Raw genomic sequence first — 72,089 nt, 5'->3', positions numbered from 1 at the left:
TAATCAGTAGTGATTTAGAGCATTTTTCATATGACTATAGATAGCTTTGCTTTCTTCTTCTGAGAACCACCTATACATATCCTTTGACAATTTATCAACTGGGGAATGGCTCTTATTTTTATATATTTGACTCGGTTCCATCTGTATTTGAGAAATGAAGTCTTTATAAAATTTTTCTGTTCATTTAAAAAAGGAATAGGGAAAAAAGAAAGATAGAAAAGGAAAACAAGACAAAACAGAACAGAGCATTGTCATATGCCTAGCAGGACATCAGGGAGGATTCAAAATGTATAACAATAAATCATCTCCAGTTCAAGAAAGGATATATAATAGTAGAAGAAATTATATTCATGAGTATCCATTCTTTTCTTTGTTTCCTTGTAGGTTGTTCTTTTGTTCTCTACTGAGCACTTTTAAGACTTTATTCTTTTTCCCCCCTTTCATCTTCCCGATCTCTCCGAAGGTGGCTATAGTTAAGCACAGATATATTTAATAGATACACACACTCACACACACACACATCCACAGATCAACACACATATACATCTATCCACATCCATCCATAGAGCTACATGCATACATATCTACATATATGCAGACATATTTATACATACACATTTAGTCATATGTAAACATGAATCTAAAGCAATATAGCTAACATATAATGTAGATTTCTCTCTTGATTGAATCTTTAAGTTTAACTTTGTCTAAGATATATGATTACTAGCTGTACTTTTTTTTCTAATAAATTTGACTCCTGATGCTTGTTGTGAGAAATGAGGTCTTTGTTAGAGAAACTTGCTGTAAAAATCTGCACATAAACTTCAGTTTCTGTGGTACTTTTTAGCAAAATGGGGTTTCCCTGATTATCTTTCTTAATTACGTCTATTTTTGCTATTGCTTTGAGATCATGATTGCTATCACTGCCTTTTTTTTTTTTTTTTTTTTTTTTTTTTTTTTTTTTTTTTTTTTTTTTTTTTTTTTACTTTAGCTGAAGCATAATAGATTTCACATTATCTCCTTATTTTTAACTCTGGTTGTGTCGCTCTCTGCATTTCAAGTGTGTCTCTTGTAAACAACATATTGTTAGATTCGGATGTCTATTATAGCGCTGCTCCTCTAAAATTCAATTAGCAGCGTAATTTCAAAGTTGTTTAGAAAGTAATATTGGAAGATTTTGGCTAGGTTGTAGCCTCAAATTCATCATATTGACCCCACCACAAAATTTCCTTTCAGTGGACTGTTTTATATAAAGTTTGTTACTCTTAACAATTTGAAAAAATGTGTATAGCTCTTCATTCATATTTCTCAACAGCAGTCATCTATGAAACATGCAATGCGTCTGTATTTTACTAGGGACCATGCTTTTAACTAGTGCTTGTTGACCTGTGTTTCATCCATAAATTAACTGAGCTCCATCAGGGCAGAGTCCAATACAATTCTCCCACATTACATAGTGTATGTTTTAAAATCTGTCAATTATACTGAAATTTAGTTGTAATGTAAAATAATAAATTATCCCTTAAATAAATTTCAAGACCATACTAACAATGCCATCAAATGAGCATCTTTAACTATATATGTTGGTTTATCAACTTTCAATGAAAAAATGGAAGATTATAGATTGTCAATTAATTGATTCAGATGTTCAGATATATAAGCAAATCTTTCTCATGTTATTATCTGAAAGTGGGACCCTTGGAAGTTGTTTTATGCAAGCTTTTTTCAGACAGCATGTTGACAATACCAGTAGCACCAATATTTCTCTTATCAAACGAAGGTTCTTACCTTTAACACTTTTATAAGTAGCTTTATATAATGCAAGCAATCCCTTTGATGACAGATTTTTTTGAAAATTTGTTTTTGCTTATTAAGAGAATTTGTTTTTTTCTGGAAATGTTTTCTTACCATTACATGTACACTTTCAGCTTCTTAGGTTTCATGTGATTGGCAAATAAAACATTTGTCCAAAATAAACATATCTCTCTTTTTATCCTTAAGAGTACTTAGGAACCCAGTGATAAATAGGATAGATCAAATTCTCTGGATCTAAACATTTTCTTTTGTGTTTCTGTATTTCTGCTACCTAAATAGCCTTTATTAGTTTTAGATGCCTGGGTTCCAGGTCTTCCAGTGGATTTTCTCTTTAAATTGGACATATATTTATCCATCATTTGAAGTATTATTTCACTTTTAAAATTAGAAACTAAAATTTTAAGATCCTCAAATTTAGTCATCGACAATTTCAAAAAGAAATTATCTATTACTGTTACTGAATTATTTCAGTTTTTTAAGCGCGAATTTGGAGGGGCAAACTACCTTATTATATTTTACTTGCCAAAATGAACAACATTGAAAAATGTCAGATATTATAGTCTTTTTCACTCCCACGCAGTTTGTTTACATTTGAGTTTACATACTTCATATTCAGACGTAACTAGCAGTGGGAGGACACAGTTCATCTGTCTCATGAACATCCATCCATCTACCAAGTAACACTGACAGAGGCAGATTGTACCCACATCAAGATCTAATACACACCAACACATTTGACCCACCTTATTAAATCACACCATTGCACATATCATCAATTGGGACAAATTTGCTACACTTCAGTCTTCCTTTTATTGAGTTTAATTTGATTTAGTTTCATTTTTGAAAGTGGCCATATTTATTTGATAGTTGTACTAATAAACACCCAGTGATTTGGGTCGTTGTTTGGTACCTCCTGATGCTCACTTCTGCATGGGGCAGGCCCCATATTATGGAAAATGCGGAATCTTAGAATTAGACAATGATAAAACCTTCAAGTTGCTGAAGTATGAAATCTTAAAATCACGGGACCAAAAAAATTTAGAGTCTTAGAACCAATGAACTATATAATGATAACTATATAATAAAATTATCATAGACTCTTAAAATCATTGAATTATGGAGCTTTCAAATTAGAGGACCATAGAATATTTGAATTAAAAAGGACCTTAGAGGTTACATAATCCAACCCATTTTCCAATACGATTCCCCCTGAAAGATTCTATAAAATCCCTGAAAGATGTTCAGTCAACCTGGTTTGATCTAAGAATCTTTCAGCTAATTTTTTTATCAATAATAGTGGAATTAGTGCATGTTTTTGTAATAAAAACTAAAGAATTAACACCAATTTCCACATGTACAGTTTTCCATTCCATTTCCATTTTTCTTACTATTGCCTAGCCAAGCCCTTTGAGTCAATGGTATCTCTGAAAAAAAATCTTGGTTTTCACATTTTTTTTCTTATTTCGTTTTCTTATATTGAAAATGTGAAAAGTCTGGAACAACCTTCCCATCTGAAGGCCTGAGTTAATAGGTAACTTTTCTGGCATTCTTTGAGAGCTGAATCTCTTCTGCTCATCTACTCAATTGAATACAGGAGGTTAAGGTTGGGAGAAGGCTGGAAAGAATGTCATCATGAATAATTGTTGCTTTTAGTGTGCATTAGCAATATTTATGCTCAGTTGTTGCTTTGGAAAAATGTCTTTTGAACTCAGTTGCTTGGCTTCTGGCCTCAAGTAAGAGATTTTTGGCAATAGACTCTTTAGTCCATCTGCTGCTATTGCCCAGCCAAACCAGCTATGGTCTTTTGATTAGTATGTGTCTTTATTATGAAAAAATACAATGATTACTAAGATGCACACAGCTTGGGCTCCAAAAAATGTTCACATTTAATATGCTTGCTTGTTCTGTAAACTTTACAGCAGCAATTTTATTTTTCATAAGAAGGTGAAGCAAAACTGTATTAAACTAATCCTACCAAAGGAAGAAAACAAAGGCAGATCAATGTCATTTGCCCCTCTGTCATTACCTTTTGTCCTCTCATCTTCATTGTTTCCATAGCCACAGGCTCTTGTCCTACTGCTTATAAACAGCTCTAAAAAATCCTTCATTTACCCCTGCCATCCCTTCAAGCTTCAATTGTATATCTCTTCTGTTTTTTTTTCACATCTATACTCCTAAAAAGGATTGTCTACACCCATTGCCTCCATTGACCTCCCTCCTCCCACTCCTTCCAGTTTGACTTCTGATTCCACCACTTTTCAAGATCATTCCAACAATCTCTATAGCACTAAAACCAATGTCTTTTTCTCAGGCCTCATTCTGCTGTGCCTCTTGGCAGCTTTGGATATTGCTCTTCCTGTATTCTTCCTTCTCCCTTAGTTGCTGGGACATTGCTTTCCTTCTCAGTTTCCTGCTCTGTCCTGAGGACTTCTCCCGGCATCCTTTCTTTTAGTGATCTAAGTTCCTATGGGTTTAACTATCAGCTCTATATGCAGATGATTCTGTGTGTGTGTGTGTGTGTGTGTGTGTGTGTGTGTGTGTGAGAGAGAGAGAGAGAGAGGCAGAGAGAGACAGAGACAGAGACAGGGAGAGACTGGGAGAGAAAGAATGATACCTAGGCGATATTGGGGAGCTAGGTGGTGCTGCAATGATACAGTACCAGGCTTGAAGTAAGGAAAACTCATCTTTATGAGTTCAAATCTAGCCTTAGACACTAGCTGTGTGAACTCTGGAAAGTCATTTAACCCAAATTGCCACAATTTCCTCATCTGTAAAATGACCTGCAGAAATAAATGGAAAACCCTTCCAGTATCTTTATGGAGAAAACCCCAAAAGAGTTCAAGAAGAGTTGGACACAACTGAAGGACACAACAACAGCAACATAGATATGCATTGCCAACAGCAATATCCCTCCTGAGCTCCAGTCCCAAATTATCAACTGCCCATTGGACATCTCCATTTGAATATCTCAGGATTCTCAAACTCCATATCCATCTTAAACCTTCCCTTCCTCTGAACTTCCTTATTTCTATTAGAATACCTCAAAGGTTCACAACCTTGGAGTCATCCTTCCCTGTTCCTTCTCCATTAGCACCCTATATGGCCCATCAATTGCCAAATCTTATCATTTCTACCTCTACATCTCTCACATCTGCCCCCTTTTCTCCACTCATAACCACCATCTTACTCCAGACCTTTATTCCCCTTTATCTGGACTGTTACTTCCTAAGTGATCTCTTTACATCTATTTTCTTCCCTCAAATTTCATCCTCCACAAACTGAGAAACTGATATTCTAAAGCACACATCTGACCATGTCACTTCTCTACCCCAAAACTGTCATGTTGCCTTTAAGATAAAATTTTAAAACTTCTCAGTTTGGTATTTAAAGCTATTTACTTAAAGCTTTGGTACTTATGGTACTTAACTAAATACTTAACTAAATGGTACTTAAAGCTATCACCATCTACCTTCATAGTCTCATTTCTTTTTCTCCTTCTCTTTCTTCTTCTTCTTCTTCTTCTTCTTCTTCTTTTTCTTCTTCTTCTTCTTCTTCTTCTTCTTCTTCTTCTTCTTCTTCTTCTTCTTCTTCTTCTTCTTCTTCTTCTTCCTTCTTCTTCTTCTTCTTCTTCTTCTTCTTCTTCTTCTTCTTCTTCTTCTTCTTCTTTTTCTTCTCCTTCTCCTCCTCCTCCTCTTCCTCCTCCTCCTCCTCCTCCTCCTCGTTAAGTGACTTGTCCAAATACACACAACTAGTGTCTGAGCCAACATTTGAACTCATATTGTCTTGACTATAGGACCTGGCTACCCTGTCCCTCATATTCTGTTCTATTCAAACTGGTCTGTTAGTTATTCCTCATTTACAACATTCCATCTCTTCCATACTTTTTCGTAAATGGATCCCTATGTTTATAACACACTCCCTACTCAGTCTACTTCTTAGAATCCTTAGCATCCTTAAAATCCAGTACTGCCTCTTACAAGATTTTCCCATCCCCTCCCCCAGTCCAGTTACTAGAACTCTCTACCTCAAATTACCTCCTATTATTTACTTGTGAACATATTTTATCATCCAGTCAAGTGTAAACTACTTGACCGCAGGAAGTGTTCACATTGTCTTTGTATCCCCAGTTGCACAGAGTTGGTGCATAAAATATTTGTTGAGCTACTGAATGTAGCACACACTTGAATACTTTGGGGCTCTGTGAGTTCACTGGAGCCTTGGTGTCTGCACTCATTCTACTGACACAGATCTAGCCCTCAGCCTATTTAGAGATGGGCAACAAATGGCTGATCCTTCAATGACGACACTCTCTCTATTAAAACCGCTCCTGATTGGTCCAACTTGCCACAGTTTACCTGGAATAAGTTTCAGAAATCTCAGCTCACCTCCTCCAATGAGGCATTTTTGGAGTAGGACTTTATTGGCCGTATATAACACTAAGAACTAGGAAGTTGTCTTTTAATCTGCTCGACTCAGTTTAACTCAGTGATTTGGTAAATCTTAGAATTTTAAAATAGGAACAGACCTTGTGATCCTATATCTTGTTCTTCTTCTTCTTTTTTTTTTTTTTTAACAAACCAAGAAGTTGAGGCCCAGCCATGAAAATGACTATTGCAAGGTCATATGACTTGTTAGTAACAGTGCTAGAACTAGAACCACAAAACATTGGAGCAAGAAATAACCTTAGAGGTCATTTAGTTTAAGCCCTTCCATTTATAAATGAGGAAACTGAGGCCCAGAAAAGAAAATTTGATTTACCTTTTCAAAACCTCCTCCCAAAACATAGCTTGTACTTATTTTCTGTACTCAAATTATGTCATCCCATACTGTAAGCTCTTTATGGGTAAAGACTTTTTTCATTTTGGTCTGTGTATACTCAGGACCTAGCATACATAATACTTGATCCATAGCAGGAAGGTAGCATAGTAAGTGGAGCCCTGGATCTGGAGTCAGAAGATATGAGTTTAAATTCTGCTTCAGACACTTACTGGCTTTGTAACCTAAGTCAATTCAGTCACAGTCAGTCAATAAACACCTGTTAAGTGCCAACTATGTATCTGGTATTGAGGATTCAAAAAGAACCACAAGATAATCTCTGCTTTCAAGTAGTTCACAGTCTACTGGGGGGAGCCAACCTGCAAACACCTATATACAGACAAGCTATAGACAGGATCTACTGGAAGTAATCAACAGGGAAACTATTCTCAACCTCAGTTTTCACATCTGTAAAATAGTTATTATTGTGAGGATCAGATATGATAATATATATACATATATCTTAAAATCTATAGAAATGTAAACTATTATTAAAAAGTGTTTAATAGATGCTTATTGACTGATTGATTAATATTTCCCAGCTAGTTAATAGCTTAGCTGGAAGTAGAACAATCTCCAGCTTCCAAGTACCTTGAAATGCCAAGGTACTTGCCACCACTTACACCTTAGGTATTTGGTTCTGTTTTGTTTTTAAGAAGAGAGAGGGTTAGAGAGTAGAAGAAAGGGATTATTTCCTTCCCTTAAAATTGTCTCTTTCTACTTTTGTCACTTGATTTCAGAGGTCTGATGATCTGGCCTTCCTTGAAAGTGAAGACAGGAAACAGGTGTGTTAACCCAGCTGCCTGCCTCTGAAGGGACTTGGCTGGACCCTCCTAATGAGTGCTGTGGTTTTGTTCTGACAGGTAGATTTTTTCCTTGTTATCTTAAGTTTAGGTTGTCCACAGATGACTGTTATACTTTTGCGTCTCTTTATCTGTACTTTGTGGACAAACCATGTTTATTTTTGCTTGCTTTCCTTTTTTCCCTTTATGGTCAATTTGGCCAGGTCTTTGGGAAAATAAACTCTCTGCAGGGGTATTCACAGTTAGTACTCAACAGTCATGTTGTTTCCCCTCATATATAACCCCATTCTTACCCCCAGCAGCACAAAAAGATAGCCTAAATAGATAGCTTGTAACCTAGGCCTATGGGAAGGTGGGTAAGTCCTACCATTATACATGTCACTGTTGGTGCTATTGGGTGGCTCCCTCTAGACTTCTTCCCCATTGGGTCCCACTGGGTCCTTCTGGACCCAGAAGTTAAGCATCTGCCTTCAGGAAATTATCACTTTTCAACAGCATTGTAAAGATTGAATAGGAAGATTTGGAAAGGGAGGGAAATAAAAATGGTGCATCCTATTTACAGACAGTAGAAGAAAATCATGAAAAACTATTTATCTTGGTAGAAAGATATTCCCAGATTTGAAGGGCATGTGCCTTGTATATGGGACAGAGATTATGGTTGCTCAGAGAAATCTAGAAATCATAAGGAGGGGAGGAGGTAGGAACCTCTGTCTGCCAAGGTAGCAGCAATGACTGGGCACTGTCACCAGTGAGCAGTGCTAGGAATTCTGTGAGATCATTGATTCACTGATTAGAAGCACCCAGAAAATTTCATGATTTGTGTGCATGTGAGGAACACCAGGGGGCACCTAAACATCAATGGTCACATGATTCCCTCACCCTGACAGCCAATAAGTGGCTTGGACAAGTTTTCTTGAGTTGAATGAGATTTATTTTCTGGGGTAAAGATCAGCACACTGCAGGGGAGGGACTGCTGTGAAGATGCTCTGCTGGACTCCAGAATCAATTTATTTTAGTTAATTTTTAAAATAACAGTATTATTGGTAGACTTTGATAATTTTTCTCTGAGTTTTTTTTTTTAGCTATAATTACTAATTGAACTTCTTCCATGATACAAGTATCTGGGGGAGCAGTGGGTAGGAAAAACGGTCCAGGTAGTTAGCCAGAAGCCTTTCCTGGACCCTAATACAATAATACAATAGAATACCAGAACCACAGATAACTGTGCTCCTGAGAAGTGACCAGCTAACCCCTGCTTAAAAACCTGTGGTTATGACTATCTAGTGGTCTAGTTCATTTTAGAGTGTGTTGGAAAGTTCTCTCTTACATTAATTCAGCGACATATATATATATATATATATATATATATATATATATATATATATATATATAATACCTGTGGGTTTCAACTAAAGAATTCTGGTCTTATACTTTATATTATAAAAATGCTATAGTAACTTTATTTAACTTTTAAAACTTTTTGATGAATTTCACAAATAATGATAAAAATTAACATTCCCTATACCTCCCCACAAAAACAATAGAAAAAGGATCATATATGGAACCACATATTCATGTGATGCAATTCTTAAAGATAATAAATTTAACAGTATAGTAACCACACTGCTTTATTTATCCTCTAAAATATTTGGATAAGCAGGTTATGATTTTTCTTGAGTGGGATGGGCTGAGGAGAAAGAAGATTTGACTACATTTTCTCCATCTTGGATTTCCAGTCTCTTGTTTTCCTTTTGCTGTTTCCAACTGTATCAATGTCATAAGTTGTACATGGTGAAGTCTGAATTACTTGAAAAATGAATGTCTCAGGCAATGATATTTTAATAGATCCAAATATTTCTCAACTCAGTGTGCTGAAGGCAGAAAAGCCCTGTAGTGCTAACTCTGTAGCTCATCCCCCCTGACATGGAACCTATCACAAGCTTAGTGGAAAAGAAGCCACATCTCAAAGGCAGCAAGGTCTTTCTCTTACTGTATGTGGGATTCCACCCTGGATCTTGCTCCTCAGGTGGTGAACTCCTTTTGACATCTCTGCCTCAGCAACAAAGGATGAAAGCCCTTTTTTGATAAATAAGTGTAAAAAATATAGGTATGGATCACAGGTCTCCTGAGAAGACTGAGCTCATTGCCAGTTAATGGTAAACACAAGGATATCTGAGTGACTAAGAGGTGTGTAACCTTTTTCTTTTTGTGGGGAAGGTAAGCTATAGGAAGAAGGATTTCTCAATAATGTGAACAGTTGAGACATAACACGGTAGTAAGCTAGCCACTCTTTAAAAAAAATTAGTAATATATTTTATTTTTGCCTTTTATTTTTACATCACTGTCCTTTCTGGATCATAGTTAAGCAAAAACAATCAACATAGTGACTTGTGTCTGACAATGTATGTACGTGGTGTTTTGTCTTTGACCTTCTACCTTTCCACTGAGAGGAAGGAGGTGTATTTCCTTATCTGTTCCCTTGCTTTTCCAGTTACTCAAACTCATATTCATTTTGTGCAAATATGGTTGCTGTATGTCTTATGATTCTACCTACTTTACTCTGCATCCATATAAAGAAATCTTCCCTTCCTCCCTCTCCATCTCCTTTGCTGGATCAAAACCATATCTCACCCTCTAACTGTGAGTGACTCCCAACACTATACCTTGGACTTGTTTATCTTCTTTTTTAAACTGTCCTTTTAAAGTTATGAACTTAATAAAATTCAACACAAACTTTTCCACATGCAAAGAATAGAAAAAGGAGACTGCAGATGGGGCCTTGAATTTCTACTGCTTAGAATTTGGGTTTCTTTCATATTTATTTTTTCATATTTTAGATTTAGCATAGTACTTCCTACATTGCCCTTCATATCTGTGTCTTCTTCTGAACTTGTTTCTGTTTTTTTTCTACTTAATTTTTAAAATTTATCCCCAAATTATACTACTAAATTTCCATGAATGCTATTTTTAATAAAACTTTTTCAATCTGATAACAAAATACAAAGATCCATTTTAGACTTTCAATGTATCCACAGCATGCACATACACACAAAATTGCACACACACACACACACACCATACCCCAAACAGAATTGTTATACTACAAAAAATTAAAATATTTGCTTTAAAATACAACCAAATTTCACAATTCATCCTTTTTTCTTTCAAGGAAAATTTTATTTTGAACTTTAACACAAAAAGAGTATTTACAATAGATGAATAAAATATGAGAAGAGCATTGTGTAAAACCTCAAATCTCTATTTTATCCTGCTAACTTAAAAAATACTAAAAATGAAGACAATAAATTTTACAGATTACTTTCTTTTTTAAATTATAACTTTATTGACAGTACATATGCATGGGTAATTTTTTACAACATTATCTCTTGCACTCACTTCAGTTCCGATTTTTCCCCCTCCCTCCCTCCACCCCCTCCCCCAGATGGCAAGCAGTCCTATACATGTTAAATATGTTATAGTATATCCTAGATACAATGTATGAGTGCAGAACCGAACAGTTCTCTTGTTGCACAGGAAGATTTGGATTCAGAAGGTAAAAATAACCCCGGAAGAAAAACAAAAATGCAAGCAGTTTACACCCATTTCCCAGTGTTCCTTCTCTGGGTGTAGCTGATTCTGTCCATTGATCAATTGGCACTGAATTAGATCTTCTCTTTGTTGAAGAAATCCACTTCCATCAGAATACATCCTCATAGAGTATTGTTGTTGAGATATATAATGATCTCCTGGTTCTGCTCATTTCATTCAACATCACTTCATGTAAGTCTTTCCAAGCCTTTCCAAGCCCGCTAACCATTTACAGATTACTGTCAAAACTATCTGGCTTGTCTGTGCTTACTTCTGACTTTCTTTTCTATTTGTATTAGTGCATTTTAAAAAAGATGTCATTGGCCCACTTTTGAGGGACATCACTATTGCTAACTTTTCCTATTCATCTTCCCTTCCCTCTTCCCCCATTGAAAACAAAAAAAAAAAAAAAAAAAAAAAAAAAAAAAAATCTTTTAAAACATTTAAGCCTAGTCAAGCAAAATAAATCCACCCACAGGCCATGACCCAAAATATGTCTTTTTCTGTACCTTGAGGCCATCACCTCTGTCAGAAGATGGATAACAAGCTTCCTCATTAAACCTCTGGAGTCAGTCATTATATTGCTCAGACTTCTTAAGTCATTCAGAATTGTTTTTCTTTTCAGTCATTTTGAACTTGTATAAATTGTTTTTCTGATCCTGCTAACTTCACTGTGCATTAGATCATATTACCTAAGATTCTCTGAAATAATTTCTTTTGTCTTTTCTTACAGCACAATCTTGTTCTATTTCATTCACATACCATAATTTGTTCAATCATTTTTCCAATCAATGAGCAACTCTTTAAATTCTAGTTCTTTGCTTTTCTTTTTTTCCCTTTTAAATCTCTTCAACTGACTGAAAAAAAATCATCTCCTTCAAGGAATTCTCTATGCTGTTACTTGATGACATTTGCTGCCCCCATGGCTTCAAAGATCATTACTTAGGAAGACTCTTTAAGTTATATGTTCAAGCCTAAACTCTCCTGAGCTCCAGTCCTATAATACCAACCATCTATTGGACATTTCAGTTAGAACGTTCCAGAGGCATCTCAGACTCAACTTGTCTAAAACAATATTCTTTAACTTCCCCATCTAATGCCTACACCCCTTTTGAACATCCTTATTATTGTCCAGGCCACCACCAGCCTCCCAGTCAAACCAGTTCTCAACCTTGGTTCCATCCTCAATTTATCTCTCTCATTTACCTCACATGACAGATCAGATGCCAAAATTTTGTCATTTCTACCTCTACAATATCTATTGCATCTTTCCTTTTCCTTCTTCTCATATGGCCTTCAACTTAGATCAGCCTACCACCCTATTACTTCTAGGACCAAATATAAATTCTTCTCTGTGGCATTTCAATTCCTTCACAATTGTTCCCATCCTACCTTTGCAGCCTTACTCTCTTTCACACACACTCTTTGGTCTTATTAAACGGGCTTATTACTATTTTTCATACATGGCAATCCATTTTGTCTTCTGTGTCTGAAATGTACTCTTTCCTCACTTCTGCCACTTAGAGTGCTAAGCATTCTTCAAAACTCCTCTCAAGTACTACCTTCTATATGAAGCCTTTCCTGACTTCTCTCCTCCTCTAGTTTCTGGTGCCCTCCTCACCCAAATCACTTTTGCATTTTAGATGTATACAGGGTTTTGTAAAAGTCTTAGGGACATTTTAAGCTTTAATGATGACAGTGTATAACTTTCTTGAGGACAGGATCAGTTGCACCTTTGTCTATGTTATTCCCAGCTTCTAACACAGTGCCTGGTGTACCATCAGCACTTAGTCCATATTTGTTTTTTTTCCCCTCAGTAGTATTGGTCCACCATATAAAGATAGTTTTCAGCATTCATTTTTTAAGATTTTGAGTTTCAATTTTTTTCTCCCCTCCTTGCTTCCCCCCAGTATGCAGTGTTCCAAATCCCTACTCTGTTTCCTCTTGGACAAAAAAAAAAATTGGTGTCGGGGTGCCTTTCGTGCCTTTTCTTTTGGATCAGAATTGGTTATTATAATTTCATAGCATTCAGATTTTGATTTGACTCAGATTAGTTCAGTTTTGTTGTTGTTTCCATTTACATTGTTGTATCATTTTACTCATTGTTTTCATGGTTCTGCTTACATTGCTTTTCATTTATTCATGTAAGTTTTCCTAGGCTTCTCTGAATTCTTCATATTCACCATTTCTTACAGCACAGAAATGTTCCATTGCATTCATGTATCACACTTTGTTTAGCCATGACTAATCAATAGGCACCTCTTTTTATTTTTCATCTCTTTCCTTCTACAAAAATATTATAAAGAATATTTTGGCATATATGAGATTTTTCTCTTTGTCATCAACCTTCATGGTGTACATGCCTGGCAATGTGATCTCTCGGTCAAAAGCTATAGACATTTTAGTCATTTTCTTAACATAATTCATAACTGAGATGGCTAGGTGGCACAGTGGATAGAGTTCTGGGCTTGACATCAGGAAGATCTGAGTTCTATCTAGCCTCAGAAACTTACTAAGTTTGTGATCCTAGGTAAGTCACTTAACCTCTGTTTTTCTCAATTTCCTCAACTATGAAGATAATAATAGAGCCTACCTCCTAAGGTTGCTATGAGGATTACATCAGATCATATTTATAAAGTACTTAGCACAGTGCCTGGCACATAGTAGGTACTTAATAAATGTCTATTCCTTTCCCTTCCCCACAGTTCCGAATTGTTTTCCAGAATGGTTAGACCAATTCACAGTTCCACCAACAGTGTGATGGCATGCCCATCTTTTCACAACCCTTCCAACATTAAATATTGTCATCTTTTGTCATTTTTGGCAATCTGTTGAGTGTGAGGTAAACTTCTGTTCTAATTTTCATCTCTCATATTATTAACAATCAAGTATATGGTTGTTAATAGTTTGCAGTTCAATTTTTCAAGAACTGCTTATTCATATACTTTGACCAGTTATTTTTGGAAATGGCTTCTGGTTATATATATTTCTCCAGGTTTCCTATATGTCTTGGATATTAGTCCTTTATCTAACATGACTGATCCCCAGATTTGTCACCTGCTTCCCTTTTTATCCTACTTGCCTTAATTTTGTTGATGCAAAATCTTTTCCACTTGATATAATTGAAATTTTCTCTCTTATTGTTTGCAATCTCTTCTCTCCCTGGTTTGGTTAAGAATTCATACTTGACCTAGCCATAGCTAGTGCTCTTCTAATTTGGGGGGAGGGGTATAATTGTAAATATTCTTAAAATTCTATTTTGTGTTATTTGTAATGTATGGTATATTAGCCCTAATTTTAGCCATTCTGCTTTCCCTTCTTCCCAGCAATTTTTGTCAAACATGGAGTTATTTCCTAGATAATTAATATTTTCAGATTTATCAAAGACCAAGTTATTGAATTCATTGTGGGGGGAGGGTGAGAATAAGCATTTAAATGGCATCTACTATGTGTCAGGCCCTGTACTAATCACTTTATAAATGTCATCTCATTTGCTCCTAACAACAACCCTGGAAGGTAGATGATATTATTACCCATATTTCACAGATGAGGAGACTAAGACTGAGAGAGTTCAAGTGACTTGTCCAGAGTCATTCAGCTAGTAAGTGTCTGAGACTGGATTTGACCCCAGGTCCAGTGCTCCACTGTCATATGCTAACCAAACTAATTGGGAATGAATGACCAAGGACTATTTCCCAGTATTTAAGATGAAAATATATGAATGGAGAGTTCTTAAGAACATCACAAGTGTTTAATGACCAAATTAAAGTTTGCTCCAAGATCACTGATCATAAAAGAAATATAAATATAAGAACAAGAGGTCTATCCGACAGATAAATGATAAAAGTGAAAGACTTGTAAACTATTAACAACCATGTAGAGGATTACGCCAATAAATTAAAAATAAGAAAAATGTGAAACCTCACACCCTGAAAATTGGCAAAAATGTAAAGATGGAAATAGCTGATTTTTGGCTTGATGTTGTTACAACTGTGAATTGGTCCAAACATATCAGAATGCAATTTGGAATTATGACCTTGCCCTAGAGTTCTCACTGGTTCCATATATACCAAAATATAAGTAGCAGCACTTTGTGGCAGCAAAAAGATGGAAATGAAGCATTATGTTGTAATGGATATGAAATCAGGAAGACCTAGATTTGAATTCCGCCTTTGACATTTACTAACACAGACAGATACTTTTTAAAATGTTGCTGGGCCTCTTTTTCCTTGATACATGAATATAGTGGAATATAATTGTGTTGTAAGAAACAATGAATAAAAACAATTCCAAAATGTATGGGAAAGCATATGAACAGATGAAAGCAGAACCAGGAAAAATGTCTAGATAATTATTACAACATAAATGGGAAAAACAAAGAATGAAAGCTGATGCACTTCTAATGGCCAAAGTTGGCCCTGGAGAAGAGTAGAGAAGATATATATCATTCCCTTCATTGAAGAGGTGGGGGAATATATGGCCAGACACAATGCATTTCTTAGTTTTGCTGAACTGTTTTTTTAAAAAATCTCTTTTATTTCTTTTTTCCTTTTTTTGTAAGGTGTAATTGAAATTAAGTGACTTGCTCATGGTTACATACTAAGTATCTGAGACCAGATTTGACTTCAGGGCCGGTACTCTATTCACTGTACCATCTAGCTGTCCCTCTTTCTTATTTCTAAAAATCTCTGTTGCAAGGGATGATTTGCTGGGTAAGAGGTAGAGGATGCATGTATTCAGAAAGGAATGTAATGTAAAAACAAAAATAATAATAATATAAAAAAATTAAAAGACAGCAACCATATGAGCTTGGCCTAAAAAAGTTCCATTTTTCAAAGAAGGAAACTGAGATTGAAAGAAGTGACTTGACTTGCTAAGAAGCAGAGCTAGGACTTAAACCCAGTTCTTCTGACTTACATGGAACAAATGCAAGCTTTTGGGAAACCAGATGTGTGTGTGTGTGTGTGTGTGTGTGTGTGTAGGTTAGACAAATGGCTAAAAGTAAATGAAGACTATATTAGTGCATGGTAAGAAATGATAAAGATGACACGTAAAAGTAAAGTCATCAAGACCAAGAAAATAATCTCCATTTTGACTAAACAGCCAAAAAACCTAAATCTGAATACTAAGTGATTATAATGACCAGGTTTGGCCCCAGAGAAGAGATATGAGAATTCATTCTTTGCAAGACTAAGGGACTATGGTTGCAGAATATTGTATATAATGTAGAACTTAGTGGTTATATTGAATCAACTATTTTTTTCTCCTTTTTTTAATTCTTCGTTACAAGGGTTGGCTCTCTGAGAAGAGGAGATGATACATTGAGAACTATAGGTTGGGTAAAAATAAGAGATATCAAAAATTTATCTTTTAAAAAGTGAGCTAAGACACTTCCCATAGGTTTTATGGAAAAATAGATTTTTACTTTACATTTATTCATCCAGTAAGATTTGTCACAGATTCAATTATGCTTTCAAAACAGAGTTAAGCAACTCCAATGAGTCTGTGATCTCATCAATTGGTTTGTTTCCTCCAGTGGTGCAGATGGTCACCTGTGTTTGTGTCTCCATCCTCTAGGACCTTTGTCCATGTTTTCCCATCATTTCACCAACCATGCTGGACCAACAACTCTCTGTCTCTGTCTCTGTCTCTCTCTGTCTGTCTCTGTCTGTCTCTCTGTCTCTCTCACACACACACACACACACACACACACACACACACACACACACACACACACACACACACACCCCTCCAATGTATTGGTTCTTTTCCTGATACTTATAAACTCATACAAGTCTCTTTCCTGGGAAAAAACCCCACTAAACCATATATCCCTTTAAACTCTTGTTCACTCTTCTCCCTTTCACAGCTAAATATCAAGAATAAGCTCCATTTCCTCTCCTCCCACTCCCTCCTCAAGACCTCCGGTTTCTTCATTAACCTGAAAAAGTTCTCTACAGTGTTATCAATGACCTCCTAAATTACCCAATCTGGTAGCTTCAGTCTTTATCTCACTTGACCTGTCTGCATCATTTGGCATTGTTAATCATTCTTTTTTCCTGTATAATATCTCTCTCTCTCTCTCTCTCTCTCTCTCTCTCTCTCTCTCTCTCTCTCTGTGTGTGTGTGTGTGTGTCTTTGGGTCTGTATCTCTGACTCTGTTTCTCTATCTCTGTCTCCCTCTCTCTCTGTCTCTCTCTGTCTCTCTGTCTCTCTCTGTCTCTATCTATCTATCTCTCCTTTCTTCACACTGTTCTCTTGGTCCCCTCCTATCTATCTTCCTTCTCTATTTTGCCTGTCATACCTTCTGTGCAGTGAATGAACCTCCAAGGATTGAACCTTGGACCCCTTTTATCTCAATGCAATTGATTTCCAAATCTATATTTCCATCCCTAACCTCTCTTGAGCTTCACTTGCTCATCTCTAGCTACCTGTTGAACATTTGGAGCCAGATGTCCTATATATAGCTCAAACCTGATATATCCAAAATTAAACTCCTTATTTCCATACCCCTCCCAGATCACCTCTTATGAATTTACCTGTCCTTCTATCAAAAGTACATCAGTCCACCTAGTCATCCAGATTTGCATTGTGAAGTCATCCTCATCTTCTTTCCCTTGAGCCCTGTCCCCCATATCTAAGTAGTTTAGGTCTAGGCTTGTTGATTCTATTTCTAAACACACCTGCCATCTGTCCCCTTCCTCTCCCATGAACACCACTTTAATTCAGGACCTTAGAACCTTTTACTTTAATTATTGCAACAAGTTTCCTTTCTAATGGACTCACCAATCTCACCCTTCCCCACTTAGTGGCCTAAGTGACAAGACATAGCTTTATTTAATTGGGAGGGTTTTCCCGTATTCTTCATAGCATTTCTTGACCTCTCCATCCTCTGCAATGATGTTGCTACATAAACTGCCCATTGTTTTCTTGGTGGTCTTTCTGGAAATACTGATCCTGAATGAAGACTCTGATAAAAGCTGGCTAAATGACCTGTGAATCATTGGAGCATACAAGAAAGCCTACTTCATTGTCTCCTTTCTGGCAGGCTGATGGCTTGGTTGGATTTTAAAGCCATTAGGCAATTGCTCTTTTTTGGGCCCCTTTCAGTCACTCACTTGGCATTTTTCCATAGACCAAATTGTCCAGTCTTGGGAGGGGAGGTGGAGTTGATCAGAGAAGTCCTTGATCGATGCAGTGAATTCCCCAATCAAGAGAGGCAGTGTGGCCTAGTTGGTGGGAGCTGGCCTCAGAACCCGGGAGGCTTGGATTCTAGTCCTGCCTCTGACACAGCCTGACTGAGTCATCCCGGGCAGATCACTGAAGTAGTGCTGTAGGTTACTCTCTAAGTTTATAAATTACAAAGAAGGGACTACCTTACATTGATAGGGGAAGTTTCTCATTGGGAGTTCTCTATAGAAATGAAATGATCACCAAAGAGTCAGTTCTTACCCCTACCTTTAGTCAAATTACAGGACACCACCTTTTGTTTGGAGGCAACTGAAAAGCAGCTTCTCAGGGTGCAGAGCACGATCCCTAGCTCCTTGTTGGTAGAATACAGGCAGCTCCTGAGGTCTGGCTGAGACCCAGAGCCTTGAATTCTTGTCAAAGGAACCACCACTCTACGGCCTATAAAAGTGAGCTGGAAGACCAGCTACTCACTGTCTTCCTCCCACACTTTTTCTGGATTTGGATGGGACATACCATCATATAACAGAAGGGACCTGGGTTCAAGATTGGGAGAGATGAGGAACCTGTCTCCGGGTACAGTTTCCATGTGCTTTCCGGGAGCAGTTGATGGCAACTTGAAACAGGCATGTACATAAGCAGAAGGAGATGTGTGATTGCATAGAACCTCAGAGCAGTTGTCCTTCTATACAGAGGAGAGATCATTTTGAATTTTTAGGTAATGTAATCCCAGTTTCTAGATTTCTAGCTAGAGCGGGGCTTCTTAAAACTTTTTCCTCTCATGACCCCTTTTTGCTTGAGAAATTTTTACATGATCCTGGGTTTATAGGTATGTAAAATAAGTATATAAATCAAACATTCACTGATAATAAATCACCATTTTATTTTAAAGCAATTCTTTGGTATATGTCTAATTTTATCATTTATTAAAGATGAAAGCAAATTTGAGTACTAATGTCTATTTTTACACAAAGAATTAAATCTTGTCAGAATATTTAATACTTTTTACTGTTGCCAAATTTTTTGCAACCCCCGTGATATTGACCTATATAGGGTCATGACCCATAGTTTAAGAAGCTTTGAGCTAGAGAAGGAAGGTTTCCTGGGCATTATCCTATTTGGGAACTGCTTCATGAGTAGCCCCAAGTTTGAGTGTTTGGGAGTCAGACTTGAAATCCGAGAGACTGAAGAGTCAGACTAGAATTGAGGGTCTTAACCTTTTTATGTCCCAAACCTCTCTGGCTGTCTGGCAAAACCTATAGACCTTTCTTAGAATTAGGTTTGTAAGTAATTGAAAAAATGCAAAATTCTAGTTGTAAGTTAAGAAAATTAAGATGTCGTTTTTTTCTACCATTCAAGCTCCCAGACTTTTCTGAAATCTATCCTCCAGGCGGAGGACCCCTATTGAAGATAATGAAGGGTCCTGATGTAGTGTGCTCTTAGGAGAAAAAAGGCAGCAGCCTATTTGGAGAATAAAGCCAGTAAGTTATTTGGATAGTGCAGGTCTGGTGGGAGACTGATGGCTCCTTAGGGAGCTTCTAAAGGAGGATTACCTGTGAGAAAGGCTCTAAAAGCAAAGGGCAGGACAAGAAGTCTTGGATGGAGGAAGACTTTGTTCCAACACTAGGGGGAAAAAAGGTAGCATCAAAGAGCTGTCCTGACTGTAGCTGGGATTCAGTTCTATTCTGAAGGGTGTTGATGGAGTCTCAAGTGCCCAAGTGAGTGTCTAAGTGTTTTTCTATCTGTTGTTGTGCTCCCCGTTTCCACTGTGTTACTTAGAGTCCTTCTACCTTCATTTTCTGTGGAGTAAAATGTTGTCTTGTACTTGATTCAGATTTGGAACCTTGAGTGCTTGTCTGGGAGCTTGGAACATCTTTTACCTGCATTTGGAGAGATCTAGACACGAATCATAGATGAGCTTTATTTTTGAAATTTCTGGGAGTCACTCCAGATGAGACAAAAAACCAAAAAGAATAAGAGCCTTGTGGATTCAGCTCCAAAAGATGGACCTGTGTGTGTTCAGGGGCCTTGGACCCATTGTGGCAATGGGGCTCTTCCTTGTAACAGTACAAATAATGCTTTGCATTTTTAGAACTGCTTAATTTGTTGAATCAAATCATCAGCCTGGCTGCTTTGGTGTTTCTGTACCATGTATTGGAGGCAGTTGTTTCTACTGAGGAAGTCTGAAAGTATTTTTTGACTTTACAAACTTCAAGTCAATGACAAGGGAAGATTGAATTAGTTGGAAAACTGCAGCACCATGGACTAAAAAGTCACATTGAAATCCCTGTACCTAATTTAGGTAGAGCTGTTTAATTTGGCTGCTTTTCTCTCCCCACACCCACCAAAAAAAGTTATGAAAAAAGAAATATGAAATGTGAATAGTAGTGGTTAATAACTACAAGAATTTTCAGATTTTTGTAGCCTTTTATTAAAATATGACACACTGGGGGAAAATTGCTTTGGAGTCAGATAACTTTTTTGTGTGTACTCGGGCCCTCTTTGCTACTCAGTTTCTGAGTCTTTAAAATTAAAGGGTGGACTAGATTATCTCAAAAGGCCTTTTTGTCCCTGGAAGTATGTTATTCTCTGATCTGCCCAAGGTCATACAGGAAATGAGTGTCCAGGATGGGAGAGAACCCAAATGGGCTGATGCCAGGCCCAGTGTTCTTTCTCCAACTCCATATTGCTCATGATATAGGATGATCATTTGGCGGTAACTACTATTTTCCAGTTTTCAGTAATTTTACCCAGATTATAACAAGAGGAGTTTTCTTATAAAGGAGTAAAATTAAAGTATAAAGATTTTTTCCAATTTATTTTTAATAACCAAAAAGAAAATCTGTTTCTTATTTAGACCCCAGCTTCTTAAACTGTGGGTTGTGGCCCTGTATGGCGTCTCATAACTGAATGTGAGGGTCACAAAATTATAATTTATTATCAGTAAATGGTTAGTTTGTATACCTGTTTTATATACTTATATATTCAGTGTTATGTAAAAATTTCTTGGATGAAAAGAGGTCAAGAGTGGAAAAAGTTTAAAAGCCCTGATTATACTGCCAAAGGACTTAGCCTTCCTTGAGTCTCAGTTCCAAGGACCCTTCCAGTTTGGGCATTCTAGGTTCAGAGGTCCTTTCAGCCTCTGACAGGCTCTTTTCTAAGGCCCCTCTCAGCTCTGATATTCCCTGTTGTAAGATTCTTTTAAATTCTGTCCCACCTAAGTCCCACCTAGTTCTAGGTCTCTCAATGTTTAAATAGCTATCTTCTTGCTCCCTTGAGATGATAAAAGGATTAATGTCCTTGGGCAAAGCACTAGGTGCTCTTTGGGAACAGATAGCTATTTAAACATAATATGTGATTGTTCTCTTGAATTATAATCTATTGGAATTTAGTAGAAAGGAAGGAAAGAATGTGTGTGAACAGCAAATTATTTGTTTAGGGGCCCCCAAACTCTTCCATGCCACATATTTGCCCCAGCTCTCCTCCCAGCTGCTTTCCTTTTCCTCTCCTCTCTTCCTGTCTCCTCTCAGCCTCTCTCTCCTAAGATGGAGAAGGTTAAAGGTGGAGGATTTATGTCTGGGTTATCTTCTCTCAACAAAGTGACTGGTTACTGTTCCAAGGTGTCATAGCAGCAATATGGAATACAATATCAGTGGAGATTGTAGTGCTGGAAATGCTTTCTTATGATGGTAGGAGAAAACTAGTAACTTCTGGAAAATGTGGGAGTTAAATGGAAAGCCACCCCAATTCCAGAGGGTTTCTTAGATGAATGAGCCCTAAAGGAGACAGTACCTTGCTAAGCTTTTGCGAGTCAGTGTCTAGTCACCTAGTCACCAAAGCTTAATCTAGTCCTAACAAAGGCATTCAAAATCACGATGTCCAAGCATCACGGGCAGATGAGAAGTCAGCTAATGTCAGAGCTAGAAAGGGCTTCCTAAATCAGATTGCAATCCTCTCTTTTTATTGAAGGGGTTGAATGGTGTGATTTTTATTTTGTTAAGCTATGTTCCCATTTTCTGGGAAATCAACCTACCTAGTTTAGAAAGAAGATTCATGAGCTTCATATTATTATTAATCGAAGAGGATGAAACGGAGACCCAGAAAATCAAAATGGGTGCCTAAGAACACATATTGGATCCTAGCTCTAAAGTGAAAGTGATCCTCAAAGGTGATCTAGTCCCATCCCCTCATTTTATAGAGGAGGAAATGGAGGCTGAGAACAAGAAAAGGCCATGCCCAAGATTGGGCCTCTTATCTTTCTGTGGGATAACATACTAGTTAGATTAAGTGTTCTCTGATGTTCCTTCCAACTCTGAGATTATCATATAATGTCCAAGTCTTCTCCCTCAATCGATAAGCAAGTATATCTACTATGCTGGTCTATTTTGGTTTTTATATATGGGCAAATACTAGGAGCTAAGGCTGAAAAGCTATATTGGGACTATATTGGGGAAAGATTCAAATCTGAGCTAAAGTACTGGAACTTTATCCTAGAGGCAGTGAGAAATTATTGAAAATTTGACATGATTAGAACTGTGTTTCATGAATAGTAATCTGATGATATGTATGAAAATAAATGGACACAGAGAGAATAAATATGAGGCCTTAGAAACAGTTCAGTAAAAAGGTACATGAGAGACTATACAAGTAATGGAAACAGAGAATAGAATGAAAGATCTGCTGAAGAAATAGAAGGGACTTGATTCAGGAACTGACAGATTAGTTATGGTGGAGCATAACTTCATCTGTGGATGAAGAAGAATGGCAGCTAGTGGGAAAAGTGCCAGGTTTGGAGCCAGATGATCTGGGTCTGAATCCTAGCTCTGCCATTTAGTTCCTCTTTGACCTTTGGCAAGTCACTTCCATCCCTGGGTCTCAGTTTTTTCCTCTGGAAAATGAGGGGGTTGGACCAGCTGGCCTCTGAGGTTCCTTCCAGCTCTAAATCTACATACTATTACTATTTGTAATTCATATTACAATATTCAATTCAATACAATACATTTGAAATAAGTTGGCATAACTTTTGCCAACATTTGAAGCCCCAGTGACTTGGAAAGTGGGGTTGTCATCAGCAGAAATGGCATGGGGACAGTAAAAATGGCAAAGAGGCAATAGAGAACCAGGAGGTTAGAAGACAGAAATGATGGGACTTGAACACTTGAGAGGTTTGATTGTTTGAGCAGGATCTAAAGATGATTTTCTGGCTTGGAGCCTGGATAAGCATTCCCATACATTTGGGAAGGGAGATGATGAGTTCAGCTTAGGACATGCTTCGCACACCTCGAATTGCCCAGCAGGCCGTTCAGATCTTCAGGAGTCCCCTTTCCAGGCCCTGGTTAGGGATTCTTTCACAAAGAAATGGTCTCCAAGTAGGTGATAGTTCAACCTGTGAAAGTGGATGAGGGGAGAAGAGATGGAGCATGTGTGTAGGGAAAGAGTAGAAAATCAGGGCAACAGAGAAAAGAGCCTTAAATGGCCAGATGAAGGGGTTGACATATAGCACTGGGGATCCATTGAAGGACTGTAAGCAGAAGAGGGATGTGATCAAAATGAGGTACTATGAAAAGCTTGGTCCAGCAGTGTATGAGAAATGCATTGATGGGGGAAGAACCTGGAGGCAGAAGACCAGTTAAGAGGCTGTGCCAGTAGTTCTGTAACAGGTGAGGTGTAATGTTCTCTCTAAAATGTAATGTTCTCTGTTGAGGTTTTTCTGGGGTCTCTGGAGGCAGCCTTCATTTCAATTCGGTAATTACCACAAGTACAGCCAGGTGTTAAAGTCCAAATCCTTTATTGTCTCTTTGAAAATCTTGTCTCCTTTCCTGAGGCCGGGATAGCTTGCTTAGAGGACTACCTCTCTCCTTGGTTCCGAGAGCTTGAGCTCCTGCCTCCTTCTCTGCCCTCTGAATCTCTCCGAATGCAAAGGTTTGTGCTTCAGCCTCCAGCCACCCCAAAGGTGGAAGATGGAATGGGTCTGTCTCAGCCTCGAGAGAATCCTTATAAGCTCCTCACTGAGTACAAACCAATCATCATATCACTAGGAAACCATTATTTGTTGTAGGATTAAATCAATGCCAAACTAGATTTAACCATTATCTCCTCAATTCCACTAAGTACCTTATCAGCATCCTTTGTTTCAAGTTCAGAGATCTGGCCCATAACAGTGCGGTGGTGGCAAAAGGTACTGCAACAGCGTAGAAGGGTTTGAATCTCAAAGTCCAAAGACCTGGTTGCCATTTACTATTGGCTCATGTTCCATGATGTAGATAGAGTAGGGCCTCTTAAACTTATTCCATTTGAGACCACTTTTCACACAAGAAATTTTTATGCAACCCCAGGTAAATTGGCATATAAAATAGGTGTACCAATCAAACATTTACTGATAATAAATCATAACTTTGGGACCCCCACATTGAGTTTTGCAACCTCACATAGGATTGCGTGTGACCCACGGTTTAGGAAGCTTTGATGTAGAGGGCCTTCCACATCTAACACCAGATCTTATATTTCCTGGCTGTCTGAGCTGGGTCAGGTCACTTCTCCTCTCTGAACCTCAGTTTGCCTGCGGTAAAACGAGGTTAATAATTCTCGTACACACTATCTCCCAGGATTGTTGTGACAAAAGAACTTTGAAAACAGAGAAATGGGAACTCATGTGACTGAGATATCAGATCTACAAGTAAGAAAAGGAGCGAGTGATCACAAGGGAGAAACACCCGTTTCTTATTTCCTGTGTTTTAAAGCTTGTTGTACACTTTGTTTTATCCCCTTCGTTTTATAGCAAATGAGGTAAGAGAAAATGCAATGAGCTGATTTGGCTCCAAACACTCTCTTCCTTCATACTCCTGTTGACACAACTGCTTTGACCTGACTTGGAGAGAAAAGAAGCCTATAGGCTACTTGACTATGTTGGTACCCTGCTGTACCTGAGTGGGGAGCAGAGCAGAGGAGCAGCACATCCTAAGCCCTTCTCACCTGACAGCTGCTCCCCACTGCTGTGATGTCCGCATTCAGCCCCGTGTTTTCTGAACTTGGATAGCTAAGAAAGGGTCATTGTGAGGAGAAAGATGAAAGGATTCATGCATCAGGTCAATAGGGGCAGAGGGTAGGGATGAGAATGTACACAGTGAACATTGATAAAGTGAAAAAACATCACCCCAAGAGTCAGAAGACATTCATTCCAGTCCCAGCTTAACTGCAAACTCACTAGGTGATCTTGGCCAAGTCCCTACCCTCTCTTGGTCTCAGTTTCCTATTTTCTACACTGCAACTTAGAATATTTGCCTGATCTACTTCACAGGGGATTTGTGAATTTCTCTCTATATAAAATGGAAGGTTTGGACTCAGTGTGTTCTGTGATCCCTTCCACTTTTGAAATGATCACACTATGAGGAGGCACTGTAGAGTCATCCTGTCACTTCCTTGAGCCTCTGTTTGCTCCTCTATTAAATTCAGGCTCGAAATTTACATTCATTTTTTGAAAGTGTTTGAGGGATTGGGGTTGCCATTAATGGAGAGAGGTTTGGATCAGTGGGAATAATAAGGAGGTAGGAAGTGGGAGAAATGGAAGGTTTTAGAGATAGAATCTATAGAACTTGGGCAACTGATTGGGTATAGAGGATTGTAGAAAGAGTTCCAAGAATGTTCCAACAGTCTGGAAGCTTATAGTTGAGTCCCAGCTCTTGTCACTTCCTGGATGTATGGCTCTGGGGAAGTCATTTCCTTCTCTCCTTCCCAGTTGCAAAGCTGATAATGTAGAAGTGATTGCTGAGTCTCTTTCAGTGAACCTTGAAAGGATGTAGAGCTCAAAGAGATTCCATAAGATTGGAAATAGGAAAATGTCCAAATTTTCTTCTCACAGGGGAAAGCTACAGGCCCATGAGTTTATCTTACTTTCCTGGCCAAATTATAGAATATTAAAGACCAGTGCCTGTCTAGGAAAAAAAAGGTCTAATTTTGGCTTCATCCAAGACATATCATGTCATGCTAACCTCATTCCTTTTTTTGGACAGTAGACTGGTAGATGAGCAGAATGTTGTGGATTTAGTTTACCTAGATTTTAGCCAAGTATTTGACAAACTCTGCTCTGCCCAAGAAAAGATGACAGTACAGTTAGACAGGATCAGAACCGGTTGAATGGCTGGACTCAAAAGGTTATTACCTTTTTATTTAATGGTTCACTCAATGTCAGTTTCAAAGAAGCTCCCCAGTGGAGGGCCTTAGGGCTCTCTGCTTAGCCCTGTGCTCTGTGATATTTTTAGCAATGGTGTAGCTAATATGATTTACTTTTTTTGTTTTAAATTTGTGCTGACACAATGGCTAAGAGTCCAGTCAAAAACCCAGTCAAACATATAAACAATCTTATTGGGCTAGGAAGCTGGGACAAATCTAAAAAGATAAAACTTCCATCAAGGATGTGTGATTTTGCTGGAATGGGAACTTCTTCCACCAACATGGCTCTCAACTCAATCTCAAACTTAAAGTCTTAGCAGCCTGAGGCTTATAAAAGATAAACAACTTATTCGTGATCACATAGCTAGTTAGTGTATAAGAAGTGGAATGGATTCGCAAGGCTTCTTGGCGCTGAGAAGGGAGGTGATGCTCTCCACCATGCAAGTCTTAAATTTGAATTGAAGAAATCAACTTTACAAGTAGCATGTGGAGGAGATGTGGCTTGACACCAGCTCATCTGAAAAAGATCTGGTATTTTAGTGATGTGCAGTAAGCTTATGAAGCCATAGGGCAATATGGCACCCAGAGAAGCCAGAGTGGGGACAGTGTCTAGGAAGGTTGAGGGAGCTTTTAGTCCTACTAGTCTCTCCTTGGTCAGAACCACCTCAAGAGTGTCCAGTTCACTTACAGCCTCCATATTTTCCTGTCTTGGTGATCTTCACGCAAAAGCTGGATGACTACTTGTTGGGATCCTTGATCAGGTGGGTGGTGGATTAGACGACCTCTGAGGTTTCTTTCAGCTCAAAGATTCAAAGATACTATAAAGTTTCATGGAGATGTGAGTTCTGAGCTTTGCTTGAATGGATTTCTTTCCTCGAGGCAGCCCCCAACCTGTTATACTATAGTAAACAGTTTTTTGAGCTCCTATGGCCAAAACCATCCACATCTCTTGGTCAACCTTCCAGTAATGAGCCTCTATGAACAAAGTCTGTCACATCGGAGGTGCTGAGTCAGTATCCGATTGATCAGAGGATTTTAAATTTAGAGCTGGGAGGGCCCTCCAAGGGCCATCAAGTCCAAGTCCTTCATTTTACAGAGAAGGAAACTGAGGCCCAGAGAAGTGATTTGTCTAAGGTCACACATAGGCTTCTAGAGCTTTGTTTTACAGAGGGGAAACTGAGGTCTAGTAAAGAAAAATGGCTTTTGCTCAGAGCCCCACAAGCAGTAATCAGAGGCACTGAATTAGATTAATTAGCCTGGCCCTTGAATTTGGTAGGAGCTTCCAAAGCTCCTGACCTACTGGCATCCTCTTCTAGAACCCAGAGCCACCTTTACACCATGGAGCAACATCAGACTTACTGTTATTCTCTATGTGGAGTAATGTGATGATAGCACTTTGTAACCCCAAACCACTGTACACTTACATTATCTTTCCATACTTCCTTTCTGAATTATTATTAATAACTAGCACTACTAACTTTCCCGACACATAAAATGTCCCTGCTGCTGCCTGACATTCTTTATCCTTAAAGTTAAAGAAACTGAAGCCCTTACTGCTTTCAATGAACTCAAATTCGGATCTACTGATTAAAGATGTTAACTAGGGAAAATTCATTACCACGTAAATTATTAGTTATCAGAGGTGTCTTGCATTGAAAAACAGACTTTTAAAAATGTGGTTTTAGAAATGATTCACTGCTTATAAACTAGAGCTGAGTAATCATTGAGCTGGAAGAGAGGAGCTGACAGGATCCTCCTGTGCACATTAGCAAAGGCCTCCAAGAAATGAGGCAAAAGAGAAATGAGATTTTTCCACCCCGATTTTGTGTCCAACTTTATGGCAACGACACCCCGCTTCTTCCCAGTGTGGCTTTCTTGCTCTGACAAATGTTTTTGAGACTCACAGATCTCATGATAATGTAGTTAATTAGATACTGGTCACAGTGCTGATCACCTTGAATAAATTCATTTTCTGGCCAATGAGGATTAGCTAGAAAAACTTGATTTCAAAAAGTGTTTCTAAAACATACCACTGCATTTTTCTGCCTCAGTAAGTATGGTATAGTAAACCTTACTCTAATGAGGAACGGTGGGGTAGTATGTTGAGAAGAGAATAAGGTTTCAGAGTCAAAAGACCTAGATTCTGATTCTGACTCTGCAACTTGCTGCCTGTGTAACCACAGACAATTCATTTCCCCATTTGGGGCCTGAGTCTCTTCATTTGCAAGGGGAAGACTACAGACTAGATAATTTTGCAGAGCCCTGCCAGTTCGAAATCCTGTGATCTGATGCTTTTATACTGCCTCAAAATCATTGTTCTGAACTTTGTCCATTCACTTTAAAAAGAGCTTTTGAACATCATCTGCTCAAGAGAAGTGAGGCCTAGTGCGAAGAACTGTAGGAGATGCCCAGATGAGTCACTCAATTCTTGTCATCAAAGCTACAATCTAGAAGAGAGGACTAAGCGGAGTGTGCCAAGAGCTCTAGTACAAGACAGATTTCCCAGACGCCTGTTGTTGTGTAAATGCGATGGAGTAGCAGTGGAGGGAGGATCATGTCTGCTCAGGAGAGGAGGCCCTCAAATTGGAATTGGGCTTAAAGGGTGGGAAGGATAGTAATGGGTTAAGAGGACCCAGGGCAGGAGAGGGCAGATGAGAACAGCTGACAATCACAGTCCAGCTTGAATAAAAGGGTCATTGCATAAGAAGGGAAAGTGTGAGGTGGTGTTAAACAAGTAAGTCAGAACCAAATTGTGGAGGACCTCATTTGATTTTTTTAATTAAAGCTTTTTATTTACAAAACATATGCATAGGTGATTGATTTTTCAACACTGACCCTTGCAAAACCTTCTATTCCAAATTTTCCCCTCCTTCCCCCGACCCTCTCCCCTAGATGGCAGGTAGTCCAATACATTAAATATGTTAAAATATGTTAAATCCAATATATGTATACATATCTATAGTGATCTTGCTACACAAGAAAAATCGGATCTAGAAAGAAAAAAAAAAAAAAAAACCCCGAGAAGGAAAACAAAAATGCAAGCAAACAATAACAGAGTGAGAATGTTATGTTGTGGTCCACACCCAGTTCCCCCAGTCCTCTCTCTGGGTGTAGCTGACTCTCTTCATCACAATATCATGGGAACTGGAATCAGTCATCTCATTGTTGAAGAGAGCCATGTCTATCGGAATTGATTGTCGTATAGTCTTCTTGTTGCCATGTATAAAGATCTCCTGCTTCTGCTCATTTCACTCAGCATCAGTTCATGTAAGTCTCTCCAGGCCTCTCTGAAATCATGGTGCTGGTCGTTTCTTACAGAACAATAATATTCCATCACATTCATAGACCACCATTTATTCAGCCATTCTCCAATTGATGGACATCCATTCAGTTTTCAGTTTCTAGCCACTACAAAAAGAGCTGCCACAAGCATTTTTGCACATGTGGCTCCCTTTCAGAGGACCTCGTTTTAAATGCACCAGAATGGGAGTTGGAGGCAAGTGGGGGCCAGAGAAGGTCTTTCAGTAGAGGAGTTAATGACTCATTATAGCATTAGGAGATCAACTTAACAAATCAATTAAATACCTCCTACAGATGTAGGCAATACCTTTGCCTAAGAAGATTATGGAGAACCTTGAATAACCTACTGAGGAGTCTGAGCATGACTCAGTAGGCAACAGGCAACCAACCACTGAAGAGTTTTCCATCAGGGCCTACCTTTCCTTGAGTCTTGAGAGATAATTCGCCCCCCAACTCACCTCATTAAACAAAGCTCTCTGCTTCTCATTTAAAGCGCCATGAGCTTTTCAGCTTTTCCACGATATAGGTGATGAGCTGAAGAGGCCAACTAGGGAAGGACAAAAATCAACATGAGATGAGATCATCAGGGCCACCTGGGCCTTAACAGGAAAAGGCAGTACAGGAAAGGCAGTCCAGCCGATAGATGAAGAGGACAAGTGAGTCTGCTGAATGGGGGACTGTAAGGAGCCCGATAAAGGGAGGAGAGTTTGTTTGTGAAATGACAGGTTTGGCTTCAATCTCTAAAAGTGACCTTCCAGTCCTAAAGCTGATGATTTTCTGAAGGTCAGGCTAATGAAGCTGGCCTTTCTCCTGTAAGTCCTAGGGAGTCACTAAAAGTTGTTGAACAGAGGAGTGGCAGTATCGAAACTGTTGGTAAAGAAGGCTAATCTGGCAGCAGGATACAGGATGCATTAGAGGGAGAAAGATTAGAAGCAGGGAACCAGGTAGGAGGCTACTCCATCTGGAGGTGACATGAGAAGGAGATGTGAGAATTTGTTTTCTTTTTCCTCAAAATGAAATGCTAAAGAAGGATGGATTCTGGGTCACTGAGGGTTCTTCTCCCTTATACAGAAGTTATGCAATAAAGTCGGGCCAACAATGAGAATCTGTTACTCTTCCTGGTTTAGGTTACTATAGAAAGGGAGATTTCTTGTCATCTTCTAGAGATAGAAGCTAAATCTAGTGTCCAAAAAAAGGAAACTTCTTATGATCAATTTTTTTGAGAAAGAAGAATCCATTAGGAAGCATTTATTAGATATTTACTACTGTATCCCTAAGCTCGGTGTTGGGGAAATACGGACTGGCTCTGGGATTTCCTTGGTATACAAGACTCCCCCAACCTATACAGGTTGGAGCCTTGTCTGCACCTGAACATTTTAGAGTTACTTGGATCATTGAGAAGGTTAAATTCCCCGTGCAAGGTCCCATAGGCAGGATATGTCCAGGTAAGCAGGGTTCCCTGCCTCAAAGGTTGAGGTTTGTTCTTCTCCCCCTCCTCCCCGCCCCCAGAATAAAGAAATTCAAATGAAACAGCTTGTGGCCTTCAAGACTTACATTCTAGTGTAACGCTGCATTTGCCACCCAAAAATTAGCGGTAGTAAATTAAGCAAAGATGTGTTTCATTTTAGAATTTGAATTTATGTAATTCTGCATCAAGGTTGGTAATGTTTCCACTGATTGGAGTCGGAGTCAGGAAACCTTCCTTGGAATCCCCCTTCTTTTGAGTTGCATTGTTTTTCAGTTGTGTCTGCCTCTTCTTGATTCCATTTGGGGATTTCTTGGCAGAGATACTGGAATGGTTTGCCATTGCCTGATCCAGTTCACTTTACAGAGGAGGAAACTGAGGCAGACAGGGTGAAGTGACTTGCCTAGAGTCACACAGCTAGTGTCTGAGCCAGACGGGAACTCGGGAAGGAGTCTGACTCCAGGCACTCTACCCACCACAGCACTACTGTTATGTCCACCCCAATTCTACTACTTCTTATACCCTACCTGTGGGTAACCTTGAGAAAATTATGGGATTGGATTAGATGTTCTCTAAAATTCTTTCCACAAAAATTTTTTTAAATGAATGTTTAAAATATTTTTTAAAAGAGAAAAGAAATGGATTTTGCATGATTTTACATGTATAAATGACAGCACATTTCTTGCTTTCTCAATGGGGGGGGGGAGAGGCAGGATGGAGGGAGAAAATTCAGAAATCGACATTTAAAATCAACATAAAAAATATTTAAAAGTGTTCAAATAAATAAATAATAAGGCTTTTCAAGAGTGAATGTCTCTCCAGATTTAAAACTTAAGACTCCTGTTGGACATAGGGGTTTAAGTCCAGGCTTTGGTACTTTGTGGTCCTCACTAAGTCACTTTTCCACTCTGGGCTTCAGTTTCTTCCTCTGTAAAAAGGCCATTAAAATGTGGGTATTAGTTACTGGGAGAGAATCAAGTAATGTGATATAAGCATAGCGTATTAAGGAACTTAATAAAAATTTATCAGCAGGAGTTGTGACTAAATGCTACAGAGGTGCGAGGAGTCTGAGCAAGGAATTATCGAGAGCACAAAGACAATTTACCCCTTAAAGTTGTAAGTCTGTAAGACCGGGCAGATGAAAAAGTCACCTTTTGTTATTGACAGTGAAAAGAAGGACTTGTTGAATACATTATGGGTATCTTTGTTCTCGGGTCTTCTAGTTACTTATTTAGCATAAATGCCTTTCCAGGAAAAGAACTGATTCATTATCGTTTTAACCTCTGAAGAGTTTGCAGAAATGAAGAAATGTCATAACCAGGGCTTCGAGTTGTAGAACTATCAAAAGATTTCATGGCATAAAAGCAATTACAAAAATCATGGGCATTATTGCTCCAAAGACGTTGGTTTTCCTCTTTGAAATGACTATTGCGCAAAATTGTCTTCTCCAAATGAACTATCAGCCAGGAGCTCCTTGCAGATGTTTGAAGGCAGCCTCGGCCAGGCCTGGTGACTCCCGAGAAGCTACTTTAACCCGGCTCACCGGTGGACCCCAAGCTCGCAATACTATCCACTCTGTAGTTCAGATCATGCCAATTGACTTGAACTGATGAAATAGCTTGGGGAATGAAGGTGTCACAGGCTGCAAGAATACTGGCATCGAGGAGCCGGATAAAAAAGACAGAAGACAGAGAGAAAGGAATTGTAAGACATACAGCACGTGAAGTTAGAGTGGGAAGGGCCCTGGGACAGAGGATATTTGACTTGGGGGGTGGAGATCATGTGATGGTTTCCAGCATGACAGGGATCTTAGAATCCAGAAGGCCAGAGCGGAGGGAGGGGGGGCGCTCCAAAGAGAAACTTTTGAAGAGAGGGAAGACCTCACAACGGATCTAGTCCTGGTCCTGAGTTTTTCTGATGAAAAAGCGAAATCCGGAACAGAAAAGAGACTTGTCCTAAATTCCACAGCGTTTTCTGGAGCAGAGTTGAAACTCAGCCCAGTGGGGTTCCTCATTCGAGTTCCCCAAGTGCTGCCTGCTGGCCACACCCAAACCCTTTCCACCCAGTCCAGCATCTTGTCGGCCCGTCACCTTCCACCTCAACCCCACCTTGCCCATCTCCTTACCCCCTCAGCCTCTCCATCCCTCTCCTCCCTTCCCCTGTATCAGGTATCCCTGATTAAGTAATTTGGTGATTTATCTGCGTCACATTTCCTAAGTCACACCATTGCTTCCTCAGGATATCCTTACATGTGATATCTCATGGCAGTGATTATTCCGTCCTTTTTTTGCTTCTAACTGGAGCTGTGATTTTATTTCTAGTAAAGAACCCTATGTGAGAAAGCACCTCTCCCCAAACTGAGGGTTAAGGAGTAGCCTGGGGGCTATTTTTGACATTTGGGGGGGATTTTTTTGAATTTTGAATGATTTGCCTTCTTGGAGTAGCCCCTTGTCGGTAGCCCCCATACTGACCGAGGGCTACTCCAAGAAGGCAAATCATTCACCCAATCTCGCAGCTAGTGTTACGGTTAGAATTTGCACCCAGAGCCTTCTGACCTTGAGATTAATTCTTTATCCACTACACCAAATTGCCTTTCTACTCCTATTTTAGAAATGCGGCAACTGACCAGAAGAGGTCAGGTAGGATCAATCGGTAGCCATTTTTAAACACCTACTGTGTTCCAGGCACTGTGTTAAACACGGGGATGAGGGAAAACTCAAATTCATGCCTTCTTGGAACCAACGGAAGAAACTGGGGATGGTTCCCCTGGAAAAAAAACCCCACCAGAAAGGGAGGGCAGTGCAGAGCACACGATTGCTCTGCAAAAATGTGAAAGACCAAGCTGATGATGAAAAGAGAATTAAATAGAAGAGAAGAGAAAGAATTTGAAAAACTGGCTAGTGTGGGTGTATTAGACTTGTTGACTCTAGAGGGAAGAACCCGGTGGAAGGGGCCCCAAAACCCCAAAGAAACAAATTTAGGCTTGAAATCCTGAGAATCTTGCTAACAATCGAGCTGTCCCACAGAAGTATGGGCCAACTTGAGGAATGAGGTTGACTTGGCCTTCCCTGGAGGTCTCCCATTTTAACCTTCCCTACGGGTCTAATTAGCTTTTCCTGGAGGGTCTAGTTTAGGATCCTGGAGGTCCATTGCAACTTTTGCTGATTGGATAACTGTAAAGGCAGGGTAGGGTAATAAGGGCATAGAGTGATATCAAGAAGACCGGAGTTAGATCCTTTGACTGGAAACTGTGTACCCGTCCAATCCTTAAATTCTTCATCGGAAAAATGGAGATCATAACACCTCTGGTGCTTTCCTCATGGGACTCTTGTGAAAATCCAATAAGCTGAAAGATGGGGAATACTTTGTAAGCTTAAAGCACTGTATGTATACAGCTCGGTCACTATGGTTGGGGGAAGGCGGGGAGGGAAGCTATCATAGTGGAGCGCAGCCAAAATCCAAAAGGATAAGCTGAATCTAAGAAGATGGCATGTAGTAGGGAAACAGTGTCAAGACTACCCCGAGAGCCAGCTTTGTATGTGTGAGATGGGGGCAGTATGGATAAACGGCTAGTTGGTCTGAAAAGGATCCGGGGATTGCAGTGGACCGAAAACCCAATCTGGGTCAGCAGTGTGATATGCAAATCGAGAAGACAACCACCACCTCAGGCTGTAGGAAGAGGAGGCAAAGCTTCTAGAATTAAGGTGGAGATGGTCTCACAGTCCTCTGCTTCTCAGACCTTATCTAGGGGATTGGGTTCCGTTCTGGAAACCACAGCTTAAGTGGGATGACCGCGGATTTTAAAATCCGCCGGAGTCAGGATAAGGGCAAATCTAAAGCTGAGGATTCTTGGCCGGAGGTGAAGGGGAACGGCCATACGAAGCGGGAGCCTTCGCCGCACCAATCGGGCCAGCAGTGCCTCTGGCTCTCCCGCTCCCCCCACCGAACGCTCTACGCAATCTCCTAGACGACGCGTCCAACTTGCACAGAGAGTGGGCGGGGCCATTCTTTCTCCCAGCCTCGATCCGTAGAGTGTTGGCCGCTCGCTAATTAGCCTCGAGCGCTGGAACTCGGGGCGTCTGCTCAGCTTCAGCCCATTCCACTTAAGGACGGGGATCAGCTGGAGTGTGGCCAAAGAAAGACAACCGGGAGGCTTAAGGGCCTTTGGTCTGTGACCTATGAGGTTGGTTGAAGTAACTGGGTATATTTAGCCTGGGGAAAGGAAGATTTAGGAGCAATATGATAGCTGTGGTCTAGCATTCGAAGGGCTGTCACGTGAAGGAGGGATTAGCCTGGTTCTGGTGGCCCCAGAGGGTGGAACTTGGAGCAGAGGGTGGAAGTTGCAGAGGTCTGGAAAGAGCAGCTGGAGAATCTGAGCTGGCCCCAGATGGGATGGCCTGCTCGGAGAGCTGCTTGGCTTCCCCCTCTCTGGAGTGTGCAGGCTGAGGCTGGACGCCCACTTCTGGGGTACGTTCTCGTGGGATTTCCTTTTGTGTCTGGGTCGGACTGGGGGCTGCTGAAGTTTTCTCCCAGCTTTTAAATCCTAGGAGTGTGCGATTGGGGAATTATTCCTATTATCGAGTGACTTACCTTAAGGTCACACGACTAGTAAGTGAGACATCCTGGCCCGAGCACCTTTCGGGCTCAAAATTGAATGGATTTCCTACGAGGCCGTGCCTTGAGGCTCGGTACTTTTTTGGAGGTACCGACTCCCAGAATCAGAATACAGCAGCTCAAAGTGCCCACCGAAGTGATCCAACCCCCTTCCCTTTACAGATGGGGAAACTGAGACCCAGAGGAGGAAAGTGACTTGCTCCAAATCCCATGGAAGATCCCCAAGCTAGGGCTACAAATGGCCATCAGGTTGGGTCCTCTTAAGTCACCGAGGAAGAAACTAAAACTCGGGAGGGGGGGGGGGGAGGCGGAGGCATGACTTGGCCAAGAATTCACAGGTACAGAATCAAGAGCCAGATGGCCCCTCTCCTTCTTTCCGTAGCAGTCCCTCCGAGATTACAAACCTGGCCAGCCCCGGGGATTTGCTGGGATCCTTCCCGTTCGGCCAAGAAACCGCTAACCGTAGGAAGGAAATTTTGGCAGGCGGCGGCGGATTCCCCCAGCCACTGGGCCCGAGAGCCCGGCACCCCTCCGGGCTCCCCACCCCCACCCCAATCACGAGTCCACGCCCCCAAATGCTTTCTGGTTCCCTCGGGGATCATTCAGGTCGGCTCAGCCCCAGCGGCCTCGGAGCAGAATGGCGCCGTGTCCTCAGTTTCGTTTTCACCGGGGCCCAAGATGCGTTCCGAAAAGGCACCCGGTTCCCTCCGAGCAGCATTCAGCGAGCACTCTTTTGTGCCAAGTGCTGTGCTAAATGCTGGGGACGGAACGGGAAAAAGGAAGCAGCTCTCGGCCTCGAGGACTCGCTTCCAGTCTCGATACCAGGCCCCCCGGGTGAAGTAGGGACAAGGGGGAGGGAGATAGGTCAGAAGGGAAATTCAGGTGACTACCGAAAGAAATCCAAGCTGAGAGGGTACTACTTGCTGAAAGGACGGGAGCTGGAGTTTCAGCTCTTCCACTAGCAAGTGGATGGGAGCAGTTTCCTCATTTGCAAAATTAAGCTGATGCTATTTGGCGTGTGGCTGTAGCGGAGAGTGAGCCAACCTTGAAGTCAGGAAAACTGGGGTTCAAATGCTGCCTTTGATGCCCCAAGCAGCTCTCTAAAGCTAGAAATTGCAGCACCTGGGCCTTTGGTAGAGAAAGTTTTCCTCCAGGGAGTTGCCCACAGCCATGAAATTGCAGGTCCGGCCCTCCCCCTCGCTCCCTCCCCCCCCCCCAAAAAAAAAGTTACTCCCTATCTCCAGGGAGTGGGAAAGAGGAAAGTGCTTCAGATTCTTTACAAAGCTATGGAAAAGGGAAATCGGGTTTCCCTCACTAGGTTAATTTATCAATCTGTCAATAAGTAACATTTTCAAAGCAGCTGCTATGGGCGAGGTGCTGAGGAAACAGATCAAAATGAAACCATTCCTGATAGCATCAGTGTGCCTCTGACACCTTCCGGCCCGTGTGACCCTGGCCGAGTCATTTAGCTTCTCGCTCTGCCCAGCCACTCTAACCACCCCAAACAGAGGGTAGGGGGTCATCAGTATTAATGAAGGGAACTCCCGCATACAGCACCACACACCAGGTCTGGACCAAAACACACGTGTGTGTATGTACGTGTGTGGATATGCATATATATACAGATCCGTTTGAACAAATGGCCCCAGACTGGGGGGGGGGGGGGGGGGGGGGGGGGGGGGGGGAGGAGGGGAGAGAAGAGTGACTTGCCCAAAGGCACCTAAGCTAGAAAGTAGTGGGCCTGAGAGGGTTTCCAGCTCGTCCTCTCTATTAATTACTCATCGTGCTATTGCTGGGAAGCCCCTCTTGTCCCGAAGGATTCCGAAATGAGGGAATTGACTCTGGCTTTGACCAGATCTGCTCACCAAAGTCCCTCACTCGCCACAGCGGTGCAGCTGCTGCCGAGACAGAGCAGAGGAGCTGGAGAAAAGGAGAGACATGGAGAGACCAGACTCAGAGACAGGAACAAGAAAGAGATGGAAAGAAAGAAAGGGAGGGAAACAGACAGAAAGAAGCAACTGTGCCCCAGCCTGAGGAAGGAAGTCTAAACAAACTGTATGTTTGGAACACTGAGCAGAATCTAAAGATTCTGGGAGAAAGGTCCCCTTCCCCCCCCCCCCCCAGGCCCTCCAGCGTGGCCGGCCCTCCCCGGTGTTGTTCAGGGCATGCACTTCCCAGCCCGTCTCCCATTTGTTCCCAGAGGTCTGAGGCTGACATCACAGCAGCAGTTCCTCGTTCCAGAGAGATGGGCTTCATCTTTCCCAAAGCCCCTGGTAGGAAAATTTCTGAATTAGCAGGCAAAGTCGAGCGCGGGCGCGCGGGCGCGTGCACACACGCGCACACACACACTCACACTCACACTCACACTCACCGAGTTCTTACCTAAAAGAACAATAAGTTGGCCGATTTTAAAAGTCACGAGACACTCGCTCCATTTTCCTCTGACTTGTAAGGGTGGGATGACACCGGCAAATTTCCCCTCTGGCTTTCTGCTGTCTATCAGAGAGAACTTCAAGAAAGAGAGGAGGGGAGGGCAAGGGAGGGGAGGGGAGAGACAGAAAGAGATGGGAAGGAGGAAAGAGGGAGAGAGACAGAGGAGGGGGAGACGAGACATGATAGCGAACCGCCTTCAGTGAGTCATTGAAGTGGGCGTGCTCTCTGGAGAAGTAGCTTTTCTAACACCTCTCCAGGCCGTCACTAGTGGCCGGAGAAGCTCCATTCGCTGCCCTTGGTCCGGCAGAAAGCAGAGCCGAGAGGGCGCCCCGCAGCTCTCCACTAGCGATTTCCACAGCATTTTTTCCGCCCCTCGGTTAGCGATTTTCGAGGAACAGTGAGTATGCAACCTTCTTCTCCCGGGGGAGCGAGCGCTCTGGCTAGGTAGGCGCCGAATTCGTTAGCGGGCCCAGAAAGGCGGAGTTCGAGACAACGGAGACTTAGAAGCAGGTTTGCTCAGATCAGACGTAGGCTTTGAAATCTGCTCCCTCGCGGCGCCTGCCATTTCAAACCCGAGAAATAGGAATGGATGGGCAAGTTCCAGGAACGTGTGGAAAATGTGCCCAGCAAATGTTCTGGCCCCCGAGCTCAGCGGGGTGTGAGGGAGAGCAGAAAGAAGGGCGCGGGGCCGGGAGGGAAAGGCAGGCTCCCTGGCCCCGAAGCCCCGCTTGCCAGTTTCCCCGTCCTCGCCTTCATGGATTGATTTGTGCTGTGTTCCCACGTCACCTTTCAGCGGGCGTCGAAGATTACAGACAAAAGCCTTCACACCTCGTAGGCATCGGCCGGCCAGAGAAGGCAGGCTCATCTCGGGGGCCGGTCCGCGTGGTTTACACATGAATGTGCCTAGCTGACTTTAAGAGGCTCGGAGAGTTGGAGTGGAGTGACATCTTTTTTTTTTACAAACCGGAGCAAAAAAAAAAAAAAAATCTCTTTCTTCCTTGCTGTTATCACCCAGTGTTAGTAGCCGGGAGCGTTCTCCAACGCGGGAGGTGGGCGGCTGGAGTGGGAGGGAAAGGGAACGGGGGGAACAGGGATTTGACTTCTCTGGGGCACAAATATTGTTGTATACGATTAGCTTCGGATGAATTAAAAGGGAGAAGGAGTCGGCTGATTTGGGCTTTTCCTGGATTGACTCGATTGGAGCGATTTTCTGGTTTTCAAATTAGGAAGAGGCTACTTGCGAGTAAAGGTTGGACCGGCTCTTTGCGTCCCAGTCCCCTCCGGGTGACAGAGGCTTTGGTCTGCAGACGTCTGCCCTTCTTTGACCTGAGGTGAAAGTTCCGAGGTGAGGATGCGTGCTCCCCGCTTAGTAGCCCAAACCGAATCGGGTTAAGTGGGTGCAGCCAGAGTTCAGAGGCAACTTCTCTTTTCTACATCTTATAAGGTTCAAAACGTTCCCGGTGGGCTCCTGCCATATCCGCTCTGCTCGGTTTTGACGAATGAAGTTCTAGTTGTCTCACATCTCGACTGATGCGGGAGACCAGAGCAGTAAATCGCAGCGTGGCAGAATGTTCCACCTGGCAGGAACCCGAATTAGAACTCAACAGCATAGAACGTCATACCTGGAAGGGACGTTCCTACAAGGAATGGCCCAGCTGAAAGGGCCATAAGAGGATATCTTAAACAGAAACCAACAGAGCCGGAAGAGAACCTTTGCATCCAACGGCAAAACTAAAAGAGACCTGGGCGGATAGAGCGTTGGAGTTGGAAGTAAGTTAGTGGGAGAACTTGCCTTTTCCCAAACCAGGTCACCTGCTTCTCAGTGCAGTGAACCGCAACAGCATTCCTCCTTCTTTCATTTCATTTGTTCATTCATTCATTCGTCCACTTCTGTGATGGGCTGAGGCTGGAGTTGATGCACTGAGGTCCCAAGTACCTGAGGCTAAATAGTCACTGGGCTATACTCTATTAATATACATGATTGGGTAAAGAATGGTCCCTGCCCACTCTCTGTGCAAGTCCTGACGGGTTGTAGAGGAAATGACGATTTGGGTGGGTGGAGGCAGAGAGAGAGACAGGAAGAGAAGCTGGGAGAGATTGGGCCTGGGTTCGAGACTCCGAGGTGCTGGTCGTGTGGCTGCGGGTCGAGCTAGCTTCTTGACTCAGCTGCACACATTGCTCTCGCCGATTCCCTTCCGCCTCCGATCCTTCTTCACTGAGAATAAAGACTGACGATTTTCCCCTAACCTGAACTCCGGACTCTGGCTGGTTTTACAATCCGCGGTCTTCACACGCTTCGTTTGATTTGTTCATTGATTCCTCGGGCAAATAATCTGCCGGGCCTTTTGGGCCTTTTCCACCCGGTTTCTGTAGCACTCTTAAGAGCAGCAACTCGGGACAGAGCTGTGTATTTTCCTAATGACAAAGCCGGCCTTGTATCATGCTGTTCCCCCTCACACACTCTTAACTCTAGTTCAGTAGCCTGCCGTCTACCCCTGTGCACAACATTCCATTTTCTACCTCTGCCCCTTTTCCTGGGCTTCTGACCTTCTCCCCTGGGCCACCCTCCCTCCTTGCAACCACCTGCACTATACCCCCCCAGCTTCCCTAACAGTTGGGCTCGTGAACTACCTCCAATCTGAGGCCTCTCGATTCCCCCCAGTTTTGAGAATTCTGATCCTCTTGAAATCAATTACTGTGTGTATATCTACATAGTTTTTATACATGCATGTATACTCGTATATATTTACACACAGATATTCAGATATCCACACATATTTACATACACACATGTATATATATACCATATATATATTATACCATACACACTATATAGACACACATTACACATATACACATATTGACATACACTCTATAAACAGGATTTTCACAAACACGTATACATGCATATACACATAGAAACAGATATGCACGGACATGCAAGCATCTGCACTATATATATATACACATATATTTACGTGCACACACGTTTGTATTCAATGATCCATGTAGAAATTAAGCTCTAGGAAGGTAGGGAGTATTTCATTTTTGCTTTTGTATCTCTAGTACCTTGTCTAGAGTGGACTCTTAATAAATATGTATCAAATCGGCTTATCTAGGCTAAGAAAATTGTGCAGTGGTGGGGAAAATTCAGGCCAATAGGTATCATCCAGAATTTGTCGTCGTGGTTATTTGTTTCTTTGCACGGTCGGGGTAGAGGGAGGTGGCCTTTAGTGCTATAGCGTTTGGCTGATGTTTTAACATCGGTGTTCCCTGGGCTCATCATCCGCCTGGGGATCGTAAGTGGGCCGTAGATCATCTACTACGTGAACTTTGTTTCATACCTATTGGGGAGTGAAGGGTAGGGATGGGGGGGGGGGGAGGGGAGAAGCTAGTTGTGAATCTGAGATCATTAGCCCTACTGGCCCCATTCTTGTGACTCAAACGCTTAAAGCACTTAAGCTCTTAGCCAAAATGTTCTGTCCCTGTATAGATTATTACTCAGCATATTTTTTTCAAAGAAAAGTTCATTTCTGTAGTAGCTTCTGAGCCTGTGAAATGACTCTGAATGAATGTGTGATGAACAAACTCTATTTTAAGAATGAAGGCTTGGGGCTGGGCTGGGTTGGTGGTGTAGGGAGGCAACTGGCCCAGCCTGCAGGGGAGAGAAACAGTTCGACAAATAATAGGGGTCCTCTCCCCGCCTCAGTTGGTTTCATGGAAAAATTGTGTGTGTGTGCGCTTCGATTTCTGGAAAAGCCAGATCTGTCTTGCCTGTCTTTTGTTTATTTTGTTTTCCTTTATAATTTTTTCTGACACGGTGAAAACTTAATTACTGTAGCTTATAACAGGCTGATAGAATTTTTAAGAACCCTGGATCGAAAGCTGGAAGGCACCCGAGAGGTCACCTAGTCCAATCTTCTCGTTTTAAAGAATGGGAAACTGAGGCCCAAGGAGGGTAAATGCCTTGTCTGAGGATGACACTGATGATGATGATGATGATGACATAGAACTTTAAAAGAAATGTGTTTTTCCTCACAACAACCCTAGGGGGCAGGAATTTATAAATAGTATTCCCATTTTACAGAAGAAACCAATTCACAGAGGGGAAGTGATTTGATTAAAGTCAGAGGAATCCCAAGTTACAGAACTGGGACTTGAGCCCAGAATGTCTGTCTCGGAGTTCAGTGCTCTTAGCACTTTGCTGTGCTTCTGACAAAGCCATTGATACCTTAAAACAAACTCTCTACAATCCTAGAAATTCATATGACTAAATGTGACTTAGCCACACGTGCTAGTCCTTCAAGATTGCTTTTCAAATGTTTTTAGCCAACGATAATAAAAAATGACTCGTACTTGACGGCATCTGCCATAAATCAAGATGAACAACCCCCCCCCCATTCACCTACATATTTGTATAGTTACTCATTTCTCCTTACCCATATTCATTTACTTCCTTTGTCAGCTACCTCTACAGATGGTTATATTAAGTAAGAGTTCCTGATGAAAAGAGTAGAAATTGTCTTTCTCTTAATCTAAATAAAAGAACCGGAAGAAGGCAGCCGGCACCTTTGTTGGAGTCCTCATAAATGTGTTATAGAAAGACATCAGCAAGAACCACACAGCATGAGAAAGCCTGCTCCAGGGGATGGGGAAGCCTCATCGATGAGAGCCTGAATCCATTGACCTATCTACGGGCTTGGTTTCCGTGAGGTTCACATCCTCATGTGTCCTTGATATTTCAAGAATCCTAGATTTAGAGCTAGTAGGGGCCTCAGCGGCCAGCTAGTCAAACCTTCCTATTTGATTGATTGGAAAACTGAAGCCCAGAGAGTGTCTCTCTTTGGTACGAGTACAGCTTCTGTTGATCCAGATCCCAACCTCTCTGTACTTTAGGAGATGATCTTGGTGAATTTTTACAGTGGCTAAAAGAAATCTAAGCCTCGAGGCAGCTCGACGGTATGGTGGATAGAACACCAGACCAGGTGTTCAGACCTGAAGTCAGGGGAATTTGAGTTCCAATCTAGCCTCACTTACTAGCCGTGTGAGCCCGGGCAAGTCACTTAAGCCCAATTGCCTAACACAAAAAAAAAAAAAAAAAAAAAAAAAAAAAAAAAAAAAAAAAAAAAAAAACAAGAAGAAAGAAATCCAAGTAATGGTCTTCCCGATGACTTCTCTTGAGCTAGCTTCCATAGGCCCCCAGATGCCAGAAACCCCACCTACCACCACTCAAATTCTCGTAGCCTTTCCAACTGGTAGGATACTTCATGATTTAAGGAGGAACTGGAAAGAATCCTCTCATGGAAACTTAAATTCTTTAATTTCCTTAGCATTAACATTCTGTGACGGGAAGTGTCCCCATTCCCTCCCCATAGGTTAATTAACCTTCTCAGGAAAGGATCTTGCACCATAAAATATAGAATTCTAGAACTGGAGACAACTTTAAGCCATTTAATGATGGAGTTAAAAGGCTCTGGGAAGTCAAATCCTCGATTTTTACAGATAAGGAAACTGAGGCCTAAAGAAAAAAAAAATCTTTCAGTGGTCACACAGAAAATTAGTGGCAGAACTGAGACTAGAACCTGGGTCTCTAATACTTAGTCCACTACACCAGACTCTCCAAAGTTTTAATAGTCTTAGGTCTCTTTGTTCTGCTTGGGGGTTTTAAGACAAACAGCTACTGTAATTTTAAAAAATAGACGGAATCAGGCAATTCCAATAGACTTGTGATGGAGAGAGCCATCTGCATCCAGAGAGAGGACTGTGGGAACTGAGTGGGGATCACAAACATAGTCTTTTCACCTTTTTCCTTATTATTGTTTGCTTGTCTGTTTGTTTTTTCTGATTTTTTCCCTTTTGATCTGATTTTTCTTGAGCAGCAAGATAAACATGGAAATATGTTTAGAAGAACTGCACATGCTTAACATAGGTGGGGGAGGGGTACAGGGATGGGAGGAGGGGGAAATTTGGAACACAAGGTTTTGCAAGAGTGAATGTTGAAAACTATCTTTGCATGTATTTTGAAAAATAAAAAGCTATCATGATTTTTGTAAATAGTGGTTCGAGGCCTCTGGTAGTGATAAAGCCAAGGTCATTTATTTCATGTCCTCTTGCTCCTTGCTACTTCAAAGGTATGTGGCAGAAAATATTCGGTTATACCTAGTAGGAAGATCAAAGGATTGAGAGTTTTCTCTTTGGTGGGGTTTCCCTGAGGTTTGACTTGATTATCGCATACGTCACACTCTCCACAGGCTGTTGGCCTGCAGGAAGAGGCAAAGAAGCACTACTTGGCTTTTCTTGTTGACACAGGGGAAAACCGAGCAAAAGAGAAAGCAGTTGGATTACCGTGGGTATTAATAGACTTGAACAAAGTCTTCCGTAACTAACCAGGGGCCGGCGGTGCTACTGGGTGACTGTCACCGGTGAGGTGCGCTCCTTCCCATTCCTGATGTACAGAAAGAATTGACCTTATAAGCAGTTGCTTTAGCCCCAGTATGCAGGGCAGATTGCAGAGTGGCAGAGCCAGACATTCCCTTGGAGCAGAGCTGCTGAGCCTTCTCTGCTGCCCAGACTCCTGGAAGGAGGCCTAGATACCTTTGCTCAGAATCATATTTTATAAAATGTTTAAGTACAGCTTTCCAGATGTTTTAAAGCCAAGTCTGTGGACCCCAGGTTCAGAACCTCCTTGGGCTGAGAAAATGGAATGTCCGACATAAAAAGGACCTTCAGGCTTAGAACCCAGAACAAGAGGAAGAACCGATAGGGATATTACAACCGAGAATATGGGATGTGCAAACCAGAAGGAATCTTAGAACATAGAATACAGAACGTCAGAGCTTGAGGGCATTTCAGAAGGATGAGATGGATGGGACTTCAGAACATAGAACACTAGAACCGGAAGAAGAAACTTTAGAACATCTAATTTGGGAGATCTGAGCTAGAAAGGACCTTAGGCTGTCTAGTCCTAAATCTCCCATTTCCCGGATTAGGAAATTGAAGCCCAGAGAGGGGTAATAGCTTGTCCTGAGTAACACAGGCAGCAAGTGTGGTAAAGCTGGGCCTGAAGCCAAGGTCCCCCAACTGCCAGCCCAATACTCTTTCCACCCCACCTCCCTTCCTCCTCATGGTGCAGTGACGTTTTGCCCAGGCCCTATAAATGTCAAACAAACTGAAAAGGGGAAATATGCTTCAGATTTTGAATAATCGAGATTGATGGAGAAGTGAAAGTGAAGCAGTGGCTCAGAGAATTTGTGAATTCTTTAGTAGAAACTTCCGAAGTCATGCTAGAGACCACCCTGGTTTCAGGGGCATTGGACAGAGTGAACGTCCACTTCGCTCATAACTTCTCCCAGGCCGCGGCGTTAACTCTCTGGCTCCATGGAGGGTTTCCAAAATAACTCTTCTTTACTAAAGAAGACCCAAAGCTACCCTTGGAGATCCCAGATGCTGTGGGCAGTATTACTTCCTGTTTATCCAAACTTGACTGAAATGAGGGAAAGGTAACTAGAAATCCCCGATACATTTTGTTTGTAGAAAGAGTCTTGTTTGGGGCTAACAAATTGTGGGTCTGTGGGGACTCGTGAGGGCTCTCCGGATGAGACTCAGCACTGTGAAATATGGGGGGAGGAGGGATCAAAGCATGTGTCTTGTCAGTGGCTGACTAAACATTCTGTAAATCTGGGTGTCTGTCTGTAGTCTATCTATGTAACATGCGTATATATCTATGTGTATATTACATTGTGTGTATTCTGGGATTTGAGGCTTGTACATGTGTGTTATATGTGTGAAGAGTACAATGTACCTGTCATATGCATGTCTATCTGAGACTTGTATGTATATGCGTGCGGCTATGCGATAGATTGGTGAGGTATGTGCACGTAACATGAATCTACGCATACATACCTACATACCACGTGTATAACATACAAGCACAACACACCCAAGTCCTGGCATACATACATACAGGTACACATTACAATATACTTACGCACACACACACGACCGTGTAAGTCACACCCCGCACAGTGCACATATAAGTCACCTGCACATACACACATATATCACATAGATATCACATAACTGCATGCATATACATACAAGTCTTAAGGAACTTTCTAAATGTTAGAAATATTCTGTTTCATCCTATATTAAGATACGGTAGATTCATCAAAGCATCCTAGACTCTCAGAATTGAGAATGCCCAAAGTCCACCACCTGTGCCCATATGGAGATATTCTGTCTCAGACATGTCCAATAAGTAAGCATCCTTTTTAAGCTCAAACCTGGAAAGCAACGGGATGGAACAACAACAATAACAATATTACCAGCTGCTTGGCATTGATGTGTAGCACTTTACAGAGCTCTTCTATATGTTACTCATTTGAGCCTTATCAAAACCCTATCAGGTATTATGCCCAGGTTACAGATGGAAAAGATGAGGCATAAAAAGTTAAACGACTTGTCTCAAGTCACGTGGCTACTGTCCAAGGCAGGTTTGGACTCAGGTTTTCCTGACTCCAGGTCCCACATTCTAGCCAAATAACTTACCTTATAACGGAAAGAGTCAGAGATCCTGGATTCAGATTCTGGTTCCCCCCTTTACCGGATGTTCATGAACAAGTCACTCAGTCTTTCTGGGCCTCATTTTCCTGGTCAATAAAATGAGGATTGAACTCGATGACCTGTAGGGGCGTAAGGTTCCAATAATCATTTATTAAGGGCTTATCACGTGTGAATAAGACATTGATCGAGTGCTGGGAATCCAACGGAGCTTACAAGGTAACAAAATTCTTAGTCGTTATTGTCGTTTCGATCTTGAACCCAAATTGGTTCCCTGCCCCTTCTAACTTTACCTGTTGATTTTTGTTCCTTTGAGAGGCAAGGACTCTTTCCCCTCTATTAAACAAAGCTTGAGATCTTGAGTCTTGGCTTTGCTACTGACAAGTCACTCTTTCTGGGACTCAGTTTCTTCCTCTGCAAAACAAGAGATGATGTTTCGTTCAAAGAAGTTCTTTAAATTGCCGATGTTATAATATATGGCTCCAAAGTCCTTTCCACATCAGACATTCTGTTTTCTAAGGTTTCTCCTAGCTCTGACATTTTGTGTTCTGAGGTCCCCATTTCAAGGTCCCTCCCAGTTCTGTGTTCTAGGTTCTGAGGCTTCCTCCAGGTCTGCCATTCTTAGAACTTAAGTTTTTTTTTTTTTGTTTGTTTTTTGTTTTTCCCAACTCTGACATTCTAGATTTTAGGACCCTTTGCAGCTCTACCAGTTTGGGCTCTGAAGTCCCTTCCAACTCTGAAAGTTTTTGTATTTGAGTGATCTCCAGCTTAGACTCATTGACATGAATGTTTGAGGATATCCCATGAGTGCTCACGTATTTTTCAAATGCAACAGTAAAACCAGTATTGTGTCTTATTTAAATTTCTACAACTTGAAGTTGTTGGTATTGACTCATGAGCGTTGTTTTCTTTTGGGTGAGGCAATTGGGGTTGTGACTTGCCCGGGATCAGGCAGCTAGGAATTATTAAGTATCTGAGGTCGGATTTGAACTCAGTTCCTCCTGACTTCAAGGCTGGTGCTCTGTCTACTGCAGCCCCATCTAGCTGCCCCTCGTGGCCATTTTTTTTAAGAAAAGTTTTTCATTTTTGTAATACAAGAGGTAGTTCTTTTGCCACTTAACATGCTTATTCTATCATAACAAGTTGTGAGAGAAAAAGAGTCAAATGTTTTTGACTGGCACTGGTGGGACATGAAGAAGCTCATGAATTCTCATAAGGCCTCAGAAGGCTCATGAATTATTATCCACTTGTTTTGATATCTCTCCCAATTTATATTTTGGTCAAGATTTTGCTTTATATATTTTGTTTTCTCCTTTAACTGAACAATTTAAACAAATAAGCCCCACCCAAATAAGATGGATGCTCTGTCTTGTCTGGAATTGCCCTCTTTATTTATTGACAGACTATTTCACATGGGAGCGATTTTTTTATTGACTTGTCCATCTTCCCAAATGAAACTCTCTCTAGAGGAAATGTAGAAAGAAGGTTGTAACCTTTTGAACTCTAGGTCTAGTCTTAACTAGAAAGAGTAGATACAGAAACGAGTAGAAAAGAAGGTAGATTTTCCAGAAATCCGTTCCTGCTTGGACTTGAGATACCACGTTTCCCATTCCTAAAGTTGTTACGACAGACACTTAACTTCAAGTCCGAATTTACTTTGTGGGCAGAAACTCGGCATCATTCAGCCACTACTGAAATTTTTTGTGTCTAGGGTTATTGGGGAATAAGGTAACGTAGAGATTTGTATATTTTATTTTACTTTAAGGATGATTCCAGACAGTTTAAACTTAGAAATCGAGAGTCATAGGAAATATAATATCTTAGAAGTAAGTCTCTGCATTCCAGACCTTTTCCCAGAATGTATCTCAAGTTAATTGTTGCATATATGTGTTAGTTTGTAGGAACCTTTTGTGGGATCTGTGTACGCTCAAACAGACTGCGTTGGAACGACAAATCCCTATCCATACCGTCCAAGTATTCAACCTAGAGAATGACCTCGGCTGTGAAGCCAAAACATTTTGGGGAGTGAAAAGGAGGAATCGGTACCCCTGGCTGGCAGCTGAACGGGATGACGGTCTGGTTCCTGGTGAAGATGCTAAGAATGAAGAAGAGACCTTCCAAAGAAGGGAAGAACCCTCAGCAGGGAACTACTGAGGACTGTAGCATTGACTCTGATGACTGGACCAGCTCTGAGAGTGAGCCAGAGCAGCTGGGCTTGCGAAATCCCAGCCATTCCCAATGGCAAGAACAAGGACCACCTCCCAAGCCCCATCCACAGCTCTGCCGCTCCCCTTGTCTGGACCAACCCAGCTTCTCTCAGAGCAGCACTCTGCAGGACCCAAAACTCGAAGAAGACAAGCAGCCCTCTGTGGACAAGGAGTACCAGGCCAAAATGGACTTTGCTTTAAAACTTGGGTATGCTGGGGAGCAGATTCAGACTGTTCTGAGCAAACTGGGTCCAGATGCCCTCATCAATGACATATTGGCCGAACTTGTGAGGCTAGGGAACAAAAGCGAGGAAGAGGGTCAAAAAACCGGAGGGCCAGAACACGGCCACACAGCCAGGGATGTGACTAGCCCGGAGCTGTCCCTGGAAGGTGAGATCCCAGACAACATCGAGAACCTGAGACCTGTGGTGATAGACGGAAGTAACGTGGCCATGAGGTAATGCTAACATTTATTTTCTTCTCCGACAGCAATCCAGGATAAAGAAATCTCGTTAAGCACTCATGATGTGCGAGGCACTGTGCCAAGTGCTGGAGATTTTAAAAAGAGGCAAAAGATAGTTCTTGTTTTTACAAGAAGCTCACAGTCTGATCAGGAAAAAGCCATGCTACATGGAAAGTATACCCGAGGGGGTGGAGTTAGGAGTCCTGTATTTGAGTCCCAACCCTGCTACTTGTCACCTGTGGGTCCTTAGCCAAGATACCTCTTACTCTGTGCCACAGTTTCTCACTCTAAAAGGAAGGGATAACACTTAGTCTTGCATGATTTCAAGCTTAAGATCCTCTAACTTTATAGAAAAGTAAAGTCTAGATAGGTTATGGGATGGGCATGTGATCTTTCTGGGTCAGTGAACACATGAGCGGGCTAGAACACTTGGTTTGCTAGAAAGCACGGTAACAATGGGAACTCCTTCGTGGTGCCATCTATGTCACTGATACAGGTTCATGTTGGCAGGTTGTCAGAATCTAAATCTCTCATGCTTCTGCTGCCTCTCTTCTAAATTCTTTCTCCTAGAAAATTGTTGCCAATTTTTTTTTTCGGGCATTCTGAAATTACCATAAGCATATGGCACCACAGGTGACTCAGTGGTCTTTGGTCTGCCTCTGATCCGTCCTGTACACCAGACACTTCTTTCATGCTATCGTCCTATGCCCCACGACTTACCTTTTTGATCAGCAGGCTACCAGGAGGTATCCCCATTGCCAGTGGGATGTTGAAAAAAACCATTGAACTAGAGTTCAGAGATCCAGGGTCGATTTCAGGCTCTGGCTCTTCCTAGGTTGACTTTGGGGAATCTTCTTAATTTCCCTGACACTCTGACCCTCATATTTCACAGGATAGGGGAGAGGGAAAAAAAAGTGCTCCATAAGCATTAATGGGAATTGTTATTATTCTGAGTAGATCTCTTCCAGACCGCTCTACTTGGTATGTGTAAAACCCTCCATAAACTGCTCCCAGCATGCTCTATCTAACTTGATGTAAAACTTCATTGGTGCCACAATCATCTTGCGCAATTCTTTTGACCTCCCAGAGAGGGGCCTTAGAATGCAGAATGTTAGAGCCAGGAAGAGCCCTGAGAATATAACTCTCTAGATCTTAGAAGGGTATTTAGAATTCAAAGAATTAGAGACAGAAGGGACCTTAGAATGTCAAATGTCAGAAAGCTAGAAAGAGCCTTCGAGACCAACCAGCCCACACCTTTCATTTTCCATCAGAGAAGATTGCAGGACCAAAGTCAGCAGTGATATGGCTGAAACAAAAAGCTAGTGCTCTGATGCCTCACCTGAGTTCTTTCCATTTCTTCTAACCTCTTTCACTGAGGAATCTGAACCATAAGCAGCATGTGCTTGGAAAGATGAACAAAAATGTTTTTAACAAAGTTTTGCCATCGATGAATGGATGGCCTTCTGTTGTCTTCTCTAAGGTCCCTTGGCATTCTAAACTATCTGCCATGTTAGTGTAGTTCTCTTGTAGCTTGATAATCGATGAATCCAGGACAAATCTGTGATCCCAGTATTGAAGAAGCTTTGTCACTTCCTGGAAGGCTGCTCTACATGTGACACTATAAGGGAATTTGTTCACATGCACCATCCCAGTCAATTAAGTGTGATGTGTGTGTGTGTGTGTGTGTGTGCGTGCGTGCGTGTGTGTGTGTGTGTGTGTGTGTGTGTGTGTATGATACTCACAAATTCTTTGAGACAAAAGAGATCTGAGAGTCTTTGGACCTTCAGTCTAAGCCCAAGCCTTTCATTTTCTAGATGAAGAAACTGAGGTCCAAAGAGAGAAAATGACATGTGCTCAAGGTCATGGAACAAGTCGATGCAGATCCAGGACTTGAACCCAGATTTCCATGGCCAAGACTCACATGTATGACATGGATTCCCCCTTCTTCCACCACCTATGGTTTTTAAGATGGCAACAAATTCAGTCCTTTTCTAATCTATCTCTTAAGTTTTTCATTCTCCGATTTTCTTTCTAACTATTAAATTGTGTCATGGTGCTCATTCTCCCGACTAGCTGGGTAATTAACATTTTACATTTCCTCGGGTATTGTATAAACGACATGAGTATTTATGAAGAATTCTCACCGGTTCTCCCTCTATGGAGATAGCACCTGCCAGCCTGACCTGTTAGTATTCTTTAGATCCAAGCCAACTGTTGGCAGTTTCCACTTACACAGAAAATTGTAGACCTGGTAGTTAATGGCAAAGTGCCAAAAGTGGAATATGAAGACCTGAGACTGGTATGTAGTAGGTGCCTAATAAATGTTTGTTGATTGAACCCAGCCCCACTTGTTCCATCAATACAATACCTAATTGATCCTATAAACTCCACTTTCCCTGCATATAAGGCTCTTGTAAACCCTTAACATAGTCTATCTGGAGAGTTATTTTTCATTAGTGAATGGAGAGCTGGCTTCAAAATGAGGAACCCCTGTTTCTGCTTCTGATACACCCTGGCTGTATAATCTGGGACAAGTCACAAGGTACCAGCCTGAATAGGTAAAGGCATTTCCTTCTCCAGAAATTCCCTATCTTGATGAAATCACTGGTCTAGTCCCCTTCCTTTACATATATTTTTATACAACAATGCATAACATATAACATGTATATAGAATATAAAATATTTCAAATATATGTTGAATAAATATTATATCTAAAATATTTGATCAACAACGATACTGTATGAAGATGTATTCTGATGGAAGTGGATTTCTTTGACAAAGAGACCTAATTCAGTTTCCATTGATCAATGAGGGACAGAAGCAGCTACACCCAAAGAAAGAACACTGGGAAATGAATGTAAACTGTTTGCATTTTGGTTTTTCTTCCCGGGTTATTTCTACCTTCTGAATCCAATTCTCCCTGAGCAACAAGAGAATTGTTTGGTTCTGCACACAGATATTGTATCTAGGACATATTCAACATATATAGGACTGCTTGCCATCTGGGGGTGGGGGTGGAGGGAGAGAGGGGAAAAATCGGAACAGAAGTGAGTGCAAGGGATAATGCTGTAAAAAAACTACCCTGGCATGGGTTCTGGCAATAAAAAATTATTATAACAAAAAAAAATATATGATGTATTATATATATACTATATATAGTATAGAATATCTATTATATGGAACAGATATAATAGATGTTATATATATTCTTTTACCCTTTTACAAAAATAGACAGTTTTAGAAGTGTGGTCTGTATTTTGACCAATAGGACAATTCCTGGCCTACTTAACTCACAGGGCTATTAGAAAGATCCATGGAGATAATGGAGGAAAAAGGGTTTTGTAACCAAAAGTAACAAAGAAATACACCAATTAATTGAAGATATGTTGGATTTAATTAAAAACAAAATAAAGCCAAGTTCTCCTTCTCCTCCCTGCCTTCCTCCCCTTGCGGTTTGCTTTCCCAGACTGAGAACTCTAGCTGGGCTAAGCCTTTGTAAGTAAGAAAGACTGAGATCTGTGTATCCATTTGCAAATTGCTGTCTTTGCTCTCCCCTATTACTTCCCATATTCTTTCAGCCATGGGAACAAAGAAGGCTTCTCCTGCAGGGGAATACAATTAGCTGTCGACTGGTTTCTGGAGAAAGGCCATAAAGATATTACAGTGTTCGTACCTGCATGGCGGAAGGAGCAGTCTCGCCCTGATGCACCAATTACAGGTAATGCATCTAAAAGACATTTGTTCCCAGCTTATGGCTGAGCTTGCCTTGTTGGCAGCGAATATGTGTGGGGAAAATTGGCCAGTCTGCTCCGCACCCTCCCCCCAGGCTCCAGGACCTAAAAGAGCAAGGGTGCTGGCTTGAGCAAAGAGCCTGCTGGGAAGGAAAGCTCACATGACTCTCCTGCCTGCACATCTTCATATCTATTCTCTGTCTACAGCTCAGTGAGGTAGGTTAAGTATTATTCTACCTATTTTACAGATAGGGATATTGAGACTTAGAGGGGAAGGGAAAAGCTAGTTAAAGCCAGACAGCAAATGGATTTTGCCATTTCTATACCCCTTTGGACAGTTATAACACCCCCTCCAAGGGGGGAAGTTCAAGTATGATTATCCATATTTAACAGAAGAAAAGGTTCAAGGAGTTGACCTAGTAATAGACAGTAGAAGAACCCAACTTGAGCCCAGACTTCCTGACTCTTGACCTAGGGTTCTTCCCAATATGTCATAATGGAAGGAGGAGTGGCCCTGTATCCTGGAAAGCCCAAAGGCGTTGGTTCGGATTGCTCCTGAAATACCTACCATCAGAATGGCCTACTGGGCAAATCACTTCACCTCCCCCAACCTCAGTTTCCTCTTTGGTAAAATCACAAAGGACCAGGATGGGAAGGGGATGGGAGGGATATGGGCAGGTTTCCGCCAGATAGCTCAAGGTCCCTTCTAGCTCCATTTGTGATCCCAACTAAATGTTTTGCCACCAACTAGCTCTGTGACTGGGCAAATCACTCCCCCTCTCTGAACCTCAATTTCCTCCTCTGTTAAATAAGAGGATTCGACTAGACAGTCTTTTAGAATCCCTTACACTTTTAACTTTCTAACCTTGTTCTGAGGTGCCTCTCTTAGGTCTGATATTCTATGTGCTAGGGTGCCTCCCGGCTCTGATAGTCTTTATTCTCAGCTTCTGACATTCTGACATTCTCTGTTCTCTGGCTCTGTCTAGCTCTATCCTTCTATGTCCTGTGTTCTAAGGCCCTCCCAGTTCTGTTCTAAACTTTTCTCTGTTCTAAGATGCCATCAAGCACTATTTTACATTCTCTGACTCTTTGGGCTGGGCTTGTTTTCGGTCTGAGGAGAGAATGTTGAGGCTTGAGTTAGTGACCTCTGCAGCAGCTGGTGGACACAGCCCCTTGGGAAGCCTAAGCCAAGGCTGCTTAGAAATCTTGAGGAATGACTGCAGCTGCAGTCCAGGAGGAAATAGGGATGAGGGTCCTATTGCCTTTGCCCTTGATCCACGGAATTATAGCAAGGGGCTCATGTGCAGATAATTTATTAACTCTACTATAGTCATGTTTTCTCCTGGCTTTTCCAGTATGTTGACGTTCAGAAGCATTTCTTCAGGAGGGTTGTAGCAGCTAGCTACTCTTGCTCAGGAAGCTGACTATGCCAGTCATTGTTCACTATAGTTTCTTCTTTAGTCCCCTGGAAATCTTACTAAAACACAGCACTAGAAACATGACATTTTAAATGAAGTCTAAAGATGAATGGAAAAGTTCTGCTTTCATTGTATTTGTAACCATAGAACGTCAGAGCTGGCTAGGACCTTAGAACATGTAATATCAGAGCTGGGAGGGCCCTTGGGACATGAAATGTAAGAGCTGGGAAGGCCCTGAGAACAGAAACTTTCAGAACCTTCAAAAAGAAAACACACACCTTAGAGATCATCTAGTCCCTTTGTTCTCCAGGAGAGGAAACTGAGGCCCAGGGACAGGAAAAGATTTGGCAGCAAAAACTTAATAAGTGATAGAGCTAGGACTTGAACCCAGGGTTCCTGTCTCCCAGGGCAGGAGTCTTCTTGCTGCCCAATGTAGCCCACATGTAAGTTCATGTGTGTAGTATTTGAAGAACCTGCTTCCCAGCAGGCAGAGGAGAGGGGTGGGAGATCTTGGCAGCTCTTCTGCTAGCCAAAGACAGGCGTTTGGGGAGAAAGAGCATGACTCCCACGGTGGGAACGGGCAAAGCTGCTCGAAGTGGTTTTAGCCCGTGATGGCAAGTAATTTGCTGCTAACCCTAGATCCCTTCTCTTTGGTGCTTTCTCATTTACAAAAATACTTCATCTTCCCCCAAACACCATCCCTGGGCCCCTTTGGTGCTTCAAGGGCTATCATCTGTCACAACAGATGGGTTCATAGAGGGGGAGGCATAGGCATCATTTGAACGCAGATCTCTGGACTAATCTTGCCACCACCACATATTACTTTGATAGTTCAGTGACTCATTATTCCTTTACTGTGGGGACTCCCTCCACAATGCAGATTACAGCCCATCTCTGACATACCAGATAACTCCATGAGGTTTTGTAACTAAAACTCCTCCAAACTAAGCTTCTTGCTTAGTGACTCTGTTCCTTGTATGGCAGATTTGTTTTGAGGTCCCCCTGCCTTGGTCTTCCGAAAGTCAGTGATAGGCTACATTTTGAGGATGCTTTGGAGAAAAGTCTTGTATTTTTTCATTTGCATTGATGTTTTTGGTCTTATCTCTTCTTTATCCTCGGAATGAAGAGTAAAAAGAAAAGTAAAAGCAAGATTACAAAACTAATCCACACATTACCTGAGGCTGACAGTATACACTGTATTCCGCACCCATATGCCCCCACCTCTGGAAAGAGAAGAGGAAGATACATTTTCTCAGCTCTTCCCTCGGATCACATATAGTCGTAATTTTTGGGGTATTTTATTGTATTTATTGGGTGGGAGAGGAGATTCTACATTAGGAGTAGCACAAGTTCACCAATAACCACTGACTGGTCCTTCTCAGTGTAGGAAGGAGCTCCCCACTCTCACTGACACGTGCTGTGTTTGATCAGCCTCCTGAGTGAACAATATGTTTATACACCAAGGGCTTTGTTCTGAAGGGGTCTTGACTCACTCCATCCCTGTTCCTGCACCTCCTCTCAAGCTTGCTTTTTCAATAGCCTGTTCTTCAGTTACTAGGCAACCCAGGGGAGTGAAATAAGCATTGGCTCAGGAACCTCGAGACCTGCCTTTGCAGAGCTGGCACACCCTCTGTCTGGCCATCTCCTCCCCTGGAAAAAGGGAAGATCACCCTTTGCTGCCTCCCCTCCCAGAGGTGTCCAAATGTCCAAGGAGAGGGTGGACTGGAAAGGACTGACCTTCCCATTTATAAAGGGGGATCTGGATTGCCCTTATGGGGAGAAATTCTGTGACCTTCTGCAGACTGACTGCTAAGCAGTGGTGGTGCTAGAATTTGCACACTGGTGTTTTCACTCCCATCTCTCCATTCATTCCTATATATGGATCGTGACTTAGAAAACACTCCAGAACTATGGACTGTCTCACTGATGAACTGATTGATTGTGCCAAAATTCTTTTCTATTATCAGGGAACAGCTCCCTGGGAAGGAAAGGGGAAAGGGAATCTATTTGCAAATGGAGATATTCTCAAAACAAAAGATAGCAGTAAGAGATATTCTTAACCATGTACACAATATAACAGTCTTAGATTTCTGTTCCGGACACCTTATAGCATCTAACTGGTTTTGCAGATCAAGATATCTTACGTAAACTGGAGAAAGAAAAGATTCTTGTCTTTACTCCATCTCGAAGAGTACAAGGCAGGAGAGTCGTCTGCTATGATGACCGTTTCATCGTCAAGTTGGCTTTTGACTCTGATGGCATCATTGTGTCCAACGATAACTACCGGGATCTTCAGAATGAGAAGCCTGAGTGGAAGAAATTCATCGAAGAGAGACTACTGATGTTTTCTTTTGTCAATGACAAGTAAGTTCTGGGCCTGGGGACCCCAGACAACTCTGTTTTAAAATTTTAAAAAATTTCTTAACATTTCAGTTTTAAATATTTTGAGTTCCAAATTCTCTCCTTCCCGCCAGCCCCATCCTGACCCAAAGAGAAAGCAAGTAATATGATATCAATTATACAGGTGAAGTCATGCAAAACACATTTTCATATTAGCCTTGTTGAAAAAGTAGAGTAAAACAAGCAGGCTTTGCACTCTAGAGTTTATGGGTTCTCTGAACTCGGAGAATTTTTGAGCCCCAGTCATCACAAGGAATGCATTCACACCTTTCCGTTATGACAATTTAAAAGGTTCAAGAGACATCGTTTCCAGATAATTTAATAATTTAATCAAGCATGTTATTAATAAAGGGACGAGGGCCATTTGGCTGTTTCTCTTAGACCAAAGATTCCTCATGGAAGTGAGGAACAATTTTTATGCCTTTCAAAGAGTAGGTGTTCCTACTTTGGTTTTTAATCTTACCTTCATTTGGTACGTGAGGGTGGCAATCAACTCTGATTGGTTAACACAATGGGAAGTGGGCTGTCCTAGGGGTCATGACTTAGATTATTCAAATCTTGGTCAAAGAGATCATCAATTTCCATATCATTTGTTAAGACAAAAGACAGTATCCACATTTTCCTATACCTGTCTGGCAAACACAATGAGCTCCTGCTCATACACCCATTGTTCAAACTTAGAATTTTTTTAACTTTCTCATTAGATCTTGTTTTGGGTAAATCTCTCAGAGAGATTTCCCATGCAGATTAGTTTCTGGATGAGGAAGTAGAAAAGAGGAAAATGCTTGATCCTGATTCATTAAGTAGTTATTAAATATGAGAGAAATAATTAATTTATCACACTATCTTCCAGGTTTATGCCTCCGGATGACCCCTTAGGGCGTCATGGTCCAAGTCTGGAAAATTTCTTAAGAAAGAAACCTGTGATTCCTGAGCATAAGAAGCAGCCATGCCCTTATGGTGGGTACTCAACTGGAGAACTAAGTTATCTGCCAAAGAATCCTATTCATACTAGAGTTCCTATGATTTTAACCCTTTGTGGTCTACCACGAATTTCCCTAATAAATCCCCTGGGAAGGGATTTGATGTAGTATCATTATCTCAGTTTTAGAGATGAGCATACTGAGACTCCAAGAGATATGTGATCAGTGACTGCTTTTGAATTTGGCGTTTTTATTCATTTTGATATCATTATGAAAACAATTGTTGCTTTGATGATAATTAAGAATAACAAGAACTCATGTTTCTCTGCTGCTTTTGGTCTTTTGAGTAACTTTTCTCAAAATGTCCCTTTGAAGTAGGCAGTACAAGGGTGATTGTCTTCATATGACACCCGAGGGAATTGAGGCATAGCGAGATGAAGTCATTGGTGAATAATTCTGTGGATGTTTTCCTCCTTTTGATTATTATTGATATTCCAAGAGAGGGTGATGACCTATTGACCAGCCTTGGAGGTCGGCATGCTCAGGTTCAAGTTTCTCCCGTGAGACCCAAGGCCACCATGATGCTACACATCTCACTTAACTTTCAGTGCCTTGGCAACCCTCTAATACTATTAGTTGTAGAGTATTTGCTAATACTTGTTGGTAGACCTGTTCCCTAAACCAGCTGAAATGGGGAAGAGCACAGATTAAAAGTCGAGGATTTGACTTCTAATCCTGGCGTGACTGTGACTTTGGGAGGGTCATTGATCCTTTCTGAGTCTCAGTTTCCCCATCTATAAAATCTAGACTTAGATTCGACTGCCTGTAAGATCCCTTCCCACTCTAGATCTAGGGTCTTATGTGTGACCTTGACCAAATTGTTTAACTTATCTAGGACTCAGTTGTTCCATTTGTTAAATGGTCTCAGAGGTTCTCTTTTATAAGCTCTAGATTTAGGATCTATAGGAGAGTTATAGAGTGACTCCCTTACTAAGGGCAACTTTGGTAAAATGTACCTCTGATGCCTCAATGCAGTATGCAAGTAACTGGCACCTAGAAGGCTCAGATAGGTCCCTCCAAGTTGGAGGAGCTTTAAATTAAGGCCCAGGGATAGATTGGATGGCTGTCATTTACGGACTAGCTTCTTCTTCTTCTTCTTCTTCTTCTTCTTCTTCTTCTTCTTCTTCTTCTTCTTCTTCTTTTGTTTTTGCTCAGGCAGTTGGAGTTAATTGACTTGCCCAGAGTCACATAGTGTTTAAGGTCAAATTTGAACTCAGGTCCTCCTGACTTCAGGGCTGGTGCTCTATCACTGCGCCACCTAGCTGGCCCTAAGACCTAGCTTCTTTAAGCTTAGAGAGGACCATCGATCAATCAGCCAATGAACATTTCTTAATTGCTTACTATGTGCCAAGTGCTGTTCTAAGTACTGGAGATACAAAAAGAAACAAAAGACAGGGACTTACAATCTAATGGGAGAGTTAACATGCAAACAAATATATACAAAGAAACTAAAAAGGACAAATAGAAGAAAATGAACAGAAGGAAGATACTGGAATAAAGGGGCCATAGGGAAAACTTCCTATAGGAGGTGGAATTTTAGTTAGGTCTTAAAGCCAGGCAAGTCAGTAGTCAGGGAGCAGCCAAAGAGAGTGTCTGGAGTTGAGAGATGGAGAGTCTGGTTTGTAGACCAGCCAACTGGCTGAGGTTGCTGGACCAAAGAGTACATGTTGAGGAACAAAGTGTGAGAAGACTGAAAAGGCAGGAGGGGATGCCTGGATTATGAAGGGCTTTGAATGCCAAAGTTTTTTTGTATCTGCTCCTGGAGACAATTGGGAATCACTGGAGTTTATTGAGTATGGGGGATGACATGATCTTTCCCGTACTTTAGGAAAATCACTTTGGTGATTTGGTGAATGGAGAATGGCTTAGAGTGGGGAGAGAACTGAGGCAGGCAAGACACCTCTCCTCCCGAGTAGTTATTGTAATAGTCCAGGTGTGAGGTTGGGAGGGTCTGCACCAGGATCAGATCAGTGTGAGAGGAGAGAAGAGGGAATATTTGAGAGCTGTTACAAAGGTCAAACTTTAGCCATGGCAACAGTTTTAGATATGGGTAAGAGATAATGAGAAGTCCAGGATGACCTCCCGGGTTGTGAGTCTGCGGGACTGGGAAGATAGTGTTGCCCTCTATGGGGAAGACAGGAGGAGTGAGGGTTTGGAGGAAAGATAATACGAAATGAAACAAAAGACGGGGACTTCATTTTGGACATACTGAGTTTAAAGTGTCAACTGATCGTCCATCAAGATGTTTGAAAGGCAGTTGAAGAGAGGTTAGGGCTGCATAACTAAGTCTAAGAATGATCATCATAGAGATGGTAATTAATCCATGAGAGTCAAAGAAATCACTATGGAGGAGTGGTAGCGGGGGACGGGGCTTTTTTGGCCCCACAATTCATGGAGACCATCAGCCGGATCATGATCTGTCCCAGGCAGTGCAGCTAGTAGATGTTGCAGTCAGCGCTTAGAAGACAAGGCTCCAGCCTCCCACTTCCACTATCCTTCCCACTAATCGTGGTCTCTGGATGTCCTTGTATTAAATTCTGCCTCTGCTTCCTTTTTTGACCTTAAGCAGAATGGTGGACTCACGACTCTTCTAGTGTCATCCCCTTTCCAAAAGAATGTTCTCGGTGTTAAGTCAAGACTTTGGTTAAGTAAGGACTTTAGAAGAGAAGGTTGTGGTTCCCTGAGCAGAAGGGAATAAGGTCATTCCTTGAGTTCCTAAGAAAAAAATGACCCATGTGGTGATTGATGCTCACCTGTGTGGTACTTGCCATGGTGGGCGTGAGGGTCTTCTTGTGGAGATGTAGGAGAGAGCCCAATACTCTATCCTGGCCCTGACATTTGACTCTTGGTGAGAAGTACCCACTAGCCTATTGCTAGGCTGTCATACAGGCATACAATCTCCGAGTTAGAAAGACTGACTCAAGAGTTAGGGAAGTCCAGCCCCTTTCCTAACATAAAATCTCTTCTACAGAATCAAAAACTTAACTTCTTGTTCCCATCCATCTCCCAAGCTCAGTGAAGAGCCATTTGGACTTAGAATCCAAGGCCCCAGTTTCCATCCTGGCCAGATGATCCTGGGCAACTTATATCCCCTCTCTATGTCTCACCATCTTTGTCTGTGAAATTTGAATAACGACTCTCATGCTGCCTGCTTCACAAGCTTGGGGAGAAGGAAGTATTTTATAACAGCCTTACAGTGCCAAAGACAAAAAACATGATCATTCATGGTTGGTGGTCATCTTCTCTTCTACCAAATACCAATCTGCTTTCCATTTAACAACTTTTTATGGCCTTTGAAATCTAACCTTCTAAAGGTCTTCTTGTGATACAAAATGCATAGGATTCAAGGTTGGAGGTGACCTTAGAGGGCCAGCCCTTCATTTTACAGACCAAGGTCTATGGAGATAAGATGATTTTTTTATCCAAGGCCACCTAGGTAGAAAGCTTCAGAGGTAAAATTTGAATCCAAATCCTTTGAAGTCAGAGCCAATGTTTCCCCCCCACATCATGGTGCTTCCCCTTTGCTTGCCTGTATAAGGACATGATTTCAATCTTTATTGGATATGGTTACAGTGTGGGGCCTATCTTCAGAGTAGCTCCCGAATCACCGGTGTAGGAAGCTAGCTAAAAGTTTTAGATCTCTAAGGAACATCTAATCCAACCCTGCCCCCACCCCCATTTTACACATGAGAATGCAGAGAGAGAAAGTGAGTTTCCCACAGCTACACAGGAAGCAGTCAGGATTTGAATCCAGATCCTCTGACCCCCAAATCGATGCACTTTCCATTGTGCCACATGATTGAGATCTCCTGATATACACAAGGCTGTGGGAGATGATACTTAGTTTTTGTTTTACTCCAATGGGGAAAGAGTTGAAGGGAAACACATTTCATCTTCCCCTCAGGATAAGAATGGACGTGAGGAATGTTGAGATATTGTGTGGGAGGGGGTGGCGGGGGGCGGGGGGGGGCGGAGAATGGTAGGATTTCCTAACAAGAGTTATCCAAATGATGGAGTAGACCCTGGTCTTTGAGGCAATGAACTCTCCATCACTGATGATGAAGGTGCTCCTGCAGGGCTGGGTGACTGTCATTAATTGTACAGGCAGGGCATTAGACCATATGACCTCTAAGATCTCATCTAGTTCCAAATACTCTGATGCTATGGTCTGCACCTTTGAAAATTCTGGGGGAAGGCCTAGCTTATTGCTCCAATCTAGTAGAGAGAATCTTACTCCAAGCCATTGTTTTTCAGGTAAAAAATGCACGTATGGCCACAAGTGTAAATACTATCACCCAGAGCGTGCCAACCAGCCACAGCGGGCAGTAGCAGATGAGCTCCGCATCAGTGCCAAACTGTCAGCTATCAAAACCATGAGTGAGGGAGCATTGCCCAAGGGTGGCAGTGCGGCACCCATGCCTGCTTCCAAGAGCGAACCCAGTTCTGAAGGGAAGCGTGTTGCTCCCAAACGCCAGTCAGATCCCAGCATCCGGTCTGTGGCTGTGGAAACCGAGGAGAGGCTGCCTATCATTCGTAAGTCTGAGACCAACTCCACCCCCTCCCTGGTGACGGCATTGAGTGTCCCCACACTTCCTCCTTCCAAAAGCCATGCGGCAAGTGCCCTGAACACCCGCTCTGCAAGCAGCCCAGTGCCTGGTTCCTCACAGTTCACCCATCAGAAATCTTCCCTGGAACACAGAACCAGTATGCAATACCCACCCATCCTGGTCACTAATAGCCATGGCACCTCTGTTGGCTACACTGAGCAGTATCCAAAGTATGACTCCTTGGGGGATCGTGGCTACTACTCATTGATGAGTGACTTCTCCAACCTAAGCATCAACAGTGGCCATGGTGCAGACTACTATGGGGCTGAGCCAGACCGTCACACGTGCAGCATGTACGCTCGCAATGCCAGCCCCTGCCATGACAAACACATGAGCCATACGAGTAGTGATCCTTATTCCTCGTACAGCGATTTGTATTTGGGTGTAGTAGAGGCTAGTCAGGAAGATGCTTTGAAGGTGAACCGATCGTGCTCACAAAACCATCTTCAGCCTTTTTCACATGGTTACCATGAAGCCTTAACAAGAGTTCACAGTTATGGTCCGGATGAACCCAAACAGGTTCCCCACAAACATCCAGCACCCCGATTAGTGTTGCATGCCCAGCCTCACCACCCAGTAGTTGGAGCTCGATCTAGTTGTCCCGGAGATTACCCTGTGCCTCAGGGCATCCACCCCCCAGGTACAGCTCCACCAGGCCGAGCACTGGTGATGACACGGATGGACAGCGTTTCTGATTCCCGCCTCTATGATGGCAACCCAATGAGGCAGAGGCGGCCACCCCTGTGCCGGGAGCAACATGCCAGCTGGGACCCTCTGCCCTATCCTGCTGCTGCCGACTCCTACGGCTATCACTCGTACCCTTTGAGCACCAACCTCATGCAACCCTGTTATGAGCCAGTCATGGTGAGGAGCATGCCTGAAAAGATGGAGCAGATCTGGAGGAATCCTTGGGTTGGGGTGTGTGGCCAGCCAAGGGAGCATCACATGATCCCTGAACACCAGTATCAGACCTATAAGAACCTCTGCAACATCTTCCCGGTGGGCATCGTCCTCTCAGTGATGGAGAAGAACCCTCACCTGACTGATGCACAGCAGCTGGCAGCCATAATTGTGGCCAAGTTGCGCTCAGGACGCTAATGGATGATTCTTCTTGGCCCTTTCTGGAATGAGCAATCCGGGGAGAGAAGATATGAGGGAAGGTGGCTAAGTGGAAGAAACCCTCCCAGGAATCTCATTACTAATAATATATGCTTACTCACCGATTCGGTACTGGAAAAAGTATGGCAATACTATACTAAAGGCAGAAGCAAGAGCACCCAAATCAGATTGTGTTGTACATAGGTTTAATTTTTTAGGGTTGTTTTAAAGTAGGAATTTCAAAAACTATATGAAAGGAAATGCATATCTTATTGCATGGATAGTTGGCCATCAGAGATCCTTAATGAAACAAATGGGATCCCAGTTTACCCTTGAATGCTGTAAGTGCAAATCTATTGTCAGCAGTTATGTTGCACGTTTGAATGTATATTTTCTGGGGTGCATTAAGTGTGTGTATGTATGTGTGTCATATATATGTAATATATATATATATATATATATATATATACACATATATGCACACACATAGATATAAATCTATGTAAATACTATTTTCTATTGAGTTATAGATATACCCATCTATATCGGTGTGTGTGTGTGGGGGGTGTCTATGCTACATGTGTATAAACATATATACCTATGTATGTATGTATGTAAACACATACACACACAGTATTAGAAAATGAACTCTGCATGATCCTGAACCTACACTCAGCCATGTAGGTAGAGAGGCTGACCGGGCCATCTTTGTTGTATCTCACATTAGCAGAGAGTATCAAACTGGAAAGGGCTAACCAGCAGTGGGGAAGATTGCTGTGTTTAGTGACAGAACAGACCAGTTTCTACCCTTTGCACTTTTTCAGATGTCAACGCTTATTGACGTTTCTTTAACAATTAAAGTCTTTCACTGGTTTCATTTGATAAAACTGAGGTCAAGTTGCAGCATCCCTCTTCGGATGAGCTGATGGAAGCGAATTTTGTTCCCTGGAGTCCCACACGGATGCCATGGAGTTCTGGCCTTCAAAGGCTTCCTGTCAAAATCAGGTACAATCTCATGACCTAGTAGGTAACTGCCTTCCAGCACAAAGCTTCACATTCAACATGATTGGCATTTCCAAGAAGTATTAAAGCTTCACTGTCAAACATGCCCTCATTTGGCTGGCCAGCTCTGTGTTCTTCACCCCTCTGGAAACAAAAGTGAGGAACTGTAGACTCCTCAACTGGAGAGCTGGGATGGCCCTTCAACCGTGGAATGTGATTGCTGGAAGGAACAATCAGAACATTTGAATGTCCACGGACCACAAAAGGGGTCTTACTTACTGGATAGTAAGCCCCTTCATTTTATGTATGAGACATCTGGGGTCCCAAGAGGAGGCCTAAGTTGTTCACAGTCACACAGTTTATAAGTGGCAGCAGAGCCGAGACTGGATTCTGTTTCGGGTCCCAGTCTTTTGCTCATCCCTCTCCACTGCCTGATCTCTCAGTTAAAACTAATTTTTATATTAGTCACTAGGCGACAAAACCAATCACTTGTGGCATGGTACTCTCATATAGATGCAAAGTAGGATATTTTTCAGGCAGGAACGACCTAGCTTTGAGAAGAAATGTTTCATCTCTGACTTGCCATCAGGTAGCTTAGCTTCTCACCGTAGGTCCTCACACCAAAGGCGTACAATTTGCCTAGTGACATTTTTCAGATGCATTACTTGGGATGGGGGGGGGGGGGGGGGCATGGCTTGTGCAATTTGTATTTTGCTCAGGGTGGAATCCATTGTAGTGAAAAGCCTCCAGCAGAGGCAAATCCATTGGGGTTTTGTTTTTTTTTTTTTTTTAAGCTGCACTGAATGGATGCCCTTTTTTGAATCTAATATATTTTTCATCATTTTAAGCCAGCTCTAGACTTTGGGAGCTGGAAATTGCTGACTTCCTACTGTAGTTTTTTCATGAAAGTTGAGAAGGCCTTACCTAGGTCTTTTGTCTCTTCATGAGAAGGTGTGACACTGCCTAAATGTTTCTTACTGTGAAACACACGGATCGTGAGGCTGCCGTTAGGGTTGTTTCTGGTGTTTTGATAAAGGCTTTGTGTGCTGCTTTCTGGTACTCTCTCCCTGTCCTGAGCAACAGAACATATCACTCCCACCATTTACAGAGAAGGATAATCCGTTCTAATTCTGATTCCTTTCCCAAATTTGTGTATCCATTCCATCTATCACCCTAAATAAACCACCCCTCAGAATGTCATTCATGTACAAAATACCTTTTTTGTCCAACAATCAAAGAAGCATGTGAGCTGGGGTCTAGACCCAATTCTGACAACTTACTGCATGACTATGGGCAGGTCACTTTACTTAACTGGTCCTCATTTTCCTCACCTGATGAAACTTGCACTTCCCGCTTCACAGAATTGTGATGAAATCGATCCACTTCAAATCTTCAAGTGCAGGAACAATGGGAATGAGGTTGTTAATGATTCCATGAAAACTTACTGTTATAACTCACATGGTCATATTTTTCTCATTGATGCCATTTCATATAAGATCAATGAATATAAGTCTGGTGCCTCCAGTCAACAAAACTGAAAGATGATACTGCCTTCATGCCTAAACCTTTGAATTTGTGAAATTAAAAATCGTGAAGTTTTGGCTGACTGAGCATGGGCACCTCTAACAATAAAAAGATCTGTAAAACCCAATTCATCCTATTAGCTATCATTCTTGAAAAGGCCAAAGGCATTGATGAAAAACATTTAAATTCACTGCCTCATGCCCCACCCCTCTACCCTGCCTTTCCTTCTAGCAACATCTGTATTTCTGACCTTCCGCTACTTCATTCCCACCTCCTTCCAGCTTCCTCCCAACATCCCCAACATCCTCCCAGCATGTCCGGATCCAAGCGGCTGAGAGCAACACCTCAAATATCCAGAAATGACCTTTTGTTTGTTGATACAAATTGTATCTCTTTTTTTCTTGATTGTATAAAACAACAAGCTTGTACAAAACTCATCTCTAAACTAATTTCAGTATCTCTTGTTCCCACCTGCGATGTTTGTGACACTGTGTGTCACCCTGACCTGGTGCAGGGGTAATTTTTATTTACAAGGCTTTTTCTTTACAAATGGCACTTGTAGCTGAGAGACAAACTGAGACAACTTTTCCAGTACCCTTTAGTACCATGTTCACAGCTAGTGTGTATATATAGTTTTGAGCGTAATATCGTCAAATTCTCTCTATTCAGCTCAATGTGATCCTTGCAGAGGGATTCTCTGTAACAAATGGTCCGTGCGAATGAATCATCCATCTGCAGATGTTTAATGATCACACTCTATAGCCATGATAGTGACACGTCTGGCTTGGATTCTCAACAGGTGGGATTTCATCGCCACAGGGACTTCTTGATAAATAAGCATGTGAAAGAGCATTTGTCCCCCTCAGCTCGTTTGATTATATGATCAAGCTCATGGCTGGGGCCTTCAGAGCCCTTTCTTTTTGCTGCTCTGAAGGGGCTAATACATGCATGTCCTTTGGACCTTGTTCTGGGACATGGCGGAGGGGGGGGGGGTCTAACTTCTTTTTCCCTGCTACACCTCACCTCTGCCTGACAGGATGATCCAGCCTGTTTAGGCCTTTGCTTTAATGGTGTGGGATCTTTGGGGTTGATTCTTTCTCCTCTCCTACTCCCACAACACGGGAGAGAGAAGTGGAGATCTGGAACATCCTTCCTGAAATTGGGGTTCCCTTTTGCTAAGCCAGCTGAGAGAGGCCAGGAACCTTTAAAGAGGCCTTAAGCTGACCTGCCTGGTTGGAGTGAAGGCAGCTGCAAAGGATGGGGTTAATTTAGAGACACTGTCCAAACAGCTTCTCTCTCCCCCATCTTCTCTTTTTGGAGTAGCAGTAGAACATACCTTATCACTCTTTCTCTCTCAGTGAATCCCATTTTTCTATTTTCGAAATAAAACTCTTTATACATCCCCAGCAACCTTGACTTCCAACTTACCCCTTAGCATTGGGGTCTCTTCTAAGGTAGAAGAGAGAAGAGTTGATCTCCAGACCCCTTCAGTCAACCATCTCAGCTGCCCTGTAAATATGGGCCTTTGTATAGACCCTCTTTTTTGGAAACTCTGGTATCAAAATACATTTTATTTCTTTATTATGTGCACCAAGTCCAGGAGGTAGAAAACATGAAATGTGCTGATTTATCTGAAGAACCCTGCTCAGATGTCCTCACTAAGCTACCTTTACTTTCCTTTTTAACCTTCAGCCTTTCCTTGTACCTCTTAGTATTTGAAGAGCATGGGTCATCTTCTATGATAACAATACTAGATGGGCTAAAAATTGGAACTGAAAACTACTTTCCTGGATTATCCTCTTGCCACCAACCCAATACCTTTGTAGAACTTGTCCCCATCAGTTATGCGGCGTCCCAGTAACTAGCAGTCACATGTCCTCGTATTATAGCTTTAGTCCATTGTGTATGTGGACACATAATCTGACTATGATCGGTCCTGGTGCTTGTTTCCTTGAGCTCTGGTGTTTTTGCTTGCTCTACCCGTTAAATTAAATGTTACTGTGTATTTGTTGTAAACTTTTATGAAACCTCTTTGGGTTCTTTGGTCAACCCAAATATAATGTAAGTCTCAATGACAAGAGCAACGATGACAAAGCCAAGCACGTGCACACTCCAAGAACCGAATTGCCCAAACACATACAGAGGTCAAAATTGCAACCCATAGGTGAGTGCAAATGACAGTGAATTTAACCCCGACTATGGTGTTTGTAAATCCCTCTGACGCATGCATGGCAAGGCTTTTCCCCCATTACTGCATGGCATGTGCCCACTAGCCTGGATGTGCTGTGAGTGCTGTTTCACAAGGTTTCTAATTTATTTTAAGTTTTCATGATGGAGAAATACTGTATGGTTGATGACAACTATGAACCATGCTGCTCCTACCTACCATATAAAATTTTTGGTTAAAATTTACTGACTGCTATCTCTGCTTTTTTTTTTTTAAATGAAAGGTGGATGGGGGAACCACATAGGCTTACCTCTGACCTTAGGTGGGCAGAGGTCAAATAAGTACCATTGAATAAAACTTGAAGAAAGCATTTTGCAAAGCTAAAGAAATACAATTAGACAAGTTCATCACAGATCTAGAGTTGACAGAAATTTCAAAAGCCTTCCATCTAATCCAACTCTCATTTTACAGATCAAGGAATCAAGAGCTAGGATTGTTGAGTATCTTTCCCTTGATCTAGAGTTGAGGTATTATCCCTACACATAACAAGAGTGAAACTGAGTCCCATGGAACATAACACAAACCAAGTTGGGACCAGTTCTCCTGATGTGCATTGCCGAGGCCTTTCCACAACTCCCCAACCAGCATTGGGATAATGAAGTCACTATTGCAGTGGGTGCTTTTCCTGCTGCCACCAACCCCTTCCTATCCCCTCCTGCCTCTTCCAGTGCTCCTGGGCCCTTATCTTGTTCCACAGGCAATGGCTCCGAGTCCTCAGTCTGCACTGAGAGCAGAAAGGAAAATGAGGGGTCTTCTGGCCCCAGACACAGTCCAGACCGTATCTTTAGCTTGGACACAGCTGACTCACAATGCTGGGTTACACTCCGTGTGCACTAAGGTAAATGAAGCTCAAAGCCTGCCCTCAAGGAGCTTACAGAATAGTAAGAAAGGAGAATATTCTGGGACTTCATCATACATCAGTGTGGGGCCTCCTTCTACTGCAACTCATCCTCCCCTTAGACAGTTATAGGGATAGATACTGCCAGTGATCTCATTTTTATCGGTATTTGTGATTTCCAGGTATACAAATACTCTACCAGTGTAGGTCCACACCTTCTCTGCAACTTAACCAGAGAATTGTTTAGAGAACACTGAAAAGTTTAGTTACTTTCCCAAGATCACCCACCAATGTGTCAGAGGTAAGCCTTAATCTCAGGTCTTCTTTACTCTAAAAACAGCTCTCAGAAATCTTTTAAGATACAGTTTTATAAGAGAACAAATAAATGTCCACTCCTGGTAGCCAACATCATGGTGATGGAGCTTCTTTGAGCTTAATGACGCTAGGATGACCAATATACAATCTGTTGCTGAGTCTGAGTGCAAACGTGGCCTTCAACTTGGTAGGGTGGGTATGTACATGAAGAACTAGAGTACAACCGTTGTATGACTTAGTGACCGGATGAGAAATGTCAGTCACTCTTCTCCCCCAGTCCCACCGCTTCCTCCCCTTGGGACATGGCACTTCCCCCTTGGAAGGTTTCCTTTTGGAAGGGTTGGAGAGGAGAATAAGGGATGCCCACTGTCGGTTTACCTTACACTTACCCTGGTAAGTGTATTCTCTCTGCCCTGAGAAGTTGTTAATATGAAACAAGACAAATCATGTTCTGGAAAAATGCCACAGGTTTGTATTTGTCCCCCTCCTAGGCATTCTGAATTACCCTTCTCAATTCAAAGAGTGGCACAAATAATTAAGCAACACAAATAATAATTTGGCAAATTTTCCAGGTTCAAAAAACTCAATTTTTGAGACATGTCAATAAGCCTCTCGTACTCCAGAGAAAGGAAAGAGAGGGAACGGGGGAAAGAAGACAGAATTACAGGCATCTGACCTGATGGGGTTTTGAGAACAAAAGTTCAATCCTTGCCCGACTCAGTTGTTGGGGGCTGGCAACTACTCTTTCTATGGCAATTCCTCCATGGGACTAGTGTTTTCCCCTCTTATACTTTCTTCCCGTCCTCATTCCAGGAGTACAAAGCTAGGAGGGTCTAGCTTATGAGGCAAAATCACCCTTTACTCCCAGCAGTCTCAAGGCCAGAGCAAAAGAAGGCTAGGAGATTATTGCCCCACTTGGTGGGCATCCATCATTGATATTCTGATCTTAGCAGTACCTGTAGTAGGCATGGCCAAGATGGTGCTACACAAGATAATGTACCAGATAATACTCACACCTCAGTGATAGGAACTTGGGGACAGGTGAAGGGGAAGAAATAAAAAAGACTTCCTAAAAGAAATGGTATTCAAGAAGGATAAGTTGGTTTTTGTCTTTTGTTATCAAAGAGGACCAAAATGACATCATTATGCTAAAATCAAGTTACAGCATTTCTGATTATGGCTGATCATACCAATATAAACTCTGCTACAAGTCAAATACAAATTGTCCCTACAAATTTGAGATGAATTCTCTAACTTTGTACATCATCTGAGCTAATTCAATTTTGCTTATAGAGCACAGTACCTTTTCTGATGAGGGCACTCCATGCTGGGCGGTCCTGTGCCAGTGTCTCCCATGTCATACAATCAATTCTAAAATTCTTAAGAGAGACCTTGAGAGACCTTTTTAGCATGATGTTTTCAGCCATGATGTCAAATTCCTCCAATGAGGACAAATGTGACATCAAAGTCAGCTACTTCACTCTTGGCAAATTCTTCAATTTGAAAAGACGACAAGCCAAATTGAAAATGGAGAGTGTTGGTTCATTACTTTTTGTTTGCAAATGATTCTGCACTCGATGCAGCCTTCGAAGTTGATATGCAACAAAGTATGGATCAGTTCTTTGCTGCTTGTGCTAATTTTGGCCTAACGATTAACACCAAGAAAACATAGGTCCTCCAGCAGCCAGCACCCACCATCCATATGTGGAGCCATTGGTTACATCATATGGAGAAGTTTTGAAATCTGTGGATAAGTTCACTTGCCTTCTCAGTATGCTTTCTAGGAAGGTTCACATTGATGAGAATAGAATTTCAACAGTTTGCAATCACTAGGAAAGGAATTTTAGGTCTAGGGGATGATCTGAACAAATTTATGGAAATGGTAGAGTAGCAGAGAATTATAATAGCTCCTCTCTAGCATTGTAAAGTTTACCAAGTGCTTTCCTTACAACAGTCCTGTAGATCAATTAAGGCAAGTCTATATACTTCATTTTACAGAATAGGAAACCGAGGGAATGAAGAAAGGGAAGGAAGGCATTTAAATGCCTACTAAGTGCTAGTTAAGCACTGTACTAAGTGCCTTACAAAAGGAATTTCATTTCATCCTCACAACTCTGTGAGGTAAGTGCAGTCATGATTCTCATTTTACACATGTAAGTGTAAGGGAAAGTAAGAGGTAAAATGAAGGGAGGGGAGGTGAACATTGTTTGAACCTTACCTTCATTTGATTTGGCTCAAAGGAGGAATAACATACACAATCAGTTGAGTAAAGAAATCTATCTGACCCTCTAAGGAAGTAGGAGGGGAAGAGGAAAAGAAAAAGGGAAGGGGGTAATAGAGGGAAGGGCAGAGTGAGGGAAGTAATGCTCAGAAGCAAAACATTGGTGAAGAGGGGCAGAGTGAAAGGAGAGAAATAAAAACGGAGATAAACAAGGAAAACAGGATTGAGGGAAGTACACAGTGAGCACAACTGTGAATGTGAATGGGATGAATTCTCCCATAGAACAAAAGTGGAAATAAGAAACA

The 72,089-nt window shown here is 41.9% G+C and overlaps 1 protein-coding gene across 1 annotated transcript; it reads left to right on the top strand.

Moving 5' to 3' along the window:
* The first annotated feature begins 48,597 nt into the window (after positions 1-48,597).
* On the top strand, positions 48,598-64,114 carry ZC3H12B (zinc finger CCCH-type containing 12B). The gene is made up of 5 exons (XM_003774715.4): positions 48,598-49,413; positions 52,999-53,138; positions 56,699-56,933; positions 57,823-57,929; positions 62,207-64,114. Exons 1-5 carry the CDS (start codon positions 48,818-48,820, stop codon positions 63,655-63,657), a joined length of 2,529 nt encoding a protein of 842 aa, XP_003774763.3. The 5' UTR covers positions 48,598-48,817; the 3' UTR covers positions 63,658-64,114.
* The last annotated feature ends 7,975 nt before the right edge of the window (positions 64,115-72,089 follow it).

Source organism: Sarcophilus harrisii, chromosome X (genome assembly GCF_902635505.1).
Source record: "Sarcophilus harrisii chromosome X, mSarHar1.11, whole genome shotgun sequence".
NCBI classification, from domain to species: domain Eukaryota; kingdom Metazoa; phylum Chordata; class Mammalia; order Dasyuromorphia; family Dasyuridae; genus Sarcophilus; species Sarcophilus harrisii.
The sequence above is the reverse complement of the archived record's forward strand: the minus strand, read 5'-3'. Positions and strand labels throughout refer to the sequence as shown.

Coding starts and splice junctions, on each gene's coding strand:
- ZC3H12B (XM_003774715.4), top strand. CDS start 48,818: ATGACGGTCTGGTTCCTGGTGAAGATGCTAAGAATGAAGAAGAGACCT. Junction 56,934..57,822: donor TTTTCTTTTGTCAATGACAA/GTAAGTTCTGGG, acceptor ACTATCTTCCAG/GTTTATGCCTCCGGATGACC. Junction 57,930..62,206: donor GAAGCAGCCATGCCCTTATG/GTGGGTACTCAA, acceptor ATTGTTTTTCAG/GTAAAAAATGCACGTATGGC.